Source organism: Globicephala melas, chromosome 20 (assembly GCF_963455315.2).
Source record: "Globicephala melas chromosome 20, mGloMel1.2, whole genome shotgun sequence".
Classification (NCBI taxonomy): domain Eukaryota; kingdom Metazoa; phylum Chordata; class Mammalia; order Artiodactyla; family Delphinidae; genus Globicephala; species Globicephala melas.
The window spans coordinates 19507920-19562182 of NC_083333.1; the positions used below are offsets into that span (position 1 = coordinate 19507920).

At 58.6% G+C, this 54263-nt stretch overlaps 3 protein-coding genes and 2 long non-coding RNA genes across 11 annotated transcripts; 3 read left to right on the forward strand and 2 right to left on the reverse strand.

The window, feature by feature from the left end:
• Positions 1-324: 324 nt before the first annotated feature.
• Positions 325-18773, reverse strand: GID4 (GID complex subunit 4 homolog). The gene is made up of 6 exons (XM_030861205.2): positions 18360-18773; positions 14319-14378; positions 9051-9158; positions 6876-6977; positions 5496-5626; positions 325-3166 (listed from the first exon to the last, which is right to left on the reverse strand). Exons 1-6 carry the CDS (start codon positions 18546-18548, stop codon positions 3103-3105), a joined length of 654 nt encoding a protein of 217 aa, XP_030717065.1. The 5' UTR covers positions 18549-18773; the 3' UTR covers positions 325-3102.
• A 205-nt stretch (positions 18774-18978) lies between these two features.
• ATPAF2 (ATP synthase mitochondrial F1 complex assembly factor 2) lies at positions 18979-32294 on the forward strand. 5 transcript variants are annotated; one of them, XM_060290810.1, is made up of 9 exons: positions 18979-19294; positions 25002-25049; positions 25291-25436; positions 26430-26527; positions 27932-28012; positions 29535-29647; positions 29992-30107; positions 31503-31636; positions 32026-32294. In XM_060290810.1, exons 1-9 carry the CDS (start codon positions 19162-19164, stop codon positions 32114-32116), a joined length of 960 nt encoding a protein of 319 aa, XP_060146793.1. In that variant the 5' UTR covers positions 18979-19161; the 3' UTR covers positions 32117-32294. The 5 variants fall into 5 exon arrangements, with proteins under 5 accessions (XP_060146793.1, XP_060146794.1, XP_060146795.1 ...); XM_060290811.1 differs by having other exon boundaries at positions 25005-25049; XM_060290812.1 differs by lacking the exon at positions 25002-25049.
• Positions 32295-32715: 421 nt separating this feature from the next.
• DRC3 (dynein regulatory complex subunit 3) lies at positions 32716-53703 on the reverse strand. Its single transcript, XM_030861193.3, has 12 exons — positions 52201-53703; positions 49525-49641; positions 47105-47271; positions 44464-44610; positions 41788-41907; positions 41129-41241; positions 39961-40135; positions 39035-39166; positions 37336-37406; positions 36161-36284; positions 33189-33320; positions 32716-33016 (listed from the first exon to the last, which is right to left on the reverse strand). The coding sequence occupies exons 1-12, from the start codon at positions 52355-52357 to the stop codon at positions 32903-32905; spliced, it is 1569 nt and encodes a 522-aa protein (XP_030717053.1). The 5' UTR covers positions 52358-53703; the 3' UTR covers positions 32716-32902.
• Positions 38352-45251, forward strand: LOC132594190 (uncharacterized). Of its 3 annotated transcripts, none has more exons than XR_011377078.1 (4): positions 38352-39342; positions 40049-40135; positions 41803-42797; positions 44299-45251. It is a non-coding gene; the product is annotated as an uncharacterized lncRNA (long non-coding RNA). The 3 variants fall into 3 exon arrangements; XR_011377079.1 differs by having other exon boundaries at positions 41803-42348; positions 42541-45251; XR_009560399.2 differs by lacking the exon at positions 38352-39342 and having other exon boundaries at positions 39967-40135; positions 41803-42348; positions 42541-42797.
• LOC132594191 (uncharacterized) lies at positions 45312-47661 on the forward strand. Its single transcript, XR_009560400.1, has 3 exons — positions 45312-46061; positions 46207-46298; positions 47138-47661. It is a non-coding gene; the product is annotated as an uncharacterized lncRNA (long non-coding RNA).
• Positions 53704-54263: the final 560 nt, after the last annotated feature.

Sequence of the window (54263 nt, forward strand, 5' to 3'; positions counted from 1 at the left end):
GGAGGTGAGCACTGACGTGGGAGAGGCTACCGTCGTCCCTTCTCTTTACTTCCCGGGCTCTGAGGTTCCAGACGGGGAGGAAGTCTCACTGGCTCCGTCCACACACCAGCCAAGCACCAGGCTGGCATCTCTACCCCGACATTACCCAGCAGGTAACCCCGTTCCGTGGGCCAGCTCACTAGCCTGGAGGCCTCGCCCCTAATCACCCCCGAGTTGGAATCCCCTGCGGGGGCCCACAAACCTCCACAGCCACACGGCCAGAAAGGGGGTTGGTTTCTTCTAACAGAACCGTTTTGCTTTAGAAATAGGACAGACTCACTGCTTAAATACCTTTATTATTTTTTAAAAATTATTTGGACATTGATAGCTCTGCAAAATACTTCTCCCGTCCCAAACCCTCAAACCCTTTCCACATGTACTCCCTAAAGAAACAAAATACTTTTTGCCCATTCAAATCTAATTTTTAAAAACATGTAAGATTCAAAATCAAATATTACTTTTCTTTCCCAGAACTCGTTAGTAATTTTAAACCACAATGCACATACTCAATGGCATTTCTTTTTAAAAATTAGCTTATCTGACTATTTATGAGGAAAAAAAAAATCAATTCAAGGCCTTAGAATATAAATTCCCTGTTTCTGAAAGCAAAAGACATTGAAAAGCCCCCTTTGCTCCCCTGGAGTTCGTGCCGTGCACATCACCACAGAGCCAGCAGGCAGGTGGACCGTCTGCTTCACGGGAGGCATCGCTTCGTTACCGTGGGACCGCAGCTGAGACGCCGTCGAGTCTGAAAGGATGGGTGGGTGGGAAGGGACGACACCAGCAGCAGTGGCGAGGCTGAGAGTGCGGGGTGGAGGGCATCTGAGCAGAGCAGGAGCTGAGTCCTGAGGATGGGGTGGGGGAGACGGCAGGGAGTGTGCATCTGCCCTCGTTTCTCGACGATGAATACAAGAGTCAACCAAAAACACTGCACATAGAAGCAGAGGCATGTGGGTGTACGAGAAGGCCCAGGAAAGAATAACCTGGGCTGGGGATGACCGCCCGAGCTCCTTCGGGAGCTAAGTCAGGGCAGGTGGTCTGGGAGTTACTCAGGGGATGTGGAGACCACCCCTTCTGCATCCTCGACAGACAGGTTTGTACGAGAACCAATCTTCATCACAGGTGTGTCCCAAAGAGCTGGCAAAGGGTACCACTTCTTCACCCCCGAACACCGCTGCACTTGACCCCTGGCTCAGCAAGGAAGCCAGCCCACAACAAAGCCCGGCCCGCCCGGGCAGCAGCGCCGCGCAGACACCCTGCCCTGCCCGCTGGAGGACGCGCACGCGGCCCCGACAGGCTCCAGGCGGACCTCACCCGCGGCATTCTGAGTGGCACCTGAACCCTTCCAGGAGCTGGTTACACCCTGCGGCGCTGGCCCAGGCCTTGTGCCCCCAGCTGGGATTGACCAGAGCCAGCCACTCCACTGCCTTTGGGAGTTTTAAAATCTGGGAAACATTTCTGACTCATCTCTGGAGACAGACGTGAAGCATCTCTCCAATGCAGCCACCAGGCAACTTTCCAGGGTCCCCAGGCCCTGGCCTTTCCAGGTGCATCCCTGCAGGGAGCTTCAGGACCACACAGCCCAGCGGCCCTGACACCCACCCACCACCTTCCCCAACACTTCTCCTTTAAGGCTTCTCCTGACTCAACCTCAGGAACATACAGTACGTACGTCAATAAACGAAAGTCACTTCTTGGGAATAAGAGATTGCCCCACCGCGCACCTAGACGGAAGGGCTTTGTGCTTTCTTACTCCGCCCGTGGACACGCACCTCGCGTTTGTTTTGCTCCCGTGGGTTAAAATACTACCTCGTTGTTAAAGCTTTCCCTCCAGTATTCTGAGCAAGTCTTGTAAAGCACCAGCAAATGCCAATCCCCCAAGCCCTGCCCACATCTGCGGGCTACAGCGGATGCCACGCTATGAGGCTTTCTAAACATTTAAACGACACAACTGCACGCGCACGCGCACAGACACACACACACTTTGGCACGTGAGCCTCGAGCTCTTTGGGAGTGCTCATATGCTCCCACCCCTCCCCCACGCCAACGCTGCTGAGCTGCCTGACGGGACAGGGCGCCACGAAGCACTGCTGTTCTGAGTAGCGAAAGGAGGACGCACAAATGCTAAACCGGCCCCCAAAACGGCTCTCACGTTTAGCGCTGTGACTGACGCAATGCTGCAAAACTTCTGTACCACATGACCAGTTTCAAACTGCTGGCTGATTAAATATACATTTACAAATAGATATAGGTATAAAAACTACTAAGTCAACATTTGCTGTTTTCAATGTGAAAACGATAAAATGTAATTCTGAATAATTGTGCATTTGCCATAGGGTCCTTGTTCAAGGGACCATAAAAATAATTTTGTAATAAAAAAAACTTTTTTTTTTTTTTTTTTTTTTAAGTTTAGTATTGCCCTCAAGTTCAAAAGTTTGGAGCAAACGTGCTGAGTAAGCAGGACGGGAATCTGTCCCTGCCAGGGATCGGGAAGCCTTAAATCCTGTGACCTGGACAGCAGGCCCGGGGAAGCTGCCGGCCACTGACTAGCTCAGCGTGAGCATCCCAGGGCTGGCAGTGCCCCAACCCCGCCGAGCGATCGGCCGCCTCCCTGCACAGGGCTCCGGGGGCACACGGCTGCTGGGCTCGGCCGTCCCTTGAGCTACCAGAGTAAGCAACCGGGGGTCGGGGGGCCTGGTGGGGCCCACTGAGCACCAAGGCCGAGGGGGGCCGGGGCTGGAGGGGGTGTGGGGGAAGGGATGTGCGTCTCAGTGATACAGAAGTCAGCTGTGCAGGAGGAAAAGTGCATTTACGGTAGCTTAAAAACAGCTTAAGACCAAACTGCCACAGAGAGGGAAGAGGAACCGAGGCCGCCCTCCACCTGCCCTCGCCGGTCGGCCGCACGCCTCGGATGCCGTGGGTTGACATTCATGCTTTCTGATGCGAGTCTGCTCGTGAAGAAACAGGAACACACGTTCTCCTGGTTCTGGCAGGTACACAGTTTTCTTGGCAAATTTCTTTTTTGCCAAGTTCAGTTTATCTGGTTGCTGTCCCGGACCGCTGTCACCGGAATTCGTAGATGGGCGCGCTGTGTTCTGGAACATGAGTGAGATTGAGCGACTGATACCTGTGGGGAGGAGAGGAGGGTGGCGGGGGGGGGGATCGTCAGCGCATCCTGAAAAGCAGCACAGGGTGTGGAACCTGCCCCGCCGGCGCCCGCAGAGCCCATGCCTACATGAAACGCTGGCTCATCTCAGACTCCGTCAGGGGAGCCGAGCTTGGCCTTGTTTCCATTTCTCTGGTTAATCCCCCTGGACTACGCAGAAGACCTGCCGTTTGTGGGCCCCGCTCCAATCCTGAAGCAACCACAGCCTGTCTCAGGAAACGAGAGGCCAAGTCCTCTGGGGGAGGGTGCAGACCAGGCCCTCCAGCCCTCCCCACCGCCCTGCTTCCCTCCGAAGCCGTGCGACCTGCAGAGCAGAGATCCGGAGAGCTTGGGATTGATGACGTCACCGCCACCCCCGCCCCCAACCTTAGCGACTTCATCTTCCTTCTCCCTAGACGCGGCTGCTAGAGCATCCGAGAGCTCTGCGGGGTGTGCGTCCCCGTGACGGGTGCTCCGAGGAGGGAAGCAGATGAAGGATAAACGGGGCAGGACGGTCCCCACTCGGGGATGCTCAGTGTGTCGGCTCCCCCCACCCCATCCACAGAAGAGGGAGGAACAGCACAGAGAAGAGCAGTTTATCTCTTACCCAAAACATCAACAAGAAGGGACGATGGGGGCTTCCCTGGTGGCGCAGTGGTTAAGAATCCGCCTGCCAGTGCAGGGGACACGGGTTCGAGCCCTGGTCCCGGAAGATCCCACATGCTGCGGAGCAACTAAGCCCGTGCGCCACAACTACTGAGCCCACGTGCTGCAACTACTGAAGCCCGCGCGCCTAGAGCCCGTGCTCCGCAACAATAGAAGCCACCGCAGTGAGAAGCCTGTGCACTGCAACAAAGAGAAGCCCCTGCTCACCGCAACTAGAGAAAGCCCGCGAGCAGCAACGAAGACCCGACACAGCCAAAAAAAAAAAAAAAGGAAAAGAAAGGACGATGCAGTAGCCATCAGAACCCTAACCCTAGGCCTTTGCCCCCAGTGGGATGGCTGTAATCCTAAATGTTGGGAAGGACACGGGGAAACGGGAGAAGCGGAACCTTTGTGCATCACTGGTGGGAACGTGAAAAGGTGCGGCTGCTGTGGGAAACAGTTCCCTGAAAAGTGAAATATAGAATACCCCGTGACCCGGCAATCCCACCCCAGCCGTGTGACCAGAGGAACTGAAAGCAGGGACTCAGGCTCTTGCACACCCACGTCCACAGCAGCCGAAAGGTGGGAATGACCCACGTGTCCACCCACTGATGAACAGATAAAGGCAAGGTGGTCCATCCACACGGTGGGAAATCACTCAGCAATATACAGACGAAGAACTGACACACACCGCAACCCGGGGCCCTTCAAAGCCGATGCTCAGACACAGAGGGCACACGGTACGCGGCCCATTGGCACGACACGTCCAACAGGCAAACCTGCACTTAGAGAGCGCAGCTTAGTGGTGGCCTGGGGCTGGAGGGGGCGGGGAGGTGGGGTGACAGCTCAGGGGGTAGGGCTCCCTCTCGTGCCGACGAAAACGTTCTGAAATTGAGCGCAGTGATGGCTGCGCAACTCTGTCGACACGAAAGCCCACTGGACTGTACGCTTCCAGTGAGGAGACTGCACAGCAGGTGAACTGTATCTCCGTAAAGCGGGTATTTTTAAAAGGATAGGAAAAGTTTTAAGAACTCATTTGAAAGCTGAACAGGTGTTGACACCCCAACAACGGCTGTTCCCACAGAGGCCGGGGCTGCATGGAGCCCCGGGCACTTGGTTGTCGCTGGGTAGCCCCACGCAGCGTCCCACAGGAGCCTTCAAAGCGTGCAAAAGTCGCGAGGAAATAATTTCCACATTCAGAGAGGAAATCAGGTATTTCATGATACCGTCTGCCCTTCAGGGATAACGGGGCACTCACAAAAGCTCAAGGAGCCACGAGAAGGCCCGCAAAGGTGACAAACACCAGCCCTCGGGTGGCACGCGGCCGTCACCGGGGCAGAGGCCCAGGGCAGGGCCGACCACGCCCGCAGGCACCGGTCACCGGCCGGCACCAGGTGGGAGCGTGAGCACAAAATTAAAAAGGCCGCTGACAGCCAAGTTCCCGCTGTCCACAGCAGGGTCTGACACTTCAGTTACTGAGTAAACTGGGGAGGAATAAATACAAGACCCGCAAGATTGAGATAAACATGGCTGACAATACTTGCTGCTTGAAAGCGTTTAGCTGTGAGTTCCTGTGCCCAGAACTTCATTTCTTTACCTTGTTTACACTGCCCTGTGGACGGAAGCGAGCCCCTCGAGACACGAGGCCGCGGCGGCCGGTCCTTACCATTCCGAGCTCCTGTGGTAATAGTAGCCCTCTATGGAGGCCGCCGACTTCTGGAAACAGATGTAGTAAAAGCCGGCAAAGGAAGCACCGCTGATGTCCTTGATCGTGTGGTCCGGGACCAGGAACTGCTCCTGCACATGGATGGGGACGGAGGGTCAGCGCCGGGGGCTCCGGCCCCCCAGGCCTCCCTGCCCCCTGCAGGTGGCTTGTGGGCAACTGTGAACCCCCGAGCCACTCGCATGTTCAACCTACGAACACGGCCACCACGTGTCGAGGTCACCGGGGTCAGAGCCAAGAGTGGGCGCCGTGGTGCCCACGCCTCGAGAGTACATCACAACCTTCCCACCCCTGAGCCGCGGACTCACGCTTCTGCTGCACCCCAGGAACCGTCGCTAGGCTCCCGGTCACCTTGAGAGCCGAGGGTCGCTTCTATGGCCCGGGCCTCACCCCGAGGGCAGGTGGAGCTCGCTTGCCCTGGGGACCCCCCCATCAGCAGCGGTCAGAATGGTGCTGCTCTCCTCAGACCCCGGGCAGAGCCAGCCCCCTGGGGGGGCGAGGTCAGGGCCCGCAGGAGGCCTAGACGGCCCACGGGGGAGTCTCCTTGCGTGAGAAACTCTTGGAGACCAAGCAACTCTCCTTCCCTTTCCCCAGTCTCTGAAATTGTAGTTTTTCAAATTAATTTTGAAGTAGAGTCTCACCCGACACTTCCTTTAGTGGGTTGCTTAGCTGGCCGGCGGCGAGGCGGGACTCAGGTTTTCCCCCGGCACCTGCCTGTCTGCCGCCAGTGCCAAGCCCCTGCCCCAGTTCTCACCATAGAAACACAGACCGGGAAGGAGGGTGCTACAGGCTTCATCTGCAGGAAAGCTGGCGAGATTTCACCTAAAGCGGCTTTTTCCTACAGCTTGGGGGTGAGGGGCTGGAGGTGGGTGTAGGTTATCGAAGCAATTTCACACACTCGCCTGCTGAATTCAGCACCCTGTGGCTCTAACCCAGGAAATGCCGAAGGGGGCAGCAGAGCCGATCCAGTGAGCCCGGCCCAATGGGGTTCTCAGGGGCAGGGGGAAAACCCAAATTCTGTCCCCAGCCCCGTGTTTCCTGAGCTGGAGGGACCGGGGGCGCCGTGACGGCCCACAGCCCGGGCGAGGTCACTTAGGGGCTGAGACGATGGGGGTCTCCTGAGTACACAGGACACTTGGGATGACCCAGTCTGCAGGGTCGCCGGAGAGAACAAAGGGAGAGGACACAAGAGCGTGGAGGGTGCCGCCCCAGGCCTGGGTCCCGCCCGGAGCTGTGCCTGCTCCCCACGGAGAGTGAGAATGGGCCTGAGGGGCCTGGGACCCAGGGGCCACACCACAGGTCGGCACAGCCGGGCAGCCTTACCTTCCACCTCATGAAGACATAGTCCCCACTCTTCAGCTCTTCGTAATCAAAGTCGTCTGAATTAAACGATTTTGCATACTGATAAAAAGCCAGAAACTTGCCCTGAAAGCCAAAAGCAGAGTATGAGAATGAGGGACAGAGGGGGTGGCGGGTGTGCTGGGCCGGTGCAGTGGTCCCTCCAGGGCGAGGCGGCGGCTGGCGGGCAGGGAGCGTCTGGTCACCCCATGCACTGGGGCCTGGACCCCGGGGCAGACGCCCGGGCCCTACGCCTGCCTAGCTAACGCGCCCAGGAAAGGCCGCTGAATGGGGTTGGATGCACCCCCGGGCCTTCTCTCACACCTCACCCCAGACAGACGCAGCCGGACGATGAGGGACGGGGTCTCCGTACATCAACCAACGGGGGCAAAGACTCAGGCTGAACCAGCCTGTAGTGCGGGGGTTGGGGGGAGTTAGTAAAGTGGGGTCCCCTGACAACGCAGTGGCCTGGCGGCTTGGGGCCAGCTAGCTGAGACCAGAAACAAGTGACACTTGGTTACGGCAACAAAGCTGTACCTTTATGATCATGTTTTTGTTAAAAAAAAAAAAAAAAAAAAAAGTCCATATACTCAAAAGAGATTTAGGAAAAGGTCAACCTCTGCTTTAGCTTTAGGTGTTCGGCATTGTAGATGTTTTGCTTTTGTTTCCTCCAAATATTTAAAAATAAGTATGTATTAATTCTATAAAAAAAACTCCTCAATAAGAAGTTAAGACAGAGAGGTATTAAGTCATAGAATCTGTCACACAGATATTTTTATTCTAAGTAGATTACGTGTGAGGAATCTTTATCGCGATAATGATAATCACCATAATCTTTTATCCCTTTATCATAATACCCACTTCAAATCTCATTCAGGAAAACTCGAGGGTCAACTACAGTGTCCTGACCACAGTGTGCAGTAGACGTCGTGGCTCCCCAACAGACAGAGGGGCACTCAGAGCCCCTGGGGCCCAAGTGGGAGTCTGGGAATCCCACGTGGGGAGAGGGCATCGGGAAACCCTGAGTCCCGCGAAGGCAGCCAGCGCTCCTGGAGGGAAACCGTCCACATGCCCGACCTCGCACGCCCAGCAGGCCGGGGCCCAGGGTGGCCTTCCCGGCCCCTCTTTCACTCAAAATAGTTCAACCCAGGTTAGGAAGGCTGGAGTCCAGGTGTCTCCAGCTCTAACGAAAGGCAACGGGAAGTTCGAGCTGCTCTCCAGGTTCTTCACCTGCAGCCAACCAGCCTCAAACTGAGTTTTCATTGGGTCTCAAAGACCTTGCTTTTTGCAGGACCAATTTGAAATGGAAAACAAAGTTGGAAGGAAGACAGGCCGTGTGCTCGCTGGGCTGTGCAGGAGAGGTAGGTGCCAGGCGGGGAGAGCCAGCCAGGGCGGGGCCTGACAGCTCCCAGGGGTGCTCCCCGACAGCGACACCTTCCAGGCTCCCCAACTTCCGGACGCTCGGCCCCGTTCGTACTCTCTTAGAAACACAGGTGGCCATCTATCTCAGCGTCTGCTTGCTACATTTAAAAGCTCAAGTTTAAATTCAATTGAAACTCAGCATTTGATAGATGTTTCTTTCCTAACTCAAGTATGAGAAAGCAGTTCACCTACAAGGACGCTGACTCAGAGTGTCTGCAGGAGGGGCCCCCCAGGAGACCGTGGGCCCGGAAGCAGGAGAGCGCGTACACAGCCAGGAGTGGTGGCGGGGACGGTGAGTTGCTCTGGAATCTCCACTACTGACACCTCATCCTGGGTGCTTTAGGGGTGAGCGCACTGGACTTCCTCGGTGTGAAACCAAAGTTCATCCTCGCCACAGCCAGCTAAGCCAAAAGACTCTAACGACCAGCTGAGAAATGGGTTTTTAAAGACACAAGACTCGCGTGGCCCTGGCGAAAAGGCCCGAGGAGGAGCTCTGAGCTGTCTTGAGGAGCTCACGGCTGCGAGCACACACCCGTGCTTGACAGGTGCGGGCGTTTCCAGGGGCGGAGCGGCCCTGAGGTCCTGCTCGTGAGGGGGAACCGCGCCTCCGCCCCGGCCCACCCTAAAGGCAGAGGCCGTTCACAGGCTTCCCCAGAGCAGAGGCAGCGAGAAAGGAACAGGGGCTGGAGAGGGACGGTGCCACGAGCCCCCGGGGGCCCAGAGCAGAGGGGCACTCACCCAGTGCTTGCGGTCAACATCCTCGTCTGCATCCCACTTTCGGGTTAAGAAAGGGTGCTTTTTGCTGATTATTTCTCCTTCAAAGAAGGTCGTGAGGGTTGGATACTCCTATGGTAAGAACCCAAATGTCAAACACGACGTCAAACAGCAGTTGTAACCTTTCACAAAGGAAAAACCAACCTCGCTGTAATTTCTCCCCAAAACTTTGCAGAAATGACCGCCACACTGCTGAGCAACCACCCAGACCAGCGACGCCCGCGGCCGTGGAGGGAGCCTGACGTGAAGGGGCTGGGGGGAGGGGGTCTGTTGGATTCCGGGGCCTTTGCCAGAAGCAGAGAACCCTTCTTTGGCGCACTTGTTAAGGGTTGATGGCTCAGAGAAGATATTTGGACAGGTTATTTCTGAATACAAAGCAGATGGTAACTTGATAGGTTTTACTTTCCAAGGCGAATACCCAGAGAGGCTCCGAAATCAGGCTCCGTCTCCCTCGTGCCGCGGCTCAGCCACTGCTTCTCAGACTGGCTCAGCCTGTCCCTTTTACGCCGACTCTTCAGCTTCGGGGGGCGGGGGGAGGCTGGTAGAATACCTTCATGTATTAGGCATTCGTATAATTCTATCGCACGAGCTAAGACAGCTTATGCGACGGGAAACATTGATAAATCACGTCGGCCCTGGGAAGTCACAACGGCTGCAAAAACAAATAAGCCGTCATCCTGATTGGGTGCTTGGAATACTCCGGGCAACCTTGCTACTTGTTCCTCTGATAGTAAGGAAGCACTAAAGATTTTGAAAAAATTAATGAAAGAACAAGTCAACATCGTAAAAAAGTGTACCGTTTCTCTGCATTTCTAGAAACCAGCCAACCCACCTGCCAGGTGGCCCCTCAGGACCACCCACCCGCCCGGGTACCTCCCGAGGGTGCGGTGATGACCCGCCGCCTGGCACAGCAAGGGTCACCGCCCCAAAATCCTAGGACCATAGAGGTCCCGCTTTCTTCTCACCCCATGTAAGCCCCTCTCGATCAGCATCAAACTTAACTACCCGTTTAAAATAAATCTGTTCTCATGGCTTTGCCACTTCTCCCGGCTCGCCTGCCACGTGGACCGGGGCTTCCAGAAAGGCCGTGGCTGCTTTACCGCACACGTCCAGGCAGCCTGTCCTCGTAGCAGTGAGCTCGAAACACCACAGATTTGCCACCCCCCTGAAACGCAGCCCTCACCCCAACACTGGTGCTGGGTTCCTCAAACAGATATTTATAGATACAGAGTGAAGAGATTAAAGAGGAGATAAGTTCCTAAGTGGAAACCTGATTTTTTTTTTTTTTTTTCGGTACGTGGGCCCCTCACTGTTGTGGCCTCTCCCGTTGCGGAGCACAGGCTCCGGACACAGGCTCAGCAGCCATGGCTCACGGGCCCAGCCGCTCCGCGGCATGTGGGATCTTCCCGGACCGGGGCACGAACCCGTGTCCCCTGCATCGGCAGGCGGACTCTCAACCACTGCGCCACCAGGGAAGCCCGGAAACCTGATTTTTAAAGGTATAAACCAATCTATACTCATCCGTTTTAGGAAGGACTGCTAAGGGAAAAAGTTCTGTGTAAGCTGACAGCGGACTTGAGGCGCTAAATAAAAAGCTATAGACAGTATATTGACTTCCTGAGTTTATCAAGACTTCCCTAAAATAGAAGGATAAATGATCAAGTCCTCCTATTATAACACAAAGAACACACTTATGTTCAAGTCACGAGTTTTCCTAATAAGTGATTCTGCGCCGACTTCTCTCTCAAATGTTTCAGGCAATCTACCAGGGTGACCACAAGGTACCCACAAACTTCCAAAATTAAATAAAATAAACACCTAATGAATGAGAGTCATGTGCACAGAAGGAACCAAAAAGACAAAGCCTCTCACAGGGCAGGCGAGGACATTCGAGCCCTGACTACAGCTGGCGGGGGAGTCACAAAGGGGACGGGGGGTGGCCAGCACCCCCCGGGGGTGGGCTCCCTGTGCCAGGCCCCACTCCCCTCACTGACTCCAGGCTCACCTGCCTGGAGGTGGCTCCAGCTTTCCGTGAAGACCTGCCTTCCGGGGGGTCCACGTTTGACTGGCCAGTAAGTCAGCAAGAACTTCTGAAACCAGCAGTAAACGAGCACCTTTGGCTCCGGACAGCGTGACCGGCTCCCTGGTTCAGCCTCGGGAGCGTCCAAAACTGCCTGGAGAGTGCGTGGCAGGCCTGACCATGACACCCCCAGGCTGGGCTCCCAGGCCGGGTGCCAGCCGCCTCCGCCGGGCCTCCCCGGGGACGCCCCTCTCCCCGCGGGTGGCTGGCTCGGGACTGCAAAGAGAGTGTTATTTGACACCCATTCTCACAATTCTGGGATTTAATTTCCACAAGGCACACAAACTTCAGAAACTGTACTTATTTGTGAATGTAAGGCAGGTGAGAGGCAATTTATCTCCAATGTAACAGTGAATTTTCCCTATTTCCATACAGACGAGGAAGACCGTGACTATGACCCAAACCGTTCAGTTACATTAAAGCAAATCACATATTTGATTTTTCAATAACTATAAATGGAAAAGCAAACCAAAATGGTTAACTGTGTTTTATAACAGGTGTAAAACCATTCAAAGAGTCATCACCCTTTTCTGCATTTTACCAATTATCCACAGTGACCGTGTACTAGATTTGTAACTTAAAAAACTGTTAGACAGTTGTACAATGCTGTGACTATACTGAAAGCCAACAGATTGTACGCTTTTTTTTTTTGGCCGCGTGTTGCGGGATGCTAGTTCCCCAACCAGGGATGGAACCCGTGCCCCCTGCAGTGGAAGTGCGGAGCCCTAACCACTGCACTGCCAGGGAGGTCCTAGACTGCACACCGTCAATGGGTGAATGTATGCTATGTGAATTATATCTCAGCAAAGGGACTAAAAAAAGTTATTAAAAAAGATGAATTCACAGACTCCTGACGCTCGGGCAGGACGAAGGGCCTCAGGAAACACAGCCCTCCTCTAGTAAAAGGCGGCTTCAGGCGGGAAGGGCCAGGCCCAGGGAAGGGCCAAGCCAGCGCCCCATCCCCTCAGAGGAGGCTGGCTGTAGGTGGCTCGGGGGTGCTTCCCTTCATTAGCGCCACCTGCTCCTGGTGGGACGTCCACAGCATTTCCGTACACGGTTTGTGGATTTTTAATCCTACTTAACCATTCACACAAAGCTTCCTGTGACCATTTGGAATTGGTGTCCACATCCCATGTTACAGATTTTGCTGGTTTCCTTATGGAGTTAAATGTCTATGTTCTGCGCTCAACAAATGTGTTTGGCCACCTAAGAGTTGAGCATATTCTGTTTCCTGTGTGTATTCTTGGTTTTTTTTTTTTTTTTTTTTTGCGGTACGCGGGCCTCTCACTGCTGTGGCCTCTCCTGTTGCGGAGCACAGGCTCCGGACGCGCAGGCTCAACAGCCATGGCTCATGGGCCCAGCCGCTCCGTGGCACGTGGGATCTTCCCAGACCGGGGCACGAACCCGTGTCCCCTGCATCGGCAGGCGGACTCTCAACCACTGCGCCACCAGGGAAGCCCGCGGGGGCTACTCTTTGTTGCGGTGCGCGGGCTTCTCATGGCGGTGGCTTCTCTTATTGTGGAGCATGGGCTCTAGGCGCAAGGGCTTCAGTAGTTGTGGCTCGCGGGCTCTAGAGCGCAGGCTCAGTAGTTGTGGCGCACAGGCTTAGTTGCTCTGCCGCATGTGGGATCTTCCCGGACCGGAGCACGAACCCGTGTCCCCTGCATTGGCAGGCGGACTCTCAACCACTGCGCCACCAGGGAAGCCCTCCTGTGTGTCTTCTACTAGCACAAACCTCCGGGTGAGAACCTTTCCTTTTGCTGTCATTTTCTACCCCGACTTGATTGGATGTTTTCTAGAGGAGGGAAGAGATACCTTTTTGTCTCAACGACAAATTTCACAGGAGATTCCCAGACTCCCGGTGGGGAAGCAGGAGAACAGGAGGAACGGGGGCGACGCAAACAAGTGTTTCCAGACCGAGGAGGACCAGCCTTGTCAGGTCCCTCGGAGCCTCCCACTCACTGACCCTGCGTCTTCCCCGGGAGACAGAGCAGGCTCCTGGAGCTCTCACCTCGCAGATGAGGAAACTGGAATGGACAGAGGTGACAGTCGTGGGGCCAGCAGAGGCGGCGCGAGGATGCCCGCCAGTGCCGCCGAACGCCGTGGCCCCCAACCCTCGGCCAGGCGGCGTCAGGCCCTCCTGCTGCCCGCTCAGCAGTGGGAAAAGAAAGCACGCTCTCTCTTGCCTACGATATTCCCAGGAGTTCTGAGGTTTAAGGTGGTTCAAAGAAAGGAAACACCTATGTTTCCGAACTGCGAAGACCTCAGTCCTTGGAGGAATGATGCTCGCCCAGAGGCTGAAACTGACCCATGACGGTGGCAGCTATGCTCTTACTATGCTTGTTTTCCTCAAAAAGGATTAAAGGGGCTTCCCTGGTGGCACAGTGGTTGAGAATCTGCCTGCCAATGCAAGGAACATGGGTTCGAGCCCTGGTCTGGGAGGATCCCACATGCCGCAGAGCAACTGGGCCCGTGAGCCACAACTACTGAGCCTGCGCGTCTGGAGCCTGTGCTCCGCAACAAGAGAGGCCGCAACAGTGAGAGGCCCGCGCACCGCGATGAAGAGTGGCCCCCGGGCTTCCCTGGTGACACAGAGGTTGGGAGTCCGCCTGCCGATGCAGGGGGCGCGGGTTCGTGCCCTGGTCCGGGAGGATCCCGCGTGCCGCGGAGCAGCTGGGCCCGTGCGCCATGGCCGCTGAGCCTGAGCGTCCGGAGCTCCGCAACGGGAGGGGCCACAGCAGTGAGAGGCCTGCGTACCGCAAAACAAAACAAAACAAAACAAACAAACAAAAATAACAAACAGTGGCCCCCGCTTGCCACAACTAGAGAAAGCCCTCACACAGAAACGAAGACCCAACACAGCAAAAATAAATTAAGTAATAAACTCCTACCCCCAACATCTTCTTTAAAAAAAAAAAAAAGGATTAAAGTAAAATCAGTAGCGTTGGGCATATGGTGACCTGTTTATAAACATCAACGGTCTGTGAGTCTGCGTGCTTTCCAACAGGACACGTCCAAACTGCCTGCTCTACGCTCCCCCTGCAAAACCACACTTAGAAATGGGGCTCCTGAATGAGGCCTGAGGAGTCGAGGTTGCTGGCCCTTCAGCACCGAGGCCCCCTCTGGCTCCTGCCCGTGGGAGGCGCACTTACCTCAGTAAGGCCTTTGATCTTCAGATACCCACAGAGGTACGAGTTCCCCGTGTCCACGTGCTGAAAAGACACACACAGCCTCGTTACCAATGGAGAGTCCAGCAGGAGACAGCAGGGTCACGTCCGGCAGGCAGAGGCCCCTTGGAGGCCAGGGCGGCAGGCGGGTGGGGGGCGAGGGAGCCTGGAGGCCGGCTTGCCCAGTGCAGCCCGGGGCTCACAGGTCCTGTGGCACGCTGAGTGTTCAACATTGAGTGAGGCCTCATTTAAGAAACTAGGAACATTTTGTGGCATTTACCAGATCTGGGGACCCAACTACTTCCAATACACCATGAGTCAAACACCAAGGCAGTGCTTAAAAGCTGCAGTGAACTCAGCCAGCCAGACGAGGTCAGCACCAAAGCAAGAGGGCTTCAACGAAGCTGGGGTGGTCCCACAACCCGGTGTTGGGGACAACGGTCTCCACCCGAAAACCACCACAGCCCTGCAAACGTCCTCACCTGCTGACCTGGGCATCGGACAGCACCGAGCAGCTGATCCGAACTCACAGGGGTCAGTAAAGAAGTTGTGTTAAAGGACACACAGCTCTAACCCAAGGCCTATAGTTTGGGGTCTCACAGCTGCCAGAAAGGGTATCAGGTGGCAAGGATACTTGCTAATAAGATTAAAAACTGCACTGTAAATCGGCTAACACTTTGCATGGATTACCACCTGCTCAAGAATCAGAATTTCATCCTGGCCTCCATCCAAGCATGTGTCTCTCCCTTTCTGCCCAAATTGATCTTGATGAACTCAAACCCACCACAGCGCAGAGAGCTTCAACCGAACGACGGGCCAGCATCTCAACGAGAAAGATAACAAGGCAAGTGCTCAGCAAGAAGGTCTTGCAGCACAGCTGTGTCCAACAGCTGCTCTTTTTAATATTCCTTCCACAGTGACCTGGCCTTCACTTCACTCTTAGCTTCTTGGATGGCAGAGGAGAAAGAAAGCAATCACAGTGACAAAACAACAACCACAAAAAGAGCAGTCAGAATCTTACAAACGTTTGAGGAACTCTTTAAACTAGAATTTCCAAAAAAAAAAAAGGCACTCCAGAAGCACATGAAAAGAGGCCCAACATTGTTAGCCGTCCCGGAAGTTCAAATCAAAACCACAATGAGATACCACCTCACACCCACTAGGATGGCTACAATCAAAAAGAGGGACAATAACAAGTGTTGACGAGGATGTGGATAAACTGGAGCCTCAGACGCTGCTGGTGGGAATGCAAAATGATGCAGCCACTTTGGAAATCAGTCTGGCAGTTCCTCAAATGTTAAACAAATAATTACCATATGACACAGTATTCCACTGGTAGGGAGACGTCAGGAGAAAGGAAGACGTATGTCCACGTAAGAACTTGTACGTGAATGCTCACAGCAGCGTGTTCATAACAGCCCCAGAGTGGAAAAAAATCCAAATACCCGTGGACGGATCAATGGATAAACAAAATGCTGTAGATCCACACAGGGGACTATCAGGCAACAGTAAAAAGTCAGGAAGCACTGACACCTGCTATGATGTGGGTGAACCTTGAAACACTGTGCTCAATGGAAGAAGCGAGACACGAAAGGTCACATTATTGTATGACTCCATTTACACCAAAAGTCCAGAAGAAGCAAATCTCAGGTGAAAAAAAAAGGGGTTGCCTAGGGTTGGAGGGGCGTGACAGCTAAGGGTTCTTTTGGGGATGATGAAAACGTTCTAAAATTAGATTGCAGTGACGGTTACACAACTTTGTGACTACATTAAAAAACGACTGAATTGTACACCTTACACGTGCGAATTGTGTTAATAGGTGCATCGTATCTCAGTAAAGCTATTACGAAAAACAGGAAATAAATGAAGTTACAAAAAGCATAAGTATTCTAAGAAGGCTGAGCCCGAGAACCCAGTCCTGGCTGAAAAACCAGATGATGGAGCTATTCACACGCCACTGACCGTCTCCACGACAGACAAGCCGCTCACCAGTCCGGATACAGGGCAGCATTCCTGGGTGGGACCACTGCCCCCACCACCACTCCAAGGGGCCTCCAGCCACCAGCCAGGTCCTCCACTCCAGCCGCCCTGGGACCTACCAGTCGTGCACCAACTCAATCCCCACTCCCAGCGGTTCACGAGGAAGTTGGCACCTGACAGGAATTCAGAAACAACACACTAAGGAAAGGGAGGGGAGCTGCTGCAGTAACCAAGGCGAACTTCTCTTCTGACACTTGGCTACCCTGCCACTTGTCTCCGACCCCATCCTAAACCATCAAACTCAACAAGGGGCACAAGTTCAAGGTCATTGAAAACATGATCCTCACCGGGGATCTCAATTCTAGAATTTTATGATTAGCTGCAAAAAGTAGAAAGGCCTGTAACTTCCTACTAAACTCTCACATTTGAAGCAAAAGAGAAGGGGTATTACCACATTAGGCATCTCACCATGAAGACTGAAATAACTCAGCCACGGGACTTTTTTTTTTTTGGCCGCACCTTGCAGCTTGCCGGATCTCAGTTCCCTGACCAGGGACTGAACCTGGACCATGACCATGAAAGCACTGAATCCTAACCACTGGACCGCGAGGGAACTCCTACTATTTTCAATTACAATAAATATCATGGCTCAGGATAGATATTTAAGTTTATAGACCAAAGACACAACACGGAAATGGAGTTCTCCCAATCAAAAGAAATTATCTATTCCCACAAAGCAGTAAGAAAAAAGAGGCTGATGAACGCTCTGCAGTGAGTGGAAAGAAAACACATCCACAACTGTGTTTTGGGTGGGAGAACTACTTGCTCAGAAAAGAGGCTGTTTAAGATTTAAAATTATTAAAGGGCAAAGGGCAAGCATAAGGAAAAGACACTTACCACGTTCTGTCCTCACACAAGACCTCAAAGCTTCTGGAAAGCCTTTCAAGAGGACAGATGTTTGGGGGGGCTTCTGGGAACAGCCTAGGAGGTGAGGTATCAGACTAAGGACAAAGGGGCAAAGGGAGGAGGAGGTGGGTCCTGATGCAGGTCTGGGCAGCTAGAGAGAAGGAACAGTTTTCTAGGAGGGAGAGAAAAAGGAGTATCAACCACTGCCAATCTCCTTGGGCTGGGAAGAAATGGCAAGTGTGCTCCCATTTGCATGAGAGGGGTGAGGTGCAGGAAAGGGCCGGGACAGGTGAAGCTGCAGTTCCAAAGCCATTAGGGGCTGGCAGCAGGTTCTCAGAAATCCAGGTCAAATGGGGGGAGGTGGGTGGACACGGGAAGGAAATACAGTATGAGAAATAAAGCAAGTGAGTTACATTTCCCAGTACATGGGTATCAGAGACTGGGAGGAAGCCCTGGCCGTGTCGATCAAAGTTAAGAACACGAAAGAGCCCTGGAGCCCGGAAGGAGGAGAACAGAGGTGTAGGACAGGGAGATCTGGGCAGACAGGCCAGGGAGACCGGGAGTAGCCTGGAAGTGGCCAGAGGGCAGGGGTAGGGAGTACGAGAAGCCTGGGCCAGGAAGAGACTAGGGGTTGGGGGGCTAGAAGGCCAGCTTCTTAACAGACGATGAGGAGCCCACCCAGGATGAGGGCCCGGCCTGGGGGGTGGGGCAGGAATCAGGGTAGGCTGGGCACTCTCAAGCTCAGGGGCTAATGGAGGGAGGGGGCTGAGGAAGTCCCCCAAGGAGGAAACCCCAGGAGAAGGAGGCGGGACCCAGAACCTGGGCTTCCTGGGACCGAGGAAAACGTATGGGGCAGCAGGCACGTCTCAGGCCTGGGAGGGTCCCGAGTCAGGGGGAACCACTGGAGAGCTCTTCGGGGTCCGAGAAAGCCTAGAAGGAGGGCTGGTCCTGGGGCGACAGGCCACGGGGAGATAGGGCCGGGTCTGAGGCCGCCGGTCCCCGGCTCTGGCCCGCAGAGTTGGGGTGCGCCGGAGTCTCCCGGCAGGCCCGGGCAGGAGGCCCGTCCGCGGCCGCGGTCTCGAGGGGGCGGCGGCGCGGCCCGGCCAGTGGGCGCCGCGAGAGGCCCGGCAGCCGGCTCACCTGCAGCACCACCTCCACGTCGTACGAGTTACCCTTGCTCTTCTGGTGGCCGCGGAACTTAGAGCCGCTGTAGAGCAGGCTGGTGGCCACGCCGGGCTGCTGCGTGTTGATGGGCGGCGGCGGGATGAGCGAGGCGGCGGAGGTGGCCGAGGCACCGGCCGGCGGGGGACACTCGGTGCGGACCGGCATCGCGGGGTCCCCCGGAGCCAGGGCTGGGGGAGGGGGAGGAACCACCGCCGCGCGGGAGCCGAGGAGGGTGGCCGGGGGTAAGGCCGGCGCGCGCGTGGGGCGGGAGGGGTCTACCCGCCGGCCGCCTGCGGTCTGAGCGCTCCGGCCGCCACCGGGACCCCGGGACCTGCGAGCAGGGCCTCCGGGTGCTAAGCGAGCCCCCTCCCCGCCTGCGCTCGCACACACACCCCTTCCGATTGGCTCCGGCGCGCCGGGGGGCGGGAGCAGGCTAGCGCGGCGCTTCTGTCTATTGGCGGGCGGAGACAGCACGTGGCGGGCACCGAGGCCCTCTGGGACTTGTAGTCTTCTTTCCGAGGCGCGGCGCGGGGGCGGGGCCTGGGCGTTTGTGATACTGATTGGCTGCGGCGTGCGCTGAGGCGCGCGGCGACGGCGCGCCGCGAGTGTCGTGCGCAACATGGCGGCGCCCAGGGAGGCTGAGGATGCCGGCGGCCGGTGAGAAGTTCCGGTCGCCGGTGAGAAGCTTCGTGCGGCCCGAGTGCGCAGCGTGCGGTCTCTCCGCTCAGTGTTCCCCGCGCTCAGCTCTCGCGCGGTCGTTCTCCCAGGCCCCCGCGCGATGTGGAGGAGCTGCCTCCGGCTGCGGGGCGGGGGTCGCCACCTCCTGAACTGCCCCCGGGGTGGCCTCACCGCCTCCAGGGGGCCCGGGCCAAAACCCCCGGCCCACGCCCGGGCCTACGCGCCCCCAGCAGGTGAGGGAGGCCAGGGCGGAGCAGGCTGAGGAGTTGGCCGTACAGGGTCACAGGTCGGAAGGGAAGCCCCGGCAAGAGCAGGGACCGCCCCAGAGCGCACGCGCGTCGTTTTCTTTAGCACGTGTGGCTTTTTTCTCTTCCGTTAGGAAAGCAGAAGTCATCCTTGTTTTCAGGCGGGGAAATTCGGGTTCTGGGTCGGGATTGCCCCAAGGGAGAAGAGCAAACTCTGAGAGGTTTGCGGGGTAAAGGCCGGTCTGCCGGGCTGCTTTCTGTGTCCCCGCGACCCGGCACCGAAGGGACCTGGAGCCCGGGCTTTCAGTCTTTCATCCCGGCCGCTGTCTCCGCAGCTGTCCTGACCCTTCCTCCTACTGCCTTCCCACGACCCTTGCCATCTGCTAAGGAGTTAACACCCCGTGCCTCTTCCTCCCCTTCCAACTCAGATGAGGCTTAGGAGAAGGTAGTGGCTCTTTCGTTGCTTCTGGGGAGAGGTTTTAGGGGTAAGAGTGGGAGTGACTCCTTTGAGTGAAGATAGTAAAGCTCTCCTTCCAGTCACTCAGTATTGATGTGCTGAGGGCGGGAGGCACCGTTGTCTTCAAGAGAGACGTAGCCTCTACCTAGGTGATGTTCAGTGTCGAGTGCAGAAGGTTATAACACCCTGGTTAAACAATAGCCTATATCCTGCGTGAGGAAGGTACAAAGAAGCACCTATTCCCACCTTGGGGGTTTTGAGGGTCTAGAAAGGGTCTTGGGTGAAAGGACATTTAAGCTGAGTCTTGACAGACGAGAAGGAGCTCGGTGTAGAGGAGCAGGGAGGGTGGAACGTGGGCGGCTGGAACACGTCCAGAGGTGGCAGCGGGTGAGGGAGCTCGCTGTGACACTGCCTGCTTTAGGAAATCTAGAGCTCCACAGGCAGCTTGGTATCGTGGCAGAAGCACATACCTGGGGTCTGATGCTGCTGAACCAGGAGCTGTGTGATCTTAGGCATGTGACTGCTTCGTTTGGACATCATTTTCGTCTGTGAGTTGAAGGGCTAGGTTGTCTCTGAGCGCCCTTCTGTTCCATAATTTTATACAAATAGGGAAGAGGAATGGATGTAGCAGGGAGCAGAGATCTCACTTGTCAGGGCCCAGGTGAAGGGCCTGGAGGTGATCCATGAAGAGCCAGTAAAGGGGAAGAAGGAAGGGCATCTGTGACCGTGTGATTTATGATAAGAAATGTACACATTTGGTCATTTTCTTGTACTGGCATACGTCTCCTAAAACCTTTGTAGCTTACTAAGTAATGAGAGTTATCGGAGAATCTTTTGTTAAAATAGTCGGTCTTCTGTCCTAAAAGAGCTCCAGAGTGATAAAGGTGAAAGGAGGGTCTTATTACTCATAACAAGCCCCTTTCAACCACACCTGAGTGTATGTTAACAAGGTGACTTTTTCCTTAGGGAAAGCCCCTAAGGATGGCGGCTGATTGCCAGGGGAACCAAACACGCTGGATTAGAGGGTTGGAAGTTTCAGCCCCACCCCCTGACCTCTGGGAAAGGGAGAGGGATTGGAGATTGAATGGAGGTTGATCACTAATTACCTGTGATTTAATCACGCCTGTGTAATGAAGCCTCCATAAAACCCCTGAACTATGGGGTTTGGAGAGCTTCAAGGTTGGGGAACACGTGGAGATGCAGGGAGGGTGCCCAGAGAGAGCATGGAAACTCGGCACCCTTTCCTCCATACCTTGCCCCATGCATCTCCTCCATTTGCCTGTCCCCGAGTTGTATCCTTTTGTAGTAAACTGGTACTTTAGTAAGTAAATTGTTCTCCTAAATTCCGTCAACTGCTCTAGCAACCTATCATGCAGGACATAACTCTTGTAAGACTGAGTCCTTAATCTATGGGATCCAGCGCTGTCTCCAGGTGGGTCGTGTCAGAATTGAGTCAATTTTAGGACACTCAGCTGGTGTCTCAGTTGATCAGTGGTATCCGATCGGTAGGGATCCCTAACCCTAACCGCCCCCCCTCCACGTTTGGAGCATAGTATCTGTGTGAGTGTGTAAAGGGAAACGGGAGCGTTGTTTTTCCTTTACAGCACCCCAGGGAGGCAGCACACGAGTGAAGGGGACACGTTCAGGAATTCCCTTAAGTTTCCTCAATCAGAGGGTTCATCCAGTTGGTGGGTGCCACTCGCCGTCATGGTGGCACTGACCTGCCCCTGTTCCTTTCTACTGCAGACTTGCTAGCTTCGGCTCTTGGTAGGTAGTCAAACGTGGAGGAAGATAAGAGTGGGTGAAAGAGTGCCGAGCAGTGGGACGGAGCGTCTCGCACCGACCTGAGCGCTCTGCTTTTCCGACTTGAGCGTCTGTGCGTCTTTGGAGGAGTGGAAGTTTAAACCCAAGTGGTGGCTTCTCCGTGAAGACTTGGAGAGGCAAGTAGATTGAACTTGGCTCCTTAGGGACAGCTGTGCCATTGAAGGTTGTCGGAAGGCGAGGAGGGGGTTAGGAGAGGGTCACCGGGCTGTGTGGCGTCCAGCCCCGTACCAGCCGTTGGAGCCGTCAGCCGCTTAGAGGGGAAGGTGTTCAGAGAGGCTGCCTGTCGAGCTGAGGACGACACCGGTGAGGGCAAGGCTGGGGGTCTCCTCTGTTTACAAGTTGTCTGTCGCCTGCACAAGTGGTTTAGCTTCTCAGTCTCTGCCCCGTCTTCAGAGGCTGCTTGTGCTGAGTTGAGGCAGATGCTGTAGATAAGGAGGCCGGCCTGCCACCTGTTTTTGTTAATAAAGGTTTATTGGAACCCAGCCCTGCTCATTCACTGACATGCATCTAGGGCTGCTTTCACCACAGTGCAGAGTTGGCTGGCTGCACAGAGACTGGATGGCCTGCAAAGCCTGAAATACTTTATTTGGCTCTCGGCAGAAGTGTGCCAGCCCCTGCTCTGGATGCTAGAGCGATTTGGAAAAGAGGTGCGTTGAAGGATTTTTTAACAGCTTTATTGAGCTGTGATGCACTTACAGTTCACTCACTTAAAGTGTACAACTCAGTGGCTTTTAGTATACTCAAAGGGATTGTGCAGCCATCAATTCTAGAACATTCTTATCACCGCAAAGAATCCCTGTACCCTTTAGCTACCGCTCTCCAAGTACCCCCTCAATCCCTCCAGGCCTAGGCAGCCACTGCTTTATTCTCTGTGTCTGTAGATTTCCCTAGTTTGGATATTTCATATAAATGGAATGTGGTTTTTTTGGACTGGCTTTTTTTCAAAAATTCAGCATGTTTTCAAGGTTTATCCCGGGGTAACATGTGTCAGTACTCCATTCTCTCTCACAGCTGATAACATTCCATTGTAGGGACACACCATGTCTTATTTATGCAGTCATCCATTGGTGAACGTTTGGGTGGTTTCCATCTTTTGGTGTTCTGAATGCCTCTGTAAACACTTGAGTACAGGTTTTTGTGTGGGCATATGTTTTCGTTTCTCACAGGCAGGTATCTAAGAGTAGAATTGCTGGATCAAATGGTACCTAACTTTCTGAGGAACTGCCACCCTGCTTTCCAAGGTGGCATTTCCACCAGCAATGTATGAAGGTCCCAGTTTCTCAGCCTCCTTCCCAACATCTGTCTTTTTGGTCATAGCCATCCTAGTGGGTGTGAAGTGGTGTCTCGGGGCTTTGCTTTGCATTCCCCTGATGATGAATGATGTCAAACATCTTTTCGTGTGCTTTTTGGACACTTGTACATTTTCTTTGGAGAAATGTCTATTCAGATCCTTTGACCATTTCTTAGTTGGGTTATTTCTCTTTTTATTATTGAATTGCAAGAGTTCTTTATATAGCTGGCCCGAAGATTCTGAAACTTGAAAACGCTCTGTCACAGCCGCCCCAGGATTATGGGTAGAGGGACCCCGAGTCAGAATCTAACTTTAAGGCTTAAGGCCCGCCAGGTGGCACTGTTTAGAGAGAGAAAGGTATTGAGGCAGCTCTGGGAAGGCACGTCCTCTGTTCCTGGTGCACCGTGGTGGTTGCAGTTTTGAGGCTTTGAGTCTTTCCAAAGCAAAGGCCAGCCCGGAAATTGAGGCTGGTAGAAGGATCACTCACTGGTCTGTGAAGCCTGGGACAGGAGGAGGAGTGTCCGGGGAAGTGACACAGAAAATCGCCTGTTTCTTTATACGTATTGAAGCAGCCTCGCAGGAGAAAGGGAGCCAGTGGACATTGATTTCCAGTTCAGCACTCTTCACAGGAGCAGCTTGTTAATGTTCCCGCTTATATAGCCTGGTTTCTTGTGGCAGCTTTTAAAATTCAATGCTTTTTCACATACCCATTTCTTTGTATCTACATAGTCCTTAAAATTGTCACTTAAAAGGCACCAAGTGTGGTTTTGCTACAGAAACAGACGTTCTGTAAAGGGAGTGATTCGTACTCATAATAGACCTGTTCTGTGTGATCCTGCCTGTAAGGATGGGGTTTCTGTTGCTGGTAGCTCGCCCTCTGTCACTGTTCTGTGTGATCCTGCAAGACTAGCCTGTCTCCTGCCTGTAAGGATGGGGTTTCCGTTGCTGGTAGCTCACCCTGTGTCACTGAGGATGTGGGTGCTTCACAGGCTCCTAATCTCATGACTTGTCTTATGAGACCCAAGACCTTGGAGGGTCCAGAGAGAAAACCTCCATCTTTTGACATTGTTGGGGAGCATGGATCCCGCCAAGTGAATTTTCCAGATCCTGGTCTCGTTGCCTGTGTGAACCCCCTACTTGGCTCCCCCACCCTCCTCGCTGGGACCTGCCGGCCTCCTCCCCAGATGTGGGCCTCTGCAGCCATCGTGGGCACACAGACACACACACACACAGACACACACAGACACAGACACACACACAGACACACACACACACACACACACACACACACACACACACACTCTGAAAGCCATCAGCACGGTTGGGCCTGCCCTGCTCTTCTGCAGCTCTCAGGTGCCATCTGGCTGCTTGGAGGTCTTCCTTTGGCCCAGAAGAGATGAGTCTTCTTGGGTTTAGTGTCCGTCTACCCACGAGACAGTACGTGCCTCGAAGCAGGGTAGCTTTGAGTCCTGCCCTGGAAGGGGGTTAGTCGTCACCAAGTTTGCTCCAAGACTGGAGTTTGCCCTCCCCTCAGCGCAGCCCTGAACCCGCCTGGCCGGCATCTCTGATCAGCACAGAGGTGGAATTGGCCAGGACAGAGGAGGGGGGCAGAGGTAAGAAGACCCCCTCGCGGGAGACATCGCTGTCCCGGCAGCTTTGGGAGGTTCAGCCTGTGCCGTCAGTCTCTGCTCCGTCCTTTCTTTGACCGCCAGGTCTCTTGGGCCCATTTCCCATGGCCGTGTGGGGCGTGTGGTAGAATGCTCTGCTGTACCGGCAGGGTGGGTCCCTCCCCCAGGGATGAGTCAGCCTTCAGGTCCCCCCACCCCCCACTTCCTGCCTGGTCTGCTTTGGACGTGCTGCCCAGCCAGGCACTGGAGAACATGCTGGACATCGTCTGGACACCCCGACCGAGGCCTCCAGACAGATGCAGGGGCCTCCAGTCTCGTGTCGGCGGGGCTGCTGCCCCTAGCCTCTTACTCAGAAGCCACTGATCCATGTGGAGTGGGGAGACCCTTGGGTGCTGTGTGGAAGTCGGGGTGGTCAGTCAGAATCAGCAGTGGTGGTACAGGCTCCTCCTGAGTCTCCACAGCATTTTAAACTGCGCTTTTGAAAAATCTTCCCAGCAGAAAGGAAGAGGTTCTATCAGAATGTCAGCATCACACAGGGTGAAGGTGAGTGTTTGGAATTTTCACTGCCTCTTTTGTTTCTGTGAACGGGTGGAAACACTTTTCACCTCCAGCCAGCTCCTCGGTGAGCTTGACCTTGGCGCTCTTGTGGGGTGTGTTTCTGTAAGCCACCCACCCCCCAGAAGGATCTCGGGGCGTCTTTGCACCAAATCAAGTAGCTAAACATAGGGGTGGTCACTCGATTCTGCTTATTAACCCCTGAGAGGTTTTCATCTGTTCTTTCAAGCTGGCTTTGAGATCAATCTGGACCACAGGAAGCTGAGGACTCCCCAAGCCAAGCTCTTCACCGTCCCCAGCGAGGCCCTGGCCGTCGCTGTGGCCACTGAGTGGGACTCTCAGCAGGACACCATCAAGACATACACCATGCACCTGGTAATAGGTCGCAGCCCGCGCCCGAGGCTGCCACGGGCTTCGTGGGGCACCGGGCAGAATTAGGGATCCTCTCCCGATTTCGATAAGGCCCTGAGGCTGTGGGCACCCACCCCACCCCCACCCCCAGGGCCTGGTTCCTCCCTGGGTCTCGGGACACAATCCTTCCCTGGCCGCCGGCTCTCTTAGTTCCCTCTGGGGCAGCCGTTCCTTTGTTTTGTCGGCTCTGAGGGTCTGTGATGGTCTGGGTCATGTGCTGGTCATGGACATGCTGGTCATGCCTGCTGTCCATCTCAGCAGCACGTAGCCAGCCTGGCCTCAGCTCAGTGCGCACTCAGCAGGGTTGGTGGCGGTGCAGACCCTCCCTGAGAAGCTGGCCTCCCTGAGGCCCTAGAGGAGCAGCTGGGGGAGAGGCCCACTCGGTCACCTTGGGCAACTTGCCGCCCCTCGGGCAAGGTCCCCACCCTGAAAAGTGGGTGGTGGTCAGGATGGGACCAGACGATGCGTCGAGAGTCTGTGCTTCCCGGCACATGGACCCAAGCCCCAGGCAGGCTTCTCAGCCTCTGCCCGCGTCCCAGCTCCCCTGGAGTGTCCAGGGAACAGGGGACACGGGCTGCAGACGGAGCCTTCGGGTAGCTCAGCAGCCTGTGGGCCACAAGGCAGATCTGGAAAAACTGTCCTGCCCCTGGGTTGGCTGGCTTGTCCCCTGCTTTCTGAGGCGTTGGGGAGTTGGCGGGTGAGCTTCTCAGCCGGATCCAGGAATGCCTCCACGTCGCCTTCGCTGGACCTGATCTCCCTGGGCCTGGCTTCCCACGTCTCTGTAATGGTTACAGTGATAGTACCTCCTGGAAAGGGTTGTGGTGAGGATTGAATTAAACACTGCAGAGCCTGGTAGTACAGAGACTGAGACCTTGGGGGAGTTCATTGTTCCTGGGGCCTGGGCGGTGTCCTCGGGACTGGCTGTGCTGACGGGCTCTCTCTCTGCCTTTGATCCAGACCACACTGTGCAACACGTCTCTAGACAACCCGACCCAGCGAGACAAGGACCAGCTCATCTGGGCAACCGCAAAGTTCCTGGACACTGACACCGTCTGGTAATGGACGTGCGGGCAGCCTCCCCGGGGGCTGAGCGAGTTCCTCAGGCTGCTTGCCTGGAGCCTTCTCAGTGGAGGAGAGGGCAGGCCCTTACCTCCTCAGCAGTCAGCTGCTCTGCAGACCCCAGGCGGGAGGGCACGGGCTGCCCCAGCGTCGGGCCGGCCCTCTCCCACAGCCAGCAGCTGTCCCCTGGCCTGGGGCGGGATAGGCTGGTGGCCTCTGCAGCTCTCTCAGGCTCCAGGACCCAGGGGGTCATGTCCGGCCACCGCACGTTCTCATGTAGGTCGCCTGCTCCTCACTTGTCCGCTGGGTCACGGATGGCCCGACCTTGGCATCCAGCGGCCGGCCTCCTCGTCTGCATCCTCCCTGCGCCCGGGTTCTCTCACGGGTGGGTTGGGGATGTTGACAGGAAGTGGAAGGAACAACTGAGCAGCCCCATGTCTGCCGCCCGAATGCTCCGACACCCGGGTACCTCCAGGATGGCACGTGAAATCGGCACTGGGGCGAGGGGACAGAGGTGTCCCTGCAGAGGCCGCTGGCACTGCTGGTGGAAAGTCTGCGCTGTTTGCATTAGGGACCGTTTGGTTACAGGGAAGAGCACCCTTCCAGCCCAGCTCGGAGAAGGGGGTTTTCTTGGAGACCATCCCAGTACTGAGAGCAGATGCGGGTGGGAGCCCTCTCTGCCCTGGGGGCCACTCCTCTCCCCTGGGCAGCCGCCTCCCCGCACCCTCGTGACCTCCCTGCCACTTCTGCTCACACCAGCCTGGCCTCCCCGGCACCCCCAAGGCTTTTGTCCCAGGAGGCCTTGCAGCTCAGCTCCCCTCAGCTGACCTCATCTCTGTTTCTTGGTCAGAACAGTGGTGTGGCCTGGCATCGGTGGTGCCGGGCAGGGCCGCTGGCGGCCGCATCTGTGGCTGGGAGGCACGTGGGCAGACAGGCAGCTGGCCCGTGGCCGGGGCGCCGCCTCTTGGGAGGGGCTGGCAGGCAGGACGAGTGACCGAGCTTCTGGCGCAGCATCCTGGGACCAAGGGGGTGTGGGTCTGGGGACAGTGTTAGTGTTGAGGGCAGCACCAGGGCAGCACTGCAGGCAGTGACCTGTCGATAACTGGGGGTGTTCGGGACAGTGGGTCTCAAAGTCAAACTTACGCAGAACCCCTGGAGGGCTTGTGAAGCTGCAGGTTGCTGGTCCACCCCCAGAGGGCGGGGCCTGAGGATGTGCGTTTCCAGCAAGGTCCAGGGTGAGCCCTGGGCCACACTTTGAGAACCACTGCTTTAGGGGAAAGGCTTGGGGGCGGGGGTAGGGGGTGGAGAGGTCTGCTGTTGCGTTTTGTGTATCTGTGTCTGTCGCTGGATGAAAGAATTGTACTTTTTTTATTAATGGAGGTGCTTTTGCACTGAATTAGCTGCAGGGTGGAAGAACCAGAGACGCTGGTGGAGCTGCAGAGGAACGAGTGGGACCCAGTCATAGGCTGGGCCGAGAGGAGGTGAGCCGCTCAGCGCTGGGCAGGCCAGGGTCCAGGCCATGCTGGACAGCCGAGGCCCTGAGCTGGTCAGCATTCTGAGTGCAGAGCACCCAGGGGACTCAGGACAGGGCCACCTTGGGGGAAAATGCTGTTCAGTGCTTCTTCCCCCATTGGCTGTGTGACCTTGGGCTAGTGACTTGATCTCTCTGAGCTCCCTTGTTTGTGAGTGGGGCTCATAATCCCTACCTCCCAGGGTGTCGGGAGGTGTACGCGAAGTGATGCACCCTGCTTGGCACACACTGAATGCTCGCATTGGCAGATACCGCCCTGCTCGTTGTCACAGTTGCTGTGCAGTCGTATACACAATCACAAAGCAGCGTGTGTGATCCTGACACATGGAGAAAAGTCTGGACAGGTGAACCTGTGGGTGGGAGGTTTCCAGGGATTGGTGATGCCCAGTGCTTTTCCTTAGCAGGAAGACTCTTGTGCAGAATTGAACAGGCCATTGATATGGCACAGTTGATTCAGTTTCATTTCATTCCCAGGGGATTCGCAAAGGGCTCTGACCCTGTGCTCCCTTGACCACGGTATTTTGTAAGTGTGCGTACATGGAGTGGTTTTGGCATAGCGTTTTTTATCTGTACACGTTTACAGAGCACCCACGATGTGTCGGCATCCTTGGGTTTTGTAGTAAGAGGCATAGCCAGTGTGCTGAAGGGTCAGATAAAACTGAACGACTAGATGCCACGTGAGAACCGCAAAGATGCGATGCCATTTTGGAGTCCAGTGAAATGGAGCAGTAGTTTGGTGCCTGCAGGCCTTTGCTGTGGTACAGAATTGTCAGCTTTTTGTGGCAGTTGAAATTTCTCACACGTAGCAGATTACAGGAAAACGTGGCCACTTCCTGTGTTCCATTTGTACTATTGGAAATTTCGGAAAGACTGTTTCTAAAGCAATGGGGAAAATCAGTGATATGTGAGAGGAAATTACAGAAATTGCTTTTATTCCATTGTTTTTTCCTGCATTTTGTGTAGTTAAGATTGTTCTTGAAAATGTATCGTTCTTGAAGCTAGCTCGTGTCCCAGACTAAAAACAGTGCCTCGTGTATGGTAGAGGCTTAATAAATGTGTGAAAAAGTGATTGCCTGATACGGGACATACACGACTATTGTAAAGAAAACAATATTTAAAGGAAGGCTTTTATGGCTCACATGTGAGGACTTTTCTGCAAAGGTTTGAAACGCAGGCAGCCCATAGTTCTGATGGACGTTCAGGCCAATGAATTCGAATCTCAGGAGCTGTAAGTGACCCCCTGCTTCCTGACTTGCCAGCTGTGTCTCCATCCAGAGCTGTTTCTTGCCCTCTGCTCTTGATGACAGAAGGTTACTAGGTCAGGAGGCCACGGACTGCAGCGGCAGGTGCTGTCCGTATTCCCAGCGGGCCCCTGAAGGGGCACACGTGTGCTCAGCAGGCTGGGGCTCTGCTTCTGGGCAGAAGCTGGGCTGCACAGCAGGACAGACAGACATGCAGCCTCTTCCTTTTAGATACGGCGTGAAGATCGGCTCCTCCACCAGCATCATGGGGCCCAGCATCCCAGCCCGGACTCGGGAGGTGCTGGTCAGCCACCTGGCCTCTTACAACATGTGGGCCCTACAAGGTACGTGGTGCTTCCTGTTGGCCAGGGAGGACGGGCCGGGGGTGGAGGGCTGTCATGCTAACCTGTCCCCTGGTCCACGGGCCAGCAGTTTCACACCCTGCCTGGGGGACGTGGCTCTCCCCTCTTCAGGAATCTCCATTCAGGTCTCCCTGGCCTGGCTCGGGTCACGGGGTGGAGTGCTCGCTCTGATGGGCCGGGGCCCGCCCCAGGCAGGAGCAGAGCAGGGATCCCCGAGGGAGAGCAGAGCGCTCCTTGAGAAGTGTGGCGAAGGCTCTGTCCCCCGCCTGGCGACTGCCCTGTGTGGGATGGGGGCCCCAGGTCCTGACCTGGCTGTGTCCCTGCAGGGATTGAGTTTGTGGTGAGCCAGCTCAAGTCCATGGTGCTGACCTTGGGCCTGATCGACTTGCACCTGACGGTGGAGCAGGCTGTGCTGCTGTCGCGCCTGGAGGAGGCCTTCCAGGTGAGGCGCAGCCCCAAGGCAGACTCCCCGAAGGGCACCCCGCCATGTACACGCGGAGCCCGGACGCTAAGGCCCATAGAGGTGTCGCGTCACAATGGTAGCAAACCACGGCGGTGCTGCTCAGCCCTCCCTCACCGCCTCGCCGCCTCTTCTCAGCACCGTGTCGGGTGAGGGCTCGCTTCCCATCTTGCACAGGAGGAATCCGAGGCGTGGGCGCCCCCTGAGATGATGCCAGAGGCGGGTCTTGGAGCCCCCCTCTCCGGGTGGAGGTTCAGGCCGGTTCAGGCATAGCTGCAGGCTGGGCCCCTCAAGATGAGCAGGGGCCACGTGGGTGCTTCTAGAAGGAGGCTGAGCCTGCACACCCGGACGTGCGCACGGCGGGCCCTCGGGGCTGCTGCTCGTGCACGTTTGGTTCAGGGGGCTCAGAATTAATAAGGCTTTGCTGCACTGCCGTTTGCGTTTTTTAACTCAGAATGATGGTGTTCTCTGCAGTGCCCTTGTCATTTCTCCAGCCTCAGAAGGTTAACTGCTGTTACAAATTGGCTCCTAGCATGATGAAAACCCTTTTGTAATGACAGTATTTCCCAAGTTCGTCTAGTCATCGTTCAGGAAAATGCCAGGGGATAAAACTGCTTCTGTGTTGTGAGAGGCCGGCTACTGTCTGGTGTGAGAAAGGGTTGGATGGGAAGAGGGTGATCTGGGCCTGGAGGCGGCAGCCAGGAAGCCTGGTTTCCAGTCCGGGCTCTACTTTTGGCTGCGGGGTCCGAGCGGGGCCATCGTTCCCTGAACCTCACATTCCACCCACCGCAAAACAGTTCTCTGAGAGTATAAAACGCCCTTCAGATGTTCTGGGCCACCTGAAATGCAGGTAGATCTCGAGTTCCTGGGTGGGGGGCCCACGCCTCTGGGCCTCTGGCCAGGGAGGGGCCCACAGGGTGGGCTGGAGTCGCACTGACAGCCATGCTCAGGACAGGGCTCCTCCTGGAGAGAGAGTCTGCAGCCCTGCCCAGTACAGACATGCCGGCCTCTGCTGTCCCGGCCTCCCCCAGGAGCCCAGCTGCAGCGACCTTGTGGCCCTGGCTGGCTTATTCATCCCCCCGCCCCCACCGGGGCACTTACAGCCCTGCCCAGTGAGGCAGCTCATGGAGGGTGACACTTTGCAGACTGCCTCACGCCAGCCTCCCCGTGGGAAGGTCAGGCCCCTGGGGGAGAGGCACGTGTGGCCGTACCCGTGAGCACGGTGCCTGCTCTGCCCGCCCCCCCACCGCGTTTTCTCACCTGTCGCTCCCCCTGCGTGTCTCTCATGTTCGGGTGGGATCAGAGCCGACTCTCCTCAGCTATGGGACGTCGTGACTCTGGCCAGTCACCCAGTGGCCTGTCCCGTCCTCCCCTCAGATCCAGAAGTGGGGCAACGTCGAGTGGGCCCACGACTACGAGCTGCGGGACCTGCGGGCGCGCACGGCCGCCGGCGCCCTCTTCGTGCAACTCTGCTCCGAGAGCTCGGCCGTCAAGCACAAGCTGCTGCAGGGGTGAGGCCGGGCCCCAAGCCACGCGGCTGGTGGAGGCCAGCTCGGGCCGAGGCAGGGGGCGTGGGTACGAGTGATTATATTGAACGATTCTTTGCCTCGAAACGCGTGGCGCCTCCACTCGTTGCTCCTCCCGTGGTCCCCGAGGCCACCCTGCCCACCCACAGGGCACGTGCTGCTTCCACCGGGGAGCTCTGCATGGCCCTTAGCCCCAAGACTTTTGTTTTCCGGTTTTTAATCAAACAGTCTTTTAAAACTGAGTCCTTCTTGGTCCGAGCCATCTGTTTCTGCTTGTTTGTTCCTACTGTTTTAGCAAAAATGATTTACTCTTAAAAATAGAAAGTAGGGTTTCCCTGGTGGCGCAGTGGTTACGAATCCGCCTGCCAATGCAGGGGACATGGGTTCGAGCCCTGGTCCAGGAAGATCCCACATGCCACGGAACAACTAAGCCCGTGCGCCACAACTACTGAGTCTACGCTCTAGAGCCCGCGAGCCACAACTACTGAGCCCTCGCACCTAGAGCCCATGCTCCGCAACAAGAGAAGCCATGGCAATGAGAAGCCCATGCACCACAACAAAGAGTAGCCCCTGCTCGCCACAACTAGAGAAAGCCCGCGCACAGCAACGAAGACCCAACAGCCAAAAAAATATATAAATAAATTTTAAAATATATATTTTAAAAAACAAAGTAAACGGTGTTCGTTGTTTCTGGGATAAAAGCCTGGGCGAGGCCACCTGATGTGCACGTGACCTGCTCAGGGATCCCAAGGTCCTCCTAACAGGGCCACTCACGGGGGTCCAGACTGCAGGTGGGGTCTCTGGGTGCCTGGGCCCAGGTCAGGGAGCAGGAAGAGTGTGAGTTTGGGGCACAAAGGCCTCGGAGCTGCCAGGCCTTGCTCTCCCCCATTCCGGGGGCACTGGCCAGCTCCCCGCAGGCCCCCACCTCGCACCCTGAGTGTGCTCGCCAGGGGTACTGTCACATCCCCACCTCACGGGTGATGCCCAGCTGTGCTCTCAGCTGTGGAGGGTCCTTGGGTTCCTGCAGCCTCCGCCAAGGTGGGCTGGCCGGGCCCCCAGGCTGTGCTGGGAGCTGTACCTGGGGAAGGGTCTGCCCTGGGCCCCGCGGAGGGGCGGCCGAGAGCCTAGGAGTCGCTCTCAGCAGATGCCAACTGCCCAGACGCGGACACAGAGGATGGAGAAAGGTAACCAAAGTCCTTTATTTCTCTACCTGTGAAGTTCGGGGGTCGGGGGGAGGGCTGGGCCGCAGCCCTAGTCCAGGAGGTCGCTGTACTCCAGGCTGTCCAGCTCGCTCTGCACATGGTCGACGTACTGGTTGATCTCCTTCATGCGCCTGCGGTTCCTCATGATCTCGTCCTTGTGAATCTGTGGAGCATACGGCGGCTGGCCCGTCAGGCGGGATCCTGAGCCTGCCTTCCTTACTCCGTTCCTCCCTGCTCCAGCCCTGCATGTGTGTCTGGCGTGCGCGTCTGCCCCGGGGCGGGCCTCCAGCGTGGGGTCCTGCTGCCGGGAGACGCCTGCCCTCAGCTGCGCTCACCTTGTCCACCAGGTGTGCGCGCCAGGAGTTGACCCTGGTCACCAGCTCGTCCTCCCGATTGTCGATCTTCAGGAGGTGGATGTCGTGTGAGGCCCCGACTGCGTTAACGATCGTGTCTTTGTCAACAAAGAGCTGGGGAGCAAGGAAGCGCAGGTGAGGGCCTGGACCCGCACGAGCGCAGAGGCGGTGGAGCCAGAGGGGACGGGCCCAGCTCCCCGCAGGCGGAGGCCGTGCCCAGCCCACATCCTGCTTCCTCCGCCCGTCTCAGGCGACCACGCCGTCGGCCTGGTGGCACCAGTGCCCAGAAGGGGCCCCCGGGCAGCAGGGCAGTGCCTGGGGGGAGCGTGCCCTCCCCAAGAGAAGGCAGGGCAGCCCTGGCCGCCTCGCCAAGCGTCTCCAGTCTGACTTGCCTGAAACCTGCCTGTCGAGTGGGCAGCACGAGGCCGGCCGAGGGGCACAGGGCTCCACTGACGACAGAAGGTCCCACAAACCGATGGGACTCTGCTGCCCCTCACATCAACCCAGTCGGACCTGGGGTCCCACCTGGGCTCCTGCCTTGTTCCCACCCGCTTCCCCGCCGTGGACGACGCTGTGGGACGTGGGCCCCGCCAGGCCCGGCTGGTTCCAGGCGTTCACACGTGAACTGGCCACGTGCGCCCAGCACAGCTGCGGGTCCACATGGTCACTTCCCAGAGCGGGGAGGCCGTCACTGGCGGCTGCTTCAGCTTTACGCAGAGGCGCTTCATGTCGCCAACGACGGCGAGGGACCTGAAAGCTCTGTGTTGTAGAGGGCACGGGCAGGTGTGTACACGTGGGTTTTTCCTCTCCTTCGGGAGTGGTTAACCTAATGGTCTCCAGAATACAGTCTATGGATCTTGAAACGTTAGTGTCTCTGCAAAAAGAGTGTTCTGAGACCCTGCTACTAATACGCTCGCTGATGGTTAGAAACAGAAACCAGACTTTTATCGCCGAGGGCCTCATCTGAAAGCCCCTGTCCTGCCCGTGTCCACCACCCACACGCTCCCTGTCATCTCTGAGCCTCGGTTTCCTCGCCTGTGAAAGGGAACCACACTGGCACCTATGTCACTGTGTCGGCTTGGAGATTAAAAGGGCAAATACACGTGCAGAGCTGCTCAGGCAGCTGGCCCTCGGGAGGCCCTCGGTCCCTGTCAGCTCCTCGTGGTGATTCCGCTCTAGTCAGGGCTTGCTACCCCACGTTTTGTTGCTTAAGCGTAAGGAGACGGTGTAGCATCTCCTGCTACAGGTGTTCCTAAAGGACAGAGCTGATGGGCCCGCAGAGGGAGGGGTGTCCAGCGGGCTCTGCCGGCTGCCCCGTGAGGCCTCCAGGGTGGCACCCGATACCAGTGCCGCCCGGGAGCCCAAGGCAGCCCCTTAGCCCAGAGGCAGAGCCCATTACCCTGGGGCCTGGAGCCAGGGGCAGACCCAGAACGCCCACTTTGCAGTGAGGGCTCAGTGCCCGGGCTCGGCATCTCAGACTAAGGTTTGAATCCAGACTCATCCTCACAAGACGAGGTGTCCTCACAACACATCCTGGGTGTTTACCGAACTTCTCTGAGACCCTGTCTCCCCAGCTTTCCCATCTGTAGACTGGGTGGGAATGCCACTTTCAGGGGTCCTTTGGTGAGTTAACTAAGCCCATGCGAGCCCCACCCAGTCAGCAGCCTGAGTGTCCGGGGGCGCGGGAACAGGTGTCAGATGGCGCCGTGCACAGCCACCCTGGAAGCACCCGCCCAGGCTGCTCACCTACCGTTGACATCGGGGCCTCCTTTTCTGCATGTCCCAGTCCTGAGAGAGGTGTCACAGACCCCGGAGCCTTGCGTCAAAAACTCCACGACCGCTAGGTGGTCTGTCAGGTGGCTCCCGGGTGGGCTCTTGGGGTCAGCCTTCAGGCTCGGGAAGGTGACGTCTCCCTGTGTCTGGGTGTTTGAGGAGGCCCTGCCACCTTTCCACTGCCCTGGCGACTGTCTCGGCCCCTGACAGGCTGCGGAGTCGGAACTGCTGGTCCCTGCCTGCAGGACTCCGCCAGCACCTGACAGCGGGCGTGGTGAACCCGGCACCCCGGGTGGGGGCTGACCGCGGTGGGGAAGAGGCCACTCCTGCCTTCCCCGGGGGGCCTGTATGTAGTGTGAAGAGTAACCTAAGCAAGTCGACGCGAACACGATAGCTTGGAACCGTGACAGCGGCTCTGACAAGGATGAACGGCTGTGACGGAGAGACAGTGGGCCTTTGGGAAGGTGATGGGGGCCTCTCCAAGGAGCTGGGTGTGAGCTGAGATCTGAAACACGGGGAGGAGCCGGGTGCACGGAGGCCTGGGGGAAGGGTGTGTCGGGGCGGGGCTCGGCGGAGACCTTGCTCCAGGACTCACTAGGGGGAAGGAGTCCCTGGTCTCTGGCTGCTGCGTGGAGAAGAGCGGTAAGGCCAGGGTCCCGCAAAGGGCGGTGGTAGCTTGCCTTGGTGGAACGCGGAGGAGGAGAGAGGTGAGGGGGGCAGTGAATGGTGAAAGAAGGAAAGTGGGTGCCCTTCGCAGAGACACAGCCCACCTGTTGCCGGCCCCCAGCGCAGGAGACCTGGAGCCCCGCGAGCGGGCAGAGACCCCAGCAGTGCTTCCCGCCATAGAGACTCGGGGCTGAGACGACCTTCCGGGGAAATCTCGGACCTCAACCTCTATTTGTCGCTGCCTCTCTTAGGAGGTGCCAGAAGCCCCACAGAAACGAGCTTTGGGAAAGCCGCCTCTCGGTACGCTGAAAGCACTGAATTATCACAAGCTCCTCTGTGGCTGGGCTGCACTGGGTGCCCGCCAGCTGCTTTTCTTGCCCATCTCCCTGCCCACCGCCCCTCTTGCAGATGAGGAGACTGAGGCTCTGGCAGGTTTTTCAGGCTTTACGGGGGCTGCGGGGCGGGGCTGCGTCTGCCTGGCGCCGGGGCCGCCCCGCCCCCGCCCCCGCGCTCACCGCACGCACGGCGTCCGGCAGGTCCTCGTCCAGCTCGCCCTTGACTATCTTCTCCCGGGTGCTGATGGCGATCTCCAGGAGCTTCTCGTGGTGGTGGTTCTCCAGGTCCCGGCACTGAGCCATCGTGCAGCGCGAGTTAAGCCAAGGCCGGGCTGGAGCAGGCCGGGCGCGCCCTCCCCTGCGCTGGGCCCCGTGTAGCCCCGCCTTCAGGGCCCTCCGACTCGCCCGCCACGCACCCCCTCGGGGTCCCTCCTGGCCCGCTCCCCTCCAGCCCTTTCTCCCTGCAGCAGCCGGAGTCCCACCCGCCCCTGCTGTGCTGGCGGCCCTCACACTCTGTGGTGACCTAAAGGCCTCCTCTCGGAACGTCCTCTCCCCGTCCTCTGGGCCTTTGCATAGGCTGCCTCCTGAGCCTGCCTGGGACGCCCTCCCCACCGTTCCAGCCCGTTCCTCTGGCCCACCCTCAGGCCCTCACTGAGTGGACCCTCCTTCAGGGAGCTTATATAGCCCTGTCACCCAGCGGGACCATGGGCCCAGGAGGGCAGGACTGGGGGGACTTCTGGGGTGGACTTCAGGGCCCAGAGTTCAGGTGGCAAAAGGTCAGGCGTGCCCCCAGTGTTGGTTCCTGACCTGACATTTAACCCATCTCCTGATAGATGATGTATTTGTCAGTGGCTTCAGCATAGAGGTCGCCCCACCCCCAGGGCATGTGCACCTGCAGTGGGGGGGGCGGGGAGGGTGGATCTGGGGGTGTGGTCTCCTGGTGAAGTCACTCATTAGAGAACAGACGGGCCACGACTTGTGCCGCAAGCGGTGGCCTGCAGAGCCACCCAGTGGGCATCCAGACTTCTACTCTAATAAGGCCCCTTTGTGCTGAGGGTCAGGAGGTATTCCTCGAACATTCCAAGTGGTTGGCAAATCTCCATCCTTTGAAGGTGGGCTTTTTTCCTTGGTGGCAGTGGGAGGGGGCAGGCATGTGACCCCACAGGGAGCCACCTGTAAGGGACCCCACTTAGTTGCATCCTGCTTAGCTGTAAAGAAGCTGTGCCCCTCTGTGCCTTTTGTTTAAAATGCAGGCGCCTCCCCCCAGCCCCCTGCAGGCGGGGAGCGGTGGTGCGGCCCTGAGAGCCCCGCGGCCCGCAGCGCCTCCCCGCAGAGGGCCATCAAGGAAAGGATATAGGCTTTGGACGTTTTCGACAAAGAGTCCAACCAAGTCGATGATGTTCCTTTCAAACATGTTAATAGTCTCCTGGAAATGATAAAGAACGTGCATATTCAGACATGAACTCCAGCGAACTGCACCAGAGCAGAAGTTCTCCTTACCACTCAGCGGGCAGTGACCGCAGACCTGGAGGGTGAAGACCAACCACCTGACCTTCCCCAGGTGGCGCTGTGAGCCGACGCTGCCCCTCTCCCGACGGCTGCCCCCAGCCGTCACCCTCCAGCCACTTTGCTTCGGTCACCCCCCGGGGCTTTAGTGTGACACCTTCTCCAGGCCTTTGCCTGTGCTGGTCTCTCTGCCAGGAGCCCCCCACCAACAGGCACACACAGAGCTCACCCCGTCCTTGGGGTTCTCGGTGGCATCTGCCTCCGCCACCTCCAGAGAAACGGGAGGGTCGCCAGGAGCCAGGCTGCCTGCGAGCTCCACTACTGGGTGTAACTCGGAACGTTGTTAACTTCCCTGGGCCTCAACTTCCCACCTATGAAATGGGTTCCCTTCGCATAGTATGTGTCTCACGAGGTTGTGGTGAAGCAGAAATGGGTTTCTTCACACAAAATGCTTTGCAAGGTGCCTGGCAGAGAGGAAACCCTCGGGAATGCCGGCTGTTACCCCAGGCCTCTCACCTGCAAGTCTCCCGCCTCCCTCCCTGAGGGCACCCCTGTATTGCTGCATCTAGTGCTGAGCAAGGCGCCCGGGCCTCACCCAGAGGCCCTGGGGAGGGCTGCTACCCACTGAGCCCACAGGGTGGGTCACGCCCCTGACCTACTCTAGACTCCAGGGGCTGCAGGGTGGGCCGACGGCGCAGGGAATGCACCTGAATCCGAGGGCTATCTATAGACTGAGCTAATTATACATTTTTCAAATGTGTGTAAACCCTCTTGTAATGAAAAAAAATCGGGCCACTGGAAAGTGCGGCTCCAAAAAATCGGGCCACTGGAAAGTGCGGCTCCACTTAGTAGCCTTTTGGCGGCTAGTAAGTCACGCACAGGCTCTGGTGAATTGCGAGATGCTGACAAGGGGGTCCTCCCGGTTGGAAAGGCTGGGGGCCGTTGCCTGAGCTTCCCGATGCCCCAGAGATATGGGGAGCGAGCGTCTGCTCTGTGATGTGCTGGGAACCTGGACGAGGCAGGCATCGGGGAGGCGCTGGCGGGGGCGGGCCACGGCAGCAGGCGGGAGGTTCTGTTGGCCACTGCTCTGCAGGCCCCAGCCTCCGCCGCAAGCTGCCTGGTAAACAAACGCGCAGGTCGGTCTGGCCGCCCCGGGTTTCACGTAGCAGCACTCCGTTAGGCTCCTCGCTCGCCCCGAGATGCAGCGACTACAGGCTGCAGTGCCGGGAGCCTTCGTTCTATCCCGGAGTGGGGTGTGAAGAGCAGGGTGCATTTTGTTTCTCGACAGCTCCTTGGGTCTAATAAAGGACTCTCCCTGCCGCGGTTCTGCACTCTTCCTAGATGGGGAGACTGTTCCAGAAGAACGAGCTCACCTCTCATGCTGCACAAGGGCCACCTGTCATCTCAACGACTGAAAAGCACCAGAAGCACAGAAAGCTTTCGTGTGACCCGCCGAGTAGCTCCCGGGAAGGTGTTCCCTCGCCAGGTTCTTGCACAGGAACCGGGCAGGGCCGTCGTGTCACGTGTGTTCCCTGGGCCCCACCTCACCTCCAGCTGCTCCACCAGCTGCATCTCCAGCGTCATGAGCACGTTGACCAGCTCAGTGATGTTCTCGCTGTGCTCCGCCATCTTTATCTCGAAGTTGGTCAGTTCAGACTCGTCTCGGATGGAGCTTAAAGTCTGGAAACAAAACCTGTGCTTTAGGAATCCACAATTAAGTGTAATTCCTGAAGTGACAGGCGGCAGTTTGGTTTTGTGGGTCGGAACTTGGATTATGGGGTCGGACTGCCCAAGTCCGAGCGTCAGCTCCACCCCCTCCACGGCGGAGGCTGTCAGAGCAGAGGCTCCACCAGCTGGTGAGTTATTAGGCGTGGAAGGAGCGATGGCTTCAGAGTCACGTGGACCTGAACTGGGACCCGACTGGGTCACCGTGGGACCTCGAGTGACTCCCGTCTCCTCGGGTGCAGGGGCAGAGAGCCTGAGCTTCACGAAGCCTGGGGATGGGGCGTTGTCTGTGAGGCCCTGGCTCACCGTGGGCTGACTCCCAGCCCAGCGGGGCTCTGCGCGGGAGGTTGGAACACAAGGTGGGCCCTGTCTTGGGGGAAGCCAGCTGGACCCCCGCAGCACCCCGTGTGCAAGTAGCTGTCAGGTCCGTCTGCAAGGAGAGGTGCTCGTGGGCTGGAGAGCGCGGGGGTCCGAGCCGCACCCAGTACCAGCTGTTCACTGACGAGGGACCTGGAGGCTTGGCCGGCAGACGCAGTGTCAGCGGAGTGACCAGGCGTCACTGGGGGGCAAAGGGTGTTTGTGGTCATGGCCACCCCATCTGGAGGAAGATCAGGCCCCTTGCCGGTATCAAGCCTGACCTGAAAGCAAGCGGCTTGCCCCGTGCGTCTCGGGTCGTCAGAGGCAGAGGGGCCGGGCCTCTGGCGGGTGGGCACCTGGAGGAGGGGGGAGGGGCTGGGGGCGGGGCCTACCAGCAGGTGCTTCTCCTCGAACTTGGCGATCTCATGCTTGCCCTGCTCCTGCTTTTCCTGGATGGCCTCCTGGACACACCCCATGAAGGTGTCGAGCTCCGCCTTCCGCTTCTCCTGCTGCTTCATGCCGAACTTGAAGATGTTCAGGCAGATGACGACGAACTTGTCCTTGTAGGTGAGTGGCCGTTAAGGAAGCTCACGGCTGCCTGGGGGGCGCACATGGGGTGGAAGCAGCTCCCGTAGCAGAGCTGCAGTTGGGATTTGGAGTATGAATCGGTGGTTGGGCATCTCCAGCCTCAGCCTGAGGGATTCAGGGAGGGTCCTGCGTGGTGGAGGTGGGGCGACAGAGGAGAGACCCCCCCCGGGGGACCTGAAGGGGTCAGGAACCCGGAGAAGGGGGAGCAGCCACGGAGCTGAGCAGTGTGTGTTTTTGTCTCTGGGGCCCTGTTGTCCAGGCCGTCTTTGTTGCTCGGCGGCCACAGGTGCACGGGGAGGCTGCGGAGGTCAGGGGACCGCAGGCTCGGGGCAGAGAGCCCCAGGTTCAAGGCCTGGCCCTGCAGCTGCTTCTATGGCCTCCTCGCTGCTCTGGGCTGAGGGTCCCACATCTGCAGCGCCTGCCACACGAGGGGCGCTTAGGTGCTGAGGTCAGGCGGGGCTGCAGCCTAGGGCCGGGCTGGGCGGAGAGCTGACCCCCCGCACTCTGCTGAGCGGTGGGTGTTCAGGGGCAGGTTTCTCTCTGTGACTCGCGGCCCCTGCGTCCCTCAGCCACGGTGACAAGTGCCCGTCACATCATCTGGGGGATGGGATGCAGGCTCAGCCCACAGCTCCTAACTGCACAGCCTGGACAATTCACCCTTTCCAAGCTCAGCTTCCCCAGCTATGAGAAGGTAGTTGGGGTCCAGTATAGCACCCACCCCATGGGGTGGTTGAAACAGTTTTAAATGCTGCATGCAAAGCGCACAGCAGGAGCCCACAAACAAGGTATTGAGGGTCAGAGTCACAGACATGGTCAGCCAGCCTCCATCTCTGCCAGCCTGGGCCCTGCTGACCAGATACCCGTGTGTCCCTGCGCTCACAGCCAACCTGGTTCTCGAGGCCCTGGGTGGAAGGGGAGCCCCCCGGACTCCCGCGCCCAGGCCCTGGGGGTGGCCGTGACCCGGAAGGGTATGTCTGCACGAGCTCGCCCACGCCGGGCAGGTGGGACAGCTGGCTACCCTCCACGTCCTCGGTGTACATGCTGTCAAACAGGAAGGGGCCGTTCAGCTGCTCCACGAAGGCCGCCTGCGGTCAGAGACACGGTGGGCTCCCTGGGCAGGGCCCTGCGCTGGGCACCGGGGCCAAGGTCGCCCGGCCCTCGGGAAGGCAGGCTGGGGAAGGGCAGGCGATGGGCCCGGCACAGGCGGGGGTCCAGAGGCAGAAAACTGAAGGGTGCCCAGCTCGGTCCGGCCGGAGGAGAGGCACCACGGGGAGGAATGAGCTTTTCTGGCTGCCCCCCTACCCCCACCACCCCACCCCCGCCGCCAGGAACCAGCCAGGGGTCTTAAGGACAGGGGCTGCTCTGAGAGATGGTTCTGGCACGGAGTCCCCGGCCCTTGTGCTGGAGGGGCGCCTGGGGGCCGTGGGATGAGGAGGGGCAGGTCCGCGTGCTGCCCTGACTGAGGTTCTGGCAGCCCAGCAGCCCTGGGCACCAGCTATTCTCAATCAAAGGACAGGCTCTGGGGGCCTGGGCCCTGCTGACCTTCATGGCACTGGCCCATGACCCGTGGCGGCAGCATCCTGGGGCGGGGGCGGGGCGGGGCGGGGCAGGTCCTCCCACCGGTCTCCTACCTTGTGCCCCTCCAGCTCCTCCCACCGGGCCTGCTCTTCCTCCAGCTGGGCCTGCATCAGGCTCTCCTGGTGCTTCAGCTCGTCCACGCTGCACTGGTGCTTCATCTCTGCCAGCTCTTTCTGTTGGAGGATCGGGAAGCGGCATCGTCACCAGGGTCGTGGGGTCCCTCCTAGCCGCTGGCCTCTGCCGTGCTGTGGCCTCTCCAGCGTGGGCGGGGATCCCCTCCCCGCAGCCCTTGCCAAGTATTCTGAGCCTCAGGGAAATCAGTAGGGGAAGCAGCACGGGCAGGCCGAGGGTCCGTGGGACATCCCTGGGGTGGAGGCGCCCAGCGAAGACTCGGCCGCTCCCCCAGGCCTCCCTGACCAGGCTCTGGCCCTCTTGTAGGGCTGCACAAGGGAGAGGTGCAGTGGGTGCCCGAGCCACAGGCCTGGGCATGAGGTCTCAGCCCTCGGCTCTGGGCCCTGCCCCCTCCGGCCCTCCTCTACCCGTCCTGCGTATCCCCCTGCCTGCGCTGAGGGCTGCTGGAGCCCCAGGTGACATCGCCTGTGCTAAGGCTTCAGGTACAAGCACTGCCGACTCTCTGTGCTCCAGTATCTGCTCCCCCCACTCCCGCCCCCTCCTCTCTCTCAGGACCGTGGCCTGCACGCCCTGCCCTCTCCCTCTTATGCTGTAAGCCCCATGCCAGCTTCCAGGTCCCTGAATGCTCATCACATCATGAACTCTGCTGAAAACCACAGGGTTCTTCTCCACAGGCCTCCGTCTCAGCAGGACAAGCCCTGAACCCCAGCGTCGCCCTCCTGCCTGTCTCCCCCCGCAACACAGAAAGCCCCCCAAGCTCACAGCCCTCACCCGTTCGTGTGCTCTGCTGGGACTGTCCACCGTTCCTCAGGGCTGCGCCAGCCTTCAGGCCCGATGGAAATGGGGAGGCACCGCAAGAGCCTGCCCTCAGCCCTGGTCGGCCTCGGCTGGGCCCGGCTGTCCTGCTGCCCGAGCCTGGCAGCACCAGCAGGTGAGAGGCTTGGGGCTGGCCTGGGGGCAGGCAGCAGCATGGACGGGGGTTCCCGGTGCCCCTGCTTTGCGGGGCTCTGCTCTTACAACCTTCCCCTTATTACTGATCTTGGTGCTTCTAGGCAAAGCCTCTGAGATGCGGAAGGAGGCTTTGTTTCCCGCAGCACAGCGGGGGGCCAGGCTGGGCGGCCTGCCCCCTGTGGAATCTTCTGGGGAAGAGGAGAAACTGGCTGGGGAGGGGCTCGGGAACCGTGCGGTGTCCGGCTGTGCATGGTTTTTTGTTTTTTGGGGTTTTAAAAAATATTTATTGTATTTATTTCGTTGTGCTGGCTCCTTAATTGCAGTACGTGTGCTCCTTAGTTGTGGCGTGCAAACTCTTGGTGGCGACATGCACGTGGGAGCTAGTTCCCTGACCCGGGATCGAACCTGGGCCCCCTGCATTGGGAGCTCGGAGTCTTAACCACTGTGCCACCAGGGAAATCCCTGTGCACGCTCTTATGATGAGCGAAATACACCCCAGCAGCTCTTCAGCTATTCCAAGCATTTGAGCCCACGCTGCCTTTCAAATTATTGTCTAAATGCAAAAAGTAAGACTTGAGCGTCTTGGGACTTCCCTGGTGGTCCAGCGGTTAAGACTCTGCGCTCCCACTGCAGGGGACCCGGGCTCGATCCCTAGTCAGGGAACTAGATCCCACGTGCCGCAGCTAAGACCCAGAGCAGCCAAAAAAAGTAAATAAATATTAAAAAAAAAAAAAAAAGACTTGAGAGTCTTGGAATTCAAGATTTCAGATTCTTGTCCTGTTCTGGGACAAGAGAAGGCCATGGTCGGAGGAGGGGCAACTCTCTGGGCACCCCGACCCCGGCTGTTCTCCGTGGACCCCCCAGGAAGACACCCGTGAGTGGAGGGCTCCACGCTTGGCAGGCGGTGTGGCAGCCAGGACGGCAGCATCAGCACCGAGACCCGGGGCCCAGCCGCCCTCCCTGCCTCCACTGGGCTCTCCCTGAGCCCCACATCACCTCAGGCCCCACCCAGGCACAGGCTCCTTTCTCCCAGGAAGGGCACCAGCTCCCAGGGAGAAGGGTGGGCAGGTCCCTGTTCCCCACTGCCCACGCTCAGCACGCAGGGATATCCCGGTCCTGCCGCCAAAGGCCTCGTGTCGGGCGGGGTTCTTTTCTCCAGGGGGCAAAGCACCCACAAACGTCATGCTGCAAAGGACGGGAAGCTCACAGCAGGGGAGTAGGATAGAGGCAGGGGCGGTCAGCCCAGGCCGGGCAGTGCACTTGGGGAGGGGGGCTTCCTCCCGGCCCTGCTGCCAGACCGCCGGGCCCAGCTCCCCGCTCAGCACCCCGGCCGCGGGGGGCCTCTCTCTGGGGCCGGTGCCCTCGGCTCAGAGGGCGCTACCGTGAGCTGTCGTGGCATGGAGGCGAGTCCTGACTCTGCCCTGAGCTGCTGACCCCGCTAATCGCCTACCCTCACTTGGTCCCCCAACTCGTTCACCCAGAAAAGCAGACGGCGGCCTCGAGGTGGGAGGTGGCACGACAGTGACGGGAGCAGTAAAGGCACCGCGAGGAGGGCCGCCCTGCGCTCCTCCTGTGGACGCGCCCCTCCCCAGACGCCGGGGCCTGCACGCTGACCCGCGGAGCTGGACGCACGAGGGCCACGCTACCATGTGGTCGTCGATGCGCTGGAAGTCCAGGTACACCAGGTCGGGGAGGTAGGCACAGATGAACGTCCTGTAGTCCTCGGCCTCGGCGACCGGGTTCCCCGAGAGGCTGAGCGTCCGCAGGTCCTTGAACCGCCGCAGGTAGATGATCTGGGGGAGAGGGGGGTCGCCTGGGTCCTCTCTCCGTCCTCTGCCCGCACTGGGCGGAGCCACGAGGGAGGAGCCATGGGCTTTGCCCAAGACCCGTGGACCTGGGTCCCCATCTCCTCTTCTTAAGGTGGGTGCAGGGACGCGGTGCATAGGTGTTGAGAGGACCAAATGCCACACGCTGTGAGGGCCTCCACCTGCTCCCGTAATGCCCTGGCTGTGCCCATCGCTGCTGCTCTCAGAACGGGCGGCCTTTTCCAACTGTAAAGTGCTGTGCAAGGCCCAGCGCTCCTAAATTCAACGGAACCTGATTTACAGTTGGCCTGGACCAACTGGGTGGCAGCTAGTGGGATGTCCACTGACGGCCGTTTATTCTTCCTATTGTTAGTAACCGGGGGAAAGTCAGCGAGATGCCCGTACCTCATCTGACCGCAACTCCTGTGCTTTCCTGAAGGAGCGTCTTTGTCATTTGGTTTATTTGTTCAACAAAGATCACTAAGCACCTACCAGGCCTCAGGTACGTGCCAGGCCTTAGGGACACAGTGGGAACAAAGCCCTTATAGCAGGAGCTGGCACTCTAAGGCAGGGGACAAGAATGTTTTAAAAGTAAGTAGAATCATTGCTGTTTGGTGTAAGTGCTAGAAGAACTCAAAGGGGGAGGGGGTGGAGAGGGGGCCTTAGGGACCATGACGGGGGGGTTTCAGTTAGGACTGAGGCCTCTGAGGCCTGAGGGAGCAGCCAGGGAAGAGCAGGGGCCAGTGCATTCCCAGAAGCAAAACCAGCACAAGCAAAGGCCCCGAGGCAGGAAAGAGCGTCCTGTACCAGGCACTCAGCAAGGCCAGGGGAGGGAACGGAGCGTCCACAGCAGGGCGGGGCGTGGCCTGAGAGCCAGTGTCCCCTCCACGCCCAGGCCTGGACCTGCGTCCATTAGACTCTGCAGTGTCCGAGGGGCAGCAAGCCAGAGGGGATCTGCTCACTGTGGCCCTGGGTACTGGACCGACCCAGGCAGGAACAGCTCAAGACACTCAGAAAGGTTTTCACAAGCAAGATTTGGGGCTATTGGGTGTGCCCTTAATCTGAAAATTCCTGAATAAGCATCATTTCCTGCAGAGTTCTCCTGTGCCCAGTCCTGAAGCAGCCACTCAGCCCTAACTGACTCAGCCCTCACACCGGCCTGCCCCGCAGGCCACCGCTGTCCCGTACAGATGGGCACGCGGGCCCCGGGTGCTGAGTCCCTGGCCCAAGGCCAGGCGGCCAGGAGCCCGTTAAACCTCAGCTCTCCACTTACACCTCCCTCAGCTGTCCTGTGTGCCCCCGCCCCGCAGGGCAGAGGGCAGCTGAGCAATCAGGTCTTGAACACTGGCAAGAGGTGGGCTGGGTTTACCACCTCCCAGGGGCGTGCAGGGCAAACCTCCCAGACCACACGGCCTCCGGGGTCCGGCCCTCAAACACAGGTGAGCAGCCGGCACCTGACCCGCCCCAGGCCTTTCACCTAAACCGCCTGGCCCGCCCGCCCCTCTGGGCTTGGTCGGGTGGCTGAGGGCGCGTCACACCGAGGGGCACCGTGGGAGAGATTTCTCCTGCTCTCTGTCCTGCTAGCTGTGGACGAGGAAGACTGCGGCCTGGACTGCTGGGTCACAGCCACAAGGAGCATCAGCCCAGGGCGACGCTAAGGGCGGCTGAGCCGAGAGGTGGGTCGGCCCCCTCCACGCAGCCCCCTGCTCCGGCCTCGGCCGCGGCTGCAGCGCCCATCTCTCCCCTGCTCTCCGAGCCCCACCTGCAGCGAGGCCGGGACGTGGCTCAGCCGCGGGGACAGGACTGGGGCTGGGGCTTGGGCCCTGGCACTCAGGTGTTCACTTCTGCACGCCCGCCCAGTGGCACGGAGCCCCCATCGCGCACGGCGGCAGTCTCTGTCACACACCTGCACGGTGGCTGTGGTTGCCCCGGGGTCACCCAGCTTCCTGAGGTCACCCCGTGGCACCCAGGGCCCTGCCCCGGCCCTGCTGCCAGCTCACAGGGAGTGTTGGCAGAGCGAGCGTCTCTGGTCTGCAGGCAAACCTCCATCCCTGCTACACTCATGCGTGCGGGGGTGAGGGGGTGGGTGTTCCTTCTGAAACGCAGGCCTGCCCTGGGCACACACGGCGTAGAGCCCCCCACGGCTCTCCTCTGCCGCTCTGGCTGCCTGGCCCTGGGCACTGCCCTGCACCCACACCCCGACCCTTCCAGTGACCCGGGGCTGTTGTTGGTCTCTGTCCCCAGTGAGCACGAGCCAGAGGCCCCACGGCCGAGGGGGCCCCACCCCAGCAAATGTCTGCTGAGCGAGTGTGGGGACAGGGAAGGGAAGATCCCACCGGGGCAGGGGCACAAACGGACCCGCATGTGGGCTCTCGTGGCCTAGGCTGGTGTGTGAACATCATCCAGTCTGGAATTCTGGCCTTTCTGGGACAAGGGGAAGGTCGGAGGCTCAGCCCGCGGCCCCCCCGGCACCCTCGCTCACGTTCGTCATGTTGCCGATCTGGTTGTTGCCCAGCGACAGCACCTGCAGCTTGACCAGCGCGTCCAGTGAGTCGATCTTGGAGATCCGGTTGTTGAACAGGCTCAGGTCCTCCAGGTTCACCAGCGTGTCCAGCCCCTCGATGGCCTCAATGTTGTTGAAGGACAGGTCTGGAGGACGGCTCCGGGTTAGGGTGACTGTCCTGAATCCAACCCCCCCCGACCCCCCGGCTCTGCTGCCACCTTCCCGGCCCCGGACTCGGGCGAAGGCTTGCGTCTGTGCGGCCCTCGTTCTGGGATGGAAGCTCCCTAGTGGGTCGGGGCAGCGCACCTTGGGGTGGGGGAGACCCGCGCGGGCCGGGCTGCCCCAAACTCCAGGCCCAGCCCCGGCTGAGACCTTAGGAGCCCCTCTAGCCCAAGTTTCTCATCTTTGGGAATAAAACTGCTTTTCTGCCACCACGGGTTTGGGGGTTTGGTTGGGGTTGGTGTCCTTGAACACCGTTGGCCCAGAGGCCCAAACTGGGAACTTTTCAAGAGCTTCAGCTAAAGCCCTCAGTGTAAAGGGGGCTCAGGAAGTCGGTTTGGCCTCCCTGGCACCTCAGGGGACACTCACCCGGGACACTCTCCCTACGCCAGGCCCTCCCCGGGCGTTTCCTCGTTTGTCATCGCCTGCATCTTAGGGCTGGGGGAGCCAAGATTCAAAGGGGCCTGGTGGTCACGTGCTCACGATCAAGCGCACGTAAGGAAGGTCGGGTGCAGGGGGCGGAGGGAACGCACAGAACCGGCTAGTACGCTGGCAGAGCGGGACCTGAACTGGGTCAGCCTGCTTCCTTTCGCTCCTGCAGCCGGGCTCTGCTCTTTGCAGGCGAGCTGGTGAACGTTTAACAAGGGGGTGGGCGCGGGCAGCCCTGATCTGTAGCTCTTGCTGACTTCGGTGGTGTAAATGCTCCCACTGTGGCCAATTTCAAGCTACCAACAGGACGGGCCTGAGTGTAAAGCTGGGACAAGATGTGGACAGTCAGCTTCTGGGGGCAGTGCCAGCCGGCTCCCGCTCGCCCCCGGCGCTGGGACAGCTGACCAGGCCACCAGCCGGGCCTGTGCTGGCAGGTGGGGGCAGCGCACGTGGCTGGACAAAGGCAGGCTTCTGACTCTCTGAGGGGCACCTGACCTCTTGCCAGAACCTTCCCCTCCGGCTCTCTCGCCCCCCCCCCCAGAACACTGGGCATCACAGGGGCATCTCACGGGGACCCGTGACCCTTGTTTTATGTCTGCGAGACTGCAGGGCCTGGGAGCTCTTGCCTAAAAGCAGGGCCTTCAGAGGGGGTGAGGCTCAGGGTCTAGGCTGACCCGTCACCTCTCCTCCTCCAGCTCCTGGTGGTGCAGGTGGGCCGCCGAGCCCGGGACTCAGCATTAATGGGTGCTGGGCTGCCAGGAGGGCTTGTCTGGGTGAGACCTGGGCCCGGCAGTCAGGAGACCTGGCTCTGGGCTGCTCTGCTGCCGGTACGTGCAGCTCCAAGTCCACCAGCCCCTCAGCCTCTGCACCCGTGAGATGCACTGTAATCCTGCCCCGGGGGGGTTGCTGTGGTCTGGCGGCCGTCCTCACAACCACAGCTGCGTGTCCTGCAAGCTGGGAGGGGCCTCGATGCCCCAGGCTGCCTGTATTGGGAAGCAGCCTGACAGGATGGAGGGGACGTGGCTTTGGGATCAGACAGGCGTGGGTCTCGTCCCAGCTCTGCTGCGTCTTGGTCACAGAGCTCTGGGCGGTGCCCCGGCCTCTGGAGCCCCGAGGGTGACTGGGAGGGCCAAAGAAGCCCTCTCAGTGGGCTCGGGAGCTCCCAGCCGGCCCCACCCCTAGTTAGGTGCCCATTGCCAGAAGTGAGGGTGCTGCCCGAGGCCGGCAGGTGGACGCAGTTCGGCAAAGCCCCTGCTGCCTTGGCAGTGAGGGCTGGACCCCTGGAGTCAGGCGAGCCCCCTGCTTGCTGTGACCTCAGTTTGCTCCCGTCTACAGTGGGGTCGCTGTGCGGTTAGAAGGCCTCACACGGAAAGCGCACGGGCCGTGCCTAGCAGGTAGAAAGTGCTCAGCGCACGCTAGCATGGGGATGGTTAGTTCTGGTTTGATCTGGGCCCCCCAAATAGCAGGGGCCTCAGTTATCTGTCACCCTGAGTCTAGAGTACCTAGACGGAGTCCAGGCTGCTGCCATGAGCCCTCCGGACTGGGAGGTTTGACAGCTGGGGCAGATGTTCTGCCCTGTGGTGTCCAAGCACATACGTGCTGAGCTTTGCCCAGCGCAGGCCCAGGCTTCCTTCCTCCCAGCAGATGGAGCTCCTGCTGCACCAGGGCCGCCACGGGGCTGGCAGGGAAGTTTACCTGGGGGGCAGCCTCGGCAGGCATCACTGGGGGCTGGGGGACGCGCGGGGGCTCACCCAGCCAGACCAGGTGTGTGAGGTTCTCCAGGCCCTCGATCTTCTCGATGATGTTGTTGTCCAGCTGCAGCTTCCGCAGGTTCTCAAACTGCCAGAGGTTGTCGATGCGGAGGATATCTGAAACGATGTTGGACACGCTTTGGCTGGTTCTGGCCCGGGTCAGGGTTAGGGTATAGTTCCAGGGTCTTGGGGGCCAGATGACTGATGCTGACCATGGGAGAGGCCCCAGAGCCCCGCTGCCTTCCCCGGAGCGCAGGGAGCCCTGGAGGTGTGGGCCCAGCTCCGCGGAGCTCGGGGTCCCTGTTGGTGCTGCCGTCCGGGGCCACCACAGGGACCGGTGGGCCCGCGCAGGGTGGAGGGGGGCAGGCCCTCCAGGGCGGGAACTCACAGGGCTCCCCCTCGGAACACCTGGGCTCAGGACACAGGGCACGGGCAGGGCCCCCCAGGGTGACAAATAGAACTGAGGCTGCAGGGGTGGCCAGTCAACTAGTGAAGCCGTTTGGAGGGTGCTCTGGCCACATGGACGGAAATAGTTAATGTCTGTGCCCACTGACCCTGCAGTGTCTCTACCTGGAATCACACGCTGTGCCAGTGCCCGAGGATGAGGCCCCGAATGTCCATATACGGGGAGGGGATGAATCGCCCCACAGAGGCAGATCCTGACGTCACTCAAGTGCCTGACCCCACGGCCGCTGAAGACCACCCCCCTGGTCAGGCAGCCGACCCATCCCCTTGCTCCTGAGCCAGGCGGAGCTTGGTCTCTGTCTTGGCTGCCAGGAGCTCTGAGTAATGCTTAGTGTGACAAGCACACACTGTGTGTGTAAAACTCTAGAGGCCTGACCTTGTCCCCGGTTCTCTTAGAAACCACAGAGATCTGTTGTTTACATGCCCCTTTTTCTACGTTTGCTTCTATAATGATTCCCAAAACATAAAGTTAGAGTATGCCCATTAAAAGAACTGAAATAATATAGAAGTAAAAGGAGTAGAAAAAAAAAAGAAAAAAGCCCTTAATAGCCACACATTCGGGGCAGCCGTTTCAACATTTATTCAGACAGGCAGGCACCCCTCCCAGCTGCCCACCCCAAGCTGGGTCTCGGTGTGGGGGTGGTGGGCAGCATTTCTCTGACCCAGGGCCCTGTCCCTCCCGGTCCCCAGGGCTGCCTGGGATGGAGTTTGTCCCCCAGCTCTGTGGTCACATTTCCTGGAATGATACCAGCCCCACCTGTGCTTCTGGGGCAAGGCCCAGCCCCGCCCCCGGATCTCCTGGTCTGGAGTTTCCTTCTCTGGCCCTGGCCTTAGACCGACGGCCTTGGCTGTGATTGACCGTGCAGACATCAGCCCTGGGCGGCTCCCCCACTCCTGGGCGCCCTGCCTGGCGCACCTGTGTGCTGGCTCTGCTCTAGGCCTCAGCAGTTCACGTGGAAAAGCCCGAACGACACGAAAGAGCCAGATGTATCTGACAGCATGACAGGGCTGCCCAAAAAGCCCATTCAATCTTCAACACAGACACGGGATCTGCCTCTGCTGCCACTGGCTTGGTGCAGCCTGTTGTCACGGCTCCCTGACCCTCCTCTGCTCAGGACCTCCCTGGGCTCCTGCCTCACTCACTCAGAGCCAGACGCCGCCTTTCGGCCCCCGAGGCTGATGCTAGCTGATCCCTGCCTGACCACACTGCACCCCACTCCCCTTCTCTCCTCTCTTGCCTCTACTTCTCTCAACAGCATACGTGTCCCCCTCCCTCGAAGGTCAGCTCCACGAGTCCCTGGTGCGCAGAGCAGCGCCCTGCACGGGACAGGCATCCGCTACGCAGTGGGGGAGGGGCAGCAGAAGGAGGTCTGAAGACCACTCCGCCTCCCCTTTAGCCCTTTCCCGCCGAGAGCTTCAGGGCCCTCCCTGCTCTGGGGGGCCTGCGGGCTCCATGAGGCCGGGCCGGGCCTGCCGTGCGCACCACATCCCAGGGCTGACTCAGTAGCCCCTCGTGGTCACTGGGTGACCCGGCAGGCCAGCGTGGAGGCCCAGGACACAGCAGGAGCGTGAATCAGCCCGGTCCCTCTGCTGTGACCGGCCTGCGCCGGACATGAGGGGTCACGGGACCCCCGCCCACCCATCCTGCTTCCTCACCTATACCCTCCGCCAGACTCGCGGGCCTCCTTTAGTGAGCCGGGCACTGGGCCTGTGCTGTCTGGTCTCGTCTTCCCAGCCAGTGCCTGAGACACGGATTCCGGTCACCCCGGTTCACAGGTGGGGTGCTGAGGTCCTGCCTGATCCCAAGCCACATCTCCCCCCAGGCTGTCCTGCGACCTGGAGGGGACCCCCCCCTTCTGTTTCCAGTCCCTCCTCTGAAGCTGCTCCCCCAGCACATGGCCCTCCTCCGACCCCGCACCTTCCTGGCCACGTGGACCACCCTCCTAGGTCCCCCCCACCTTTGGGGACCAGTGTGGCCTCTGGGGGTCACTTAAGACTTGGAACGGGAGGATGTTACCTTGCTTTGTTCTTACTCAGAATTGGGAGTGTTGTGGCTGTTCAAGTGCTACCCACACTCGGTATCAGGCTCTAAAACCGCCCGTGCTGGTACTGCACCTTCCGACCCAGGCAGCCCGAATGCGACCGCGAGCCGCGGCCCACGCATGGAATCGGGGAGCCCTGCGCCTGCCCCGCCCCACCCAGGATACGCACTCTGGAAGTCCAGCTGCAGGGACAGGACGTCCTTGAAGAGGATGCCCTCCTGCTTGGCCAGCTGCCCAGCCTCGTCTCGCGGGCCCTGCTCCCCAACAGCCAGCTTGAGCATCTCATCATCCATCACCCTGGGCTCCACGTCGCACAGCCGGTTCATCCTCCCTGGAAAACACCACGTCCCTCACCCAGGCCGCTGCTCCTGCCTCCCTTTGAGGGCGGGGTCTGGCTGGGGTCCTTCCACGGCATCGTGGGGCAGCGTGGCGGCCACGGCACTCTGAAGGCGGCCCCCTCCCGCCCTTGGCTGCTGTACCCGGGCTGCTCCGGGGCCTCTCTGGACCCCCGCCCGCCTGGCCCCACGAGCAGGCTGTGTCACCACCCCGGCCCCGGTGTCCACACGGCTCTCTTCAGCCTGTGGAGCTCAGCTGCGCGCACAGCCGTGGCCACCTCAGGCCTCTGGCTTTCTGCGCCCGCCCTCGTCGGGTTTCTTGGCACCAACCACCGACCACAATCCTCGGAGGCCCCCCTTCCCTGAGAGCCTCACCCCCCCCAGGTGGCCATGTCTGTAAGCTCCCCGCCCTCAACCGCAGCTGCCCAGCGTGTGGCCACTGGTGGACACCAACCCAAGCTGGTCATTCGTGTCCCCCTCCCCCCCGAGAGACGTGAGCTGCAGCCGGAGGACAAAGTGCCCATCAGAGCTGGCCAGGTGCCTGGTGAGTGAGAGAGTGAGAGGGCCTGGGGCAGACGGACAGACAGAAGCAGAGATGAGAATCTGATCCAGCAATAAAGGTGAAAGGATGGACAGACTGACACAGAGGCTGCCTTCTCCTCGCTGGCTTCCTGGCCCCTCCTGTCCCGACCCCAGGCCCCGGGAGTGTCCTGACTTCGCACATTAAATCCTCTTTTCCTTAAACTAACCCCAGGAGGTGTCTGTTGCTAATGGTCCAAAGGGATTTGGCTGAGACGCTATGGGGGGTCTGTAGGGTGGGTCAGTCACAGGCGGACCTGGGCTGCTGTTCGTGGCCAGACAGAGCCGTGGCCCTGGGCAGCCTGACCTCACTTCATCGTTGCCAGCCGTCTTAGTGAGAACACCCAGAAGGGCTGGACCCTGCAGGAGGGCGCGCGCCACCGGAAACTCCCCAATTCTGCCTCCGAACCCTCTGCAAACTCAGTTCTCCCCCTACTTTCCACCCCGTTCTCACCTCCCTGCTGGCTTCACCTTCTGCCTTGGCCCCTGCGTCCCCACAGCCAGGCCTCGCTGCCCCACTGGTCCCTGATGCTGGGCAGCCCCACATTCTGCCTTTCATTCCACCGTGCGCTACTGGGGACACTCCTGACGCTGGGCGAGCCAGGGTGGGCCTAGCCATCCTGCACCTGGTCCCCAGGACTGCCCACCTCCCCTCCCCGTGCCGTGCAGCTTATGCAAATGTGCATCTCCTGTTTCTGGAGTGTCCATGACCCATGGTCCCAGGGCCTTTAACTTTCACGGGGCCTTTCCTCCTGCCCCCACCTCCGCCCCCCACCCCCTTCTCCTCTGGTTCCTTCCTGCCTCCCAGTCTCTGCTCCATCCCCTTAGGGTGACTGACTCAACTCCCGAGGACGTTTCCAGTCCTCCAGCTCCCCGTCCTCTGAAACAATTTTTTCTGAGATTTCACATAACTTGATGCCAAGTTGTCTTTGGGGAAATTTTAACGTGCTGCATTTAGCAGATGTTACCTGAAAGTGTTTGTGCTTTTTTTTTTTTTTAAAGAAAAGTGCTGTATTTTGGGAAAGGATGCTTAACTCTGATTTCAAAACTTTGGCTGACTTCTCTTCACTCCCACCCCACCTGTCCTGTCCCCTGTGACAGGTCAAGCCTGCTTTCCATCAGGCCCAACAATCACCAAGTGATGTGGAATGGTTGTGTTTGTAACACACACAAGGGCAGGACTTGCATCCTTTGGCAACTAACTTCGCCTTCCAAGCCTTTGACCTCCCACCTGTAAAAGATGGGTAACTCTTCCCTCCTACATTTGTTTAAGATCATTCATTTAGTCCACATACGTGTAATGAGTAGTCACTACATG

Excerpts from the sequence above, each read along its gene's own strand:
- GID4 (XM_030861205.2), bottom strand. The coding sequence starts at position 18,548 with ATGCCGGTCCGCACCGAGTGTCCCCCGCCGGCCGGTGCCTCGGCCACC. Across the intron at positions 6,978-9,050 it reads ATGTTGACCGCAAGCACTGG|GGCAAGTTTCTGGCTTTTTA; the intron begins GTGAGTGCCCCT and ends TTTGGCTTTCAG. Across the intron at positions 5,627-6,875 it reads ATGTCTTCATGAGGTGGAAG|GAGCAGTTCCTGGTCCCGGA; the intron begins GTAAGGCTGCCC and ends ATCCATGTGCAG.
- ATPAF2 (XM_060290810.1), top strand. The coding sequence starts at position 19,162 with ATGTGGAGGAGCTGCCTCCGGCTGCGGGGCGGGGGTCGCCACCTCCTG. Across the intron at positions 25,050-25,290 it reads CAGCATCACACAGGGTGAAG|CTGGCTTTGAGATCAATCTG; the intron begins GTGAGTGTTTGG and ends TGTTCTTTCAAG. Across the intron at positions 28,013-29,534 it reads ATAGGCTGGGCCGAGAGGAG|ATACGGCGTGAAGATCGGCT; the intron begins GTGAGCCGCTCA and ends TCTTCCTTTTAG.
- DRC3 (XM_030861193.3), bottom strand. The coding sequence starts at position 52,357 with ATGAACCGGCTGTGCGACGTGGAGCCCAGGGTGATGGATGATGAGATG. Across the intron at positions 44,611-47,104 it reads AGATCGGCAACATGACGAAC|ATCATCTACCTGCGGCGGTT; the intron begins GTGAGCGAGGGT and ends CCTCTCCCCCAG. Across the intron at positions 41,908-44,463 it reads AGCGCATCGACGACCACATG|AAAGAGCTGGCAGAGATGAA; the intron begins GTAGCGTGGCCC and ends ATCCTCCAACAG.